At 40.5% G+C, this 72,089-nt stretch overlaps 2 protein-coding genes and 1 long non-coding RNA gene across 3 annotated transcripts; 2 read left to right on the top strand and 1 right to left on the bottom strand.

Annotated features, from left to right (window-relative positions):
• Positions 1-10,553: 10,553 nt before the first annotated feature.
• LOC124284986 lies at positions 10,554-11,215 on the top strand. The gene is made up of 3 exons (XR_006900687.1): positions 10,554-10,584; positions 10,942-11,023; positions 11,060-11,215. It is a non-coding gene; the product is annotated as an uncharacterized LOC124284986 (long non-coding RNA).
• A 3,378-nt stretch (positions 11,216-14,593) lies between these two features.
• LOC124284984 (immunoglobulin-binding protein 1-like) lies at positions 14,594-25,366 on the bottom strand. Its single transcript, XM_046721120.1, has 10 exons — positions 25,165-25,366; positions 24,708-24,820; positions 24,163-24,247; positions 23,770-23,888; positions 21,863-21,998; positions 21,040-21,109; positions 19,186-19,286; positions 18,771-18,922; positions 17,324-17,466; positions 14,594-15,034 (listed from the first exon to the last, which is right to left on the bottom strand). Exons 1-10 carry the CDS (start codon positions 25,276-25,278, stop codon positions 14,994-14,996), a joined length of 1,074 nt encoding a protein of 357 aa, XP_046577076.1. The 5' UTR covers positions 25,279-25,366; the 3' UTR covers positions 14,594-14,993.
• Positions 25,367-25,550: 184 nt separating this feature from the next.
• On the top strand, positions 25,551-29,388 carry LOC124284985 (protein FMC1 homolog). Its single transcript, XM_046721122.1, has 3 exons — positions 25,551-25,671; positions 27,292-27,432; positions 29,046-29,388. Exons 1-3 carry the CDS (start codon positions 25,606-25,608, stop codon positions 29,160-29,162), a joined length of 324 nt encoding a protein of 107 aa, XP_046577078.1. The 5' UTR covers positions 25,551-25,605; the 3' UTR covers positions 29,163-29,388.
• The last annotated feature ends 42,701 nt before the right edge of the window (positions 29,389-72,089 follow it).

Raw genomic sequence — 72,089 nt, 5'->3', positions numbered from 1 at the left:
TTTTGGACATGACAGGGTATATGGCGAATAACATGGGGTAAAAGGGGCTTTCGAACCCTTCTATACTACTCGTATCAGAGGTTTTATTTTCACAGCTGAACTGTGTTCAAATTCAGCTGTGCCCTGAACCTTGAGAGATACCGTCGAAAAAAGGTTCAAATCTCACCCATCCACCGGCTGCAAACGACATTAAGGTAAATCTGTGAAGGTCTTTTAGAAGTGGAATGCATTAGACAAGCAAGATTTAAGGATGTCAGTTTCTTAATTGTGCGTTTCGTAGTGTATGCTTGCTCCTTCATCAGGTGGAGCATGATGAAGGAGCAAGCATACACTCCGAAATGTCGTGTTATTCACAATAAAGAAGTTGACATGGATAAATCTCGCTTTTCTTAGACATTAAGGGATGTAATCACAGCAATCCATATTTTACATAGTAACAGTATGTTACTACTGACCATAGAAAAGGAACTTACCCAAACCTCAGTTTAACTACTAGTATCTGATAGGGCTGGGACGGGTACAAATTTACTACCCGGGTACCCCACCCCGTATTACCCTACCCTACCCGGATACCCGTTGTGTTATTTTCTGACATCAAATTTGCAAGAAACGGCAATATACTAGTATTCTTCAGCTCGGAGGCTACAATTTCGAGTTTTTCAATATCCTACCCATGTATTATATTCAAAAGAAGTGACTGTAAATTATGTCTAAATGTGCAAAGACAGTATAACCTTTTAATCATGGAGGTGAGGTGAGGTGAAATTGGGTTTAACGTCGTGCTTGAGAATATTTCGCTCATATGACGACGTGCATGCGTGTGTATGTGTATGTGCGGCTGCTTGTACTAGCCCAGACTAAGCTGGTTTTACAGTGCTAGCCCACTGATATACCATGCCGCAGTGAAGCATGAATACCCCACTCAGACACATTATACTGACTCCGAGCCGACCAGTCCTTGTTGTGCCCATTAATGCCGAGCGCCAGGCAGGGACCAACAAGTACCATATTTTAACGTCTTTTGGTATGACGCGGTCGGGGATCGAACCCGCGACCTTCCGCTCTCCGGGCGGACGCTCTAACCACTACACCACGGAGGCGGATCCTTTAATCATGGAAGAATATCATATTACATTGCTTAATCTATTTAGTGGCATGATAATAACGGGTCCGGGTATTGAGACGGGTACCCGCGGGTCCAACTCATTACCCACCCGTCCCGGGTATCCGGGTAATCCGTCCCAGCCCAACTATCGGGATAAATTGAGCCCTCAGGGAATAATTAAACGGCAAATCTAAACGAGAAGAGAACGAACAGCTTAAGTGTATTCAGAGAAGCAAATATGACAAAAATGGACTCATTTTGTAGCGCTCATAACTATAGCCGTATGTCGTTATGAAGTGTGGTCATTTACAAGATTCTGGCATGCAGTACTCAAGAAGTCCCATTAGTCTCAATAATAATGTAACCTCCACCAACTGCAGGGGCGGTGGGATAGACAAATGGTTAAAGCGTTCGCTCGTCACGCCGAAGACCCGGGTTCGATCCCACACATTTGTGAAGCCCATTTCAGGTTTTTTAAATGTGTATACATGTATTTAACATGAGCATGTTTTTAAAAGTTAATAGATCCTATATAAACATGTAAATACAACCTTGGATTTATGCATTTATAAGTTATACATTTTCATTAAATTATCATTACAGGTGCAAGACACTTTGGTGCATTTGACGAAGAAGGCCACAAAATATGCGAAGCAATCTCTATATACGGAAGAAGTTCCATCTCTTCGAGGCGGCGACTGGGCTGATGTATCATCCCTGTGAACAAACCCGTGGAGATTCGTGTTAGAACTGGTCTTCAGTAACCCATGCTTGTCGTAAGATTCGACTAACGGGATCGGTCAGGCTCGCAGGCTTGGTTGACACATGCCATCGTATCTCACCATGATAATGTTAATCTTTGGATTGTCTCGATTATTTACAGACGGCCGCCATATACATGTAGCTGGAATATTGCTGAGTGCTGCGTTAAAAACAACCAATCTACCTGCGAACATTCCACGGCAATTAAGATGCCCTCAACAGAGTATGTTATTCACACTTCATTCAAAATTAAAATAAAAATGTAATGACTATTGAGTTTGAATTTTCATCTATATTGTGGGTTATTTCTCTGAAAAAAAATATGACAGTTTTTAGGTTTGTTTTTTTGCAATTCCCCCTTCCCAATGCACATCGAAACTTGAAGAAATCAACTGTTTGAAAGACATTCTAGAAGTTGTAAGTATAATAGGAATGACAAGTCTTTATGAATGATCAACTTTTCTATTGTCCAATAGCGACATTTCGGTATAGATACTTATACAGTTTTCAAGCATGAGGTGGTGAATGGACACAGCAGTATATACATAGTTGAAGGAATCACCATGGCCATTGTCGCAGTTGAGATAAAAGACGACTGACGCCCTATGCTGCCCCATTGTTTGACGCCGATAAACAGCAGCCTTCCTGAGAATGAACCGTCAGATACTGTATTCTAATTCAACTTAGTATGTAACACGAGTTCTGATTGGTCAATGCTATAAATTTCCGACCGTATAATCAGCATATACGGTCGCAATTTGAAAACCGATTCACCAAAACCTTTAAATGTATCCCTACACTTTTGGGGTAACGCTGCTTTGCAGGACATTGTCATTTGCAGAAGCCATAGGTCAATTAACTGCCCTATCCAGCTAAAATGGGTGGAATTTGTGTTAAAAACGACAAAATAGTATCATAAATTTAATTTTAAGTTCAAACAACTTACTCGCAACTGGCTGTTGACCCAACACTGTTAGATCATGAAACAAGATTATGACGTCATTATGGAGCGTGACCTCACCTACAATGACGTCCTTTGCCAGCAGAACTGATAATGGCCCGTAGTTAAGGCATCAGCGGGCCGCTCGTTTCTGTAACTAGAGGGCGGTTTCATCATAATTCCTTCCATTTTATCTATAATACTATGATCTATTCACCATTGTCAGATTTAGTCTGTGTGCACATAATAAACGTGTGTAGTTTGAAAAGGGAACTACTTTTTCTGGCGATGGTGTAAGTTCAAGGAGTGATATGATTAACCTTTGACCTAGAGGAACTTTGACCTGGTTTAAATAATGAAGTTCTTTCACGAAAAAAACAGCGTAAAACGAGTTGACTTAGAATGGGGATAACTGTACTGTGTTTGACGAATTGGGGACGTATACCGGTGGTTATATAGCCGCAAATGTAGTTATATCGGCTCGCGCGTCGCCGATATAACTAAATTTGCGGCTATATAACCACCGGTATATGTCCCCAATTCGTCAAACACAGTACAGTTATCCCCTAAATATACACGATGTCCATGACATGGAATCCAAGACAAACAATCAAATTGTTTGCTAAAGTCTTATGACAAGTACCCCGGTCTCTAAGAGATAAAAAAATCTTTGTGGAGCTGTATCGCGTTTTAAGCAGGGTGTTCACTTACCGGTTGTTAAGTGCATGATCTCTCAGCGAAAGTGAGTTTGTGCTGCACAGTCTCAGTTGTAATTAAGATAAGTCTTTGCCGAATTAAAAATTGTTTTATTATTTCAATAAAACCCAGCATAAATGGAGTGTATGCAAAACTTGTTCATTTTAGTTTGTATCAATATAATGGTTGATCTATAGATCAAGGGGTGGTTTCACAACGCGAGGACAGTGCCACAACTGCCTTCAATATTAAAGTTATGGAGTAAGCGTAGTCGTACAGATTATCTGCCATCAAATTTAAGGTCACTGTAGCCCCTTTTAAAAGACCGAATGAACAATTTAAAAGCCCCTCGAAACACATATATATAAGAAGAGGAAGAAACATAAAATTGGTCGAATGTGGGACCAACCATCAAAGGGAAAGAACTCTTAGCTACGTCGTTCCCTTGAAAAGTTTTGCTCCGGAATGGAGATTAATTAACAATGAACCCTGTAACCCTGTCGTAGAGCTACGATTGCTTTGTGAAATGAGGCCCAAATATTCATTCAGATTATTCGTCATCTTACAAGCAAAACCTTTCTTAAACTCGTCATCAAAACTTCCATGATAAAATTGATAATAATATGGTAGACCGAGCGTCAAAGCTACTATACACCTGGAAAAAAAGTTAAGCACTCCCTGATAATCTTTCAGTGATGAAAATAAGAACACTATCATGAAATAATCTACACAATGAGATGAGCTAAACGATTGTGATCTGTAAGAACAACCCCTGCGACAACAAGGTACAACCTTTAGTGAGGTGATATGATAATTAATTCATGATATTGTTGTGCAAACACGGGTGCTATTTCACCTCAAAACAGTACTTATTTAAGTATGGATCTGCAGAGTTCATGCCATTATGAAATTCTGCACATGCTTCTTAAAAACATTGTTTAAGGTCTGTAGATGACATCCGTATGTCAAAATGTTCAATAGCAGGTGAACCCTCCATGAGCTTGAATGACAGCCTCCACCCTGCGTCGCATGCTTCCAGTCAGACGCCGGATCAGCTCCCGGGGCACCTGCTGCCACACCCTATGCAAGGCTGCTTCCAATTCACGCAGAATCGCTACAGGAGGCTCCAGTGCCTGTATCCACGTCCAAGAATGTCAAAATGTGCTCCAACGGATTCAGATCTGGACTCGGCAAGGCAAAGTTGTAATTGCGTTGTTCTGGAGGTAAGCAGTCACTGCGCTTGAATGATGGGGTCTGGCATTGTCATCCATGAACTGAGGTCTTGTGGCCAGTGGGTGGTTATCAAAATGGGGGACAACAACTGGTTCCAGGACATTTCGGATGTACAGTTCATCTGTAAGGTTGCCTCGTATGGTAACCAGGTCCGACTTGCAATCATGGGAGATACACCCCCAGATCATAACGGAACCTCCCCCATAAGGGATAGTTGGTCTGATGTTCCTTGGTGTTTAGGCCGTATTTCTGAGCCATCTGTGACATGCCAAACCCTTGCTCGTCCATCTGTGACATGCAGCAGAAAACGACTTTCATCTCACCAGTGAATTGTTACGCCATGTACAATCGTCTTAGCAGATTCCACGCACGTCGAGCCAGACACCATGCCAAACGGTGCCTCTGATGGTGATCTGCCAGTTCAGAGTGAACGCGTTTGATTACTCTTCTGGCGAGTTATTTACTGGCCGAGATTATAAGTAATATACTGAGAACAGGTTTTAAGTCTGGACTTTTAATATGTGCCTGAACCTTGTCAATCAGAATAAACAAGGCGTGACGAGGCATCCTCTATAACGTATGAGACTCTGTCAGTGGCCTGCCTTTAGAATCCCCCACCAAATAAGCGCACGTTAAATCAAACATATTTGTATCTTTTTGTTTCAGAACATTGTTCACTTCATTACCCGTCCCTATTCTTAACCATGACGTTGCAATATTGTTGTACAAATGTGTTACACCGACTCGCTCGGTTGTGTTCCCATGACGACAGTGGTCAGACTGGCCTGACATTTGTAGGGTTTCAGTGCAGTGTTTGTTTACATCACAGAAATATACAAATTCATTTCATGGGGGATTTTAGGGGACGCTCACGGTGAAATTGCTCGCTCTTATTTTTCACATAGAATAGGAAAGCCACCATTTTGGGTTCTCTACGATTGATGTTAGCTATCATAAGTTGGTCATGAGCAACTTAGACTTTGAATCTTAACTTTACGATTGACTTAGGTAAGATTGGTTAGTGGAACGGTATGCCGATCGTAACGTCACGCGAAGATTGGGATTTTAGGGGTTTACGATTGGCGTAGGGCTAAGATCGGTTAGTGGAACGGCACCCTGGGTCATGGTGTGTTGTTGATGTATAAATGGTACTGTATCATGGTGTGTTGTTGATGTATAAATGGTACTGTATCATGGTGTGTTGTTGATGTATAAATGGTATGTATATAAATGGTCATGGTGTGTTGTTGATGTATAAATGGTACTGTGTCATGGTGTGTTGTTGATGTATGAAGGGTACTGTGTCATGGTGTGTTGTTGATGTATAAATGGTACTGTGTCATGGTGTGTTGTTGATGTATGAAGGGTACTGTGTCATGGTGTGTTGTTGATGTATAAAGGGGTATGGTACTGTATCATGGTGTGTTGTTGATGTATAAATGGTACTGTATCATGGTGTGTTGTTGATGTATATGAAGGGTACTGTGTCATGGGTGTGTTGTTGATGTATGATGGGTACTGTATCATGGTGTTGTTGTTGATGTATGAAGGGTACTGTATCATGGTGTGTTGTTGTTGATGTATCATGGTGTGTTGTTGATGGTACTGTATCATGGTGTGTTGTTGATGTATAAAATGGGTACTGTGTCATGGTGTGTTGTTGATGTATGAAGGGTACTGTGTCATGGTGTGTTGTTGATGTATAAATGGTACTGTATCATGGTGTGTTGTTGATGTATAAATGGTACTGTGTCATGTGTGTTGTTGATGTATAAATGGTACTGTGTCATGGTGTGTTGTTGATGTATGATGGGTACTGTGTCATGGTGTGTTGTTGATGTATGAAGGGTACTGTATCATGGTGTGTTGTTGATGTATGAAGGGTACTGTGTCATGGTGTGTTGTTGATGTATGAAGGGTACTGTATCATGGTGTGTTGTTGATGTATGAATGGTACTGTATCATGGTGTGTTGTTGATGTATGAATGGGTACTGTGTCATGGTGTGTTGTTGATGTATGAAGGGTACTGTATCATGGTGTGTTGTTGATGTATAAATGGTACTGTATCATGGTGTGTTGTTGATGTATGTACTGTATCATGGTGTGTTGTTGATGTATAAATGGTACTGTGTCATGGTGTGTTGTTGATGTATGATGGGTACTGTGTCATGGTGTGTTGTTGATGTATAAATGGTACTGTGTCATGGTGTGTTGTTGATGTATGATGGGTACTCGTGTCATGGTGTGTTGTTGATGTATAAATGGGTACATGTATCACTGGTGTGTTGTTGATGTATAATTCACTCACAACTTGCGTAAATCACAGCAATAGGTGTTTATACATACAAAAGTACTTCGAAAGCATGGAAACAAATATTCAGTCGAACAAGATCAAAACATCGTCTGCTTTACGAATAAAAATTCCACAAAAACCTATGTTTACGTTGATTTTATGTTATGTCAGAATAGATCCAGCAATAGACTGCTACATAATTTCCGTGTTAAATTTATTATCAGCTTTCGTCAACGATATCGCCACTGATCTTGATCCGGTAACGGAGGATGCATTAACATCGAACGCCGAAGAAATTGTAATGCCTTCCGTCCACATAAATAAACAGTTGGGTTATCAATTCAAACAAAATGATATTTTGAAATTTGCACTGTTTCAAATTTAGCGGTAGTAAAACACAATTACAGAATCTGCAAACCGTTCTGTTTAGCCCAACATATTTTTTTTCTAAAAAGTATAATATCGTTGAAAAAGTTATTTAGCTTAGTCATGATCCCTCTTATCCATTAAACTGCTTGATCTAAAGTAGTCTATTAAAGTATAATTAATTACCTTACCGTGTTTATGCCAGAGGTACACCTCGTGTCCTGATCCATCCTTTCGGAAATCACCACCAAATCTGGCTCTTTTGTGTCAACAGACTCCCCGAACATGCCAGCGAATCCGATTCAATTTGAATTCACTACACTTTGAAGCCACTAGGGTCACTGTGCAAAACACTTTCCAAAATGTAGAAAATAATATCCGTAGAATCGAATTTGAGCACAAAGTACACACATGAGTGTGTAAGAGTCACTACAGCCAGCCGTCGCACGCAGACGTAGAGGTGCGTGAAATCGTCAAGTTGACAGGGCGCAAAATTCAACAGTATCTAAATTCGGTACAACACGGACTTCTCGTTACAGCAAAAGCGCCCCCTACTCTTAAATTTTGTACCAGTACCAGTAATTAGATATCAAAGACTATTTCAGTCATACAATCAGGTTAACCTTGCGCAAACTGTCAGAGGCTCTCCTGTCGCATCTTTCCAAATCTGCACGTAAATGTAAACAAGGACTTCCGAGAAAAAGGTCAAGGCCATGAGGTTGCTGCCACTCATTCTGGTGGGGAAAGGGTCTACGGTGGAATGTTCAAAAGTGAACCAAGCTTTTAAACTTATTTGATATATGTTTTCCAACTTATCAGTTAATGATTGGTGATTGATGCATTGAAAAAACAAAACGTTCGATTTCGGTTATTACCGAATCTGGAGTTAGTTAGTCATTGACGGTTTGCCACCAAACACCCCGCTTCCGGGTGATGCCACTTGAGATTGGAATGCGAGGCCGCTTCTAACGTATTGACTCGTAACCAAAGAAAAGAGCTCCACCTGAAATTGTTCATAAAATTGTTCATGGAGATAAACCTATTGTGTTGGAAGATCAGAGGTATAGTAACAGAGTCTATAATAGCTTTAATTGTTCATTTAAAACCTCACGCTACGCGTTCGGTTTTAAATGAAATTTAGAGCTATTATAATTCCTAACTGTATCATGGTGTGTTGTTGATCATGGTGTTGTTCATGTTGATGTATGGGTACTGTGTCATGGTGTGTTGTTGATGTATGAAGGGTACTGTATAATGGTGTGTTGTTGATGTATGAAGGGTACTGTGTCATGGTGTGTTGTTGATGTATGAAGGGTACTGTATCATGGTGTGTTGTTGATGTATGAAGGGTACTGTGATGTCTTGATGTGTTGTTGATGTATGAAGGTTGTACTGTGGGTCTGTGTCATGGTGTGTTGTTGATGTATGAAGGGTGTATCATGGTGTGTTGATGTATGTGTCATGGTGTGTTGTTGATGTATGAAGGGTACTGTATCATGGTGTGTTGTTGATGTATGAAGGGTACTGTGTCATGGTGTGTTGTTGATGTATGAAGGGTACTGTGTCATGGTGTGTTGTTGATGTATGATGGGTACTGTGTCATGGTGTGTTGTTGATGTATGATGGGTACTGTATCATGGTGTGTTGTTGTTGATGTCATGATATGGGTACTGTGTCATGGTGTGTTGTTGATGTATGAAGGGTACTGTATCATGTGTTGTGTTGTTGATGTATGTTGATGTATGAAGGGTACTGTGTCATGGTGTGTTGTTGATGTACAAAGGGTACTGAATCAGTTTTTTGATTCCATTGATCCCAGGCAATGTGTAAATAAAGCCCCATAAACAACAACAACACTTTTTGAATGTGTAGAATATATTTCCACAAGGTTGAATCATCTTGAGCATCACAGATCATGGTGGTCTTAGCACAACAACAGTTTATAATATGTCATGGCACGATAGTAACTGCAGCTGTTGTGCTCAGATCCTGTACATACAAGCTGAAGATATATTCATGAAACAGACATTTTGATTTGTTCCTCTGAATGTACACAGTCACTCTTTGTGTCTCCATAATATTACAATAAAACCCTGGATCTACTCACTACAATACCTTTGAGTCTGGAGAAGGTCTGCTGGGTTAGTGAGTGAATGAGTGAGTTTGGTTTTATGCCGTTTTTAGCAATATTCCAGAAATGGACACCAGAAATGGGCTGCACACATTGTATCCATATGGGGAATCGAACCCGGGTCTTTGGCGTGATGTGTGAACTCTTTAACCACTAGGCTACCCTTCTGCCCCTGCTGGGTTAGAGTTGGATGTTGTGATGTCACTTCCAGAACAAACCTATTGTAGCAAAACTGTCCAGGGTATACATGATGACTGAATGGAGATTTATTACTCTCAAGGATGCTCCTCAATATGAACAGATTAGAAAAATAATGACGGCATCTATGTCCTTCACATCACAACCACTACACATCCCAATACAATCCCATACACGGGTGAAAAATTCGGACCCTGTGACAGTCTGGATCAGGTAATAAGCATGTGTTTCCTGAGCACACAAACAACACACTGGCCATCTGTTACAGATGAGTCGATAAGGTGTTTACGTCAATACGTTTTATGACTTCCAACAGGAATTTTTAAATTTCCAATCAACCTGTCAAAACTCATTTTGAACTGAACCTTGTAAATACAAAAAGTATAGCACTCTTTCAGCATGTACTTTATCAAGGTGTGGAAGCCAATTCTGTGGCAGCTAGATCTCCAGTATGCATCATTTTCATGAACATTCACCTGATTCGAATAAATGACAGGGTAGATATTAAGGCTTGCTAAAAAATATGCTAATTGGAAATATCATCAGTGGGAAGAAAAATTATCAATATGAAAAATGTGTCATTTAAGATATCTTACTCAAACTATTGCGATGAAATAAAGTTTAAATTTACACGCACTATTATTTTTCTTCATTCACGGGTCACTTCTAAATTATGTTCAGAACACTGTTATTGTTAGTCATAACAATATGTTGTTGATTTTTACGGACATTTGGTACAATGTTTGCTCAAAATTGCTTCTCGAATAATTATCAAATAATTAATCAATATTTAGTTAACAATTACCAATCTCTTTGATCAGTATCAACAGCAAGCCCTGGCACATATGGCTATTAATAGGTGGTCTGAATGGTGGCCCTGGCACATATGACTATTAATAGGTGGTCTGAATGGTGGCCCTGGCACATATGACTATTAATAGGTGGTCTGAATGGTGGCCCTGGCACATATGACTATTAATAGGTGGTCTGAATGGTGGCCCTGGCACATATGACTATTAATAGGTGGTCTGAATGGTGGCCCTGGCACATATGACTATTAATAGGTGGTCTGAATGGTGGCCCTGGCACATATGACTATTAATAGGTGGTCTGAATGGTGGCCCTGGCACATATGACTATTAATAGGTGGTCTGAATGGTGGCCCTGGCACATATGACTATTAATAGGTGGTCTGAATGGTGGCCCTGGCCAATAGGTGGTCTGAATGGTGGCCCTGGCACATATGACTATTAATAGGTGGTCTGAATGGTGGCCCTGGCACATATGACTATTAATAGGTGGTCTGAATGGTGGCCACATATGACTATTAATAGGTAGTCTGAATGGTGGCCCTGGCACATATGACTATTAATAGGTGGTCTGAATGGTGGCCCTGGAAGATATGGCTATTAATAGGTGGTCTGAATGGTCTTCATGGTTTATCAACAAGCCCCATTCCCCAGTGCCTTCAATCAGATCACAGATATAGGAATTATGTCCATATAAATACACCCTTAACAATGATGATGATGATTTGGAAATTTTACGTGCGCTTTCCAGCATGATGCATATTTTGCACACAGCCCCATTAACCATGTTATGAGTTCAATAGAAATAGAAGAGTTAAATAGAATCAAAGTATGAAATCATGTGACCAACAGTAAAATGAATTTGCCTACTGTCATATTAACAACTAAGAAAACATCCAAGTTTATTAGATCCTATATGACCGATATCTGAATGAGGTTCAATAATTTGATCCATCTACACATGACTATTCTTCATGAGCATGGCTGGTAACATTTGCTGAACATATTCTTTTCGTTCATGATTCTTAAAGGCAAACATACAAATGAATTAGGGAATCTATACCCACAAATGAATGAATAAAATAATTCAAGTAGGTTACTACCAACAGGTATTCAAAAGAAATATATCTATTTATATAAACTAATGTATGAGAATACATTTCTAAATGAAAAAAGTTAATGATGCATTACACTTGCATCACTTCAGATTTTCCATCCAAGTAAGGCTGACATGACATGATTTGACTGTAATACTGATCAAAGCAAGGATAATGAGTGAGTGAGTTTAGTTTATGTCGCTTTTAGCAATATTCCAGCAATATCATGGCAGGGGGACACCTGAAATGGGCTTTACACATTGTACCCATGTGGGGAATCAAATCCGGGTCTTCGGTTTGACAAGCGAATACTTTAACCACTAGGCTACCCCATCACCCTTAACGCAAGGATAAACCCAACTCACTAACTCTTATCCTGACAAGTATCAAAGTCATAATGTTATATCTGATAGCATCAGCAGCAATTAACAAAATTTCACCCAAGCTGGATTTCTCACTTAATCAATCCTTCATGCCCAAACATCTCTAGTCATGATTGTTAGACAAGGCCAACTAGTAATCACATATTACGATTAAGCCTTAAAAAAATGCCTTGCAATTCAATAATGTTTACTCTTTCAAGAGATATATTTGGACATTAACCTCAAATTAACTGGACATTTATTTTGTTCTTCAGGCTCTGCCATTTTCGTACTTTCTCACAAAATGAACAATATAAGGGAAAACAGACTGTAGAGGAAACAAGATGGCTGCCAGGTGGCCATATTGAACGATTTAAATGCCATTTATACATCAACCGTATCTAAAACCTGGAGCATGTACATAAAACTATGCAAATTTGTAATTTGTAAACAGACAACAGAAAAGATACAAAGACCAAGAATACTGAAACAAGTCACCAGTGCACCAAAAAAGCAATTGTTTGTTGTTTAGTATTATTGCAATACTAAGCAATATTCCAGTCATATGACTGCAGCCTGTAAATAACCAGCTTTGGACCAGACAATCCAGTGACTGATGCCATGAGCAATGATCTACCCAGTTGGAATATGATGACACCCAGCATGGCAAACTAACCATGATAGTAGCATTACTGATATGATATGAGGAGAATCTCAGATGAATGTCTTCTGATCTATCAGACATGGTATGGTAACCAATATCTTCACCATTTTTTGTGAAACACTTAATTGCAGTGATATCACTTAATCTCACTCATTATCTTGTTTGGGTGAGTGAGTCAGTTGAGTTTTTACGCTGCTTTTTAGCAAGATTCCAGCAATATCACGGCAGGGAACAACAGAAATCGGCTTCACATATTGCACCTATGGGGGTTATCGAACCCGGGTCTTCAAGTGAACGCTTTAACCACAAGGCTATCCCACCACCTCTATCTCATTTGGGAGCCAGTTTTGGACGATAAACAATGATAAATCATAACAGTATAACTGATGTCAATAGTACCAAGGTACAGAAGCTCACCAGAGAAAATGAGGGCAGATTGTGGTTTTATGAAAAGAAATATAATGCTGTCAGAAATGGATTCAAACTGAAAACTCTATCTTGCTGCTGCAGGGAGCTAAAAGAAGTCAGATAAGTGAAATGAGTTCCTTGTGAAAATGATTTTTCGGGGTTTCTTTTTCGTATAATGCTGCAATCTTCCTGGACCAGACAATCCAGTGACAGACATCATGAGCAATGAAGTCAGTAAGCCTCATCTAGTTCTGTTAGTCATAACTTACAGTTTGCTGAAACTGACGATATTCCAAAAGTGAAAAGCCACATGTCAGATTCTTTTCAAATTGACAGAATTTCTTGTTACCCTTTGAAATATACTCAGTGTTTGAAATACCTGAATGCTCCACCACCCAGGACAGGTTATTTGCAACACGGACTGCCAGATTGTGAAATTCACCTGCCCGATGGTCGGGTTAAAATTTAGACATGTACTAGTATATGATGATATTTTGTGGGCAGGTAAGTTTTGGTTAGGGCTGGCAAGTTTTACATCTAACCAACCCTGTGGTCTGGCTGAAATTTTTGGGAGTTTCATACCCTGATATAATATTACATGACTTATCAGTATTGATGAAAACATAACAAAACTTGCTTCTTGATAATGTTAGCTATAAATGTACAAGATCAATAAAAACATGTTATTGGACCCTCTACAATCTTGAAACTGTCTTACGTTTCAACATGAGATGGAGAATACCCTTTTTACCAACAATCCTTACACATGTTTGACTGCACAGAACTGCATTGTAATCAATCCCATCCAAACCAGGTTTTGGTTTCTGCTATTGCTGTACATCCTATCACAGGTCACGTCAGAACAACCCTTGCTTGTAAGGCAACTTACGGGATCGGGTGGTCAAGTTCACTGACTTGGTTGACACATGTCATCATATCCCAGTTGTGTAGATTGACGAATATGCCGTTGATCACTGGGTTGTCTGGTCCAGAATTGATTATTTACAGACCGACGCCATATTGCTGAAATATTGCTAAGGGCGGCGTAAAACTAAACTCACTCACTCACTCACTCCTATTACAGGTGACTTCAGAACAACTTTTCACAAACACATTCTGGAATGTCTAATGAATGGCCTAGACTGTATGGCAGTACTTTTATGGGCTGTGAAAGAATCTTCTCATTTTCAAATATTTATCCCCGGCATCAGCCATACAGTTCACAACTGTTGTTTGGAATGTTAATATTTTGAGGTTGCATGATTAGAAAATTTGGAATTTAACTTTTGCAATCTTTGAAAGGACTCTCTGATTGGTCAGATAACAAGTGAGTGAGTGAGTTTTATTTTACCCCGCCTCAGCAATATTCCAGCTATATGGCGGCAGTCTGTAAATATTTGAGTCTGGACCAGACAATCCAATGATCAACACTGACATGACAAGTTGTCTGACTTGACATGTTGTAGGATGTGATGGCACAACATGCAGTCACAATAATACTTAACAGCATTTCTTTCCAAATATCATATTACTCAAAACTGTTTATTGAGCAGGCCAGATGAACATGGACAGTTCATGAATCTATAATCAATTTTTGATTTTCTTGAGCATAACTTCTGCAGAATATATCACCAGCACCTCATGTAATCCAGTACACACATTTCGGAATTGTCCTGTGAATTTTATCAGTGACATTTCTACAAGTCCACTGCTATATTCACTCTTTCACTTTTCAGAATCGGTTCCAATGTAGCAAGTTGTCACTTGTCCTGTAAGCAATCTACTAGGGGAGACAACTCAGAAGCTCCAACACAGTCATTCTCTCAACTCCTCTTTTCCTTGTCCAGTACTGTCAGACAGATACCAAAACGTTCACATGATTGCCTGAGTGAACATTCGTTGTCAACGTGAACAGATTTTTCACAACCTCACAACATATTTTTCCTATTTCCCCATCCACGTCTATGATCTGAAATTAGAAAATCACACATATAAATTCTCAAATTATGATGAACCATACTGACAAACCTGATTACGCATTTTGATTTTTTTTCATTGTTTGGCAAAATGGCCACAAAAACTAAATTAACGTGTTTGGGGTATTAAGGCACTTTCTAAGATGCCTAGCAGTTAGAACAATAACAAAAAATAATACATTATTAGACAATAAAGGTACAGTTTTTTGATGACGTAACAATTGAATGACGTTATCCCGTCACTGCGCAATTCTAGTGTGCCCCCTCGTAATCGAACCATTTTACTTTACGTCAAAATGTAATCGACGTCACGATGCATGTCAGTTGTCATCGCCTTGTATGGCCTCCTATAGTAAACTACTCCGTTGCATCCCGTTTCTTGGTTTGCAGTTGCTTAACGCAGCTAACATCACTGGTGGAAACATTACGTTTATGTTTTACGACGGTTAAAATGTGTCAATTCGACTCACAAGTTTTCAGCGACACGGTAACGTTCGCAATGTTTACATTCCCACAATGCAATCGTGGAATGTCACTTGACTACTCAGCTTCATCTGGATGTACTGATCTAAACTTCCGTTGGTAGTAGAAATGCGTCGTTCATATTGCCCAATATGGTTTACGTTCATGACAGATGTAATTAAAATAATTCAGAGAAGATATTTAATCCAAACGTAAACAATTGTTCATGACAGATTGTTCAGGTTAGAAATTGAATCTGATTCGATGTGTTCCAAAATTGACTCAAGCACAAGAACCGTATGTGGGCTAAAAATCGCATAGTTCTATATTGTAATATAGGTATTCATATTCATATACATATTGCAATATACTGGGAGCTAAATTGTTTGACAGTACTAAGCTGAGCAAGATTTATTAAAGGATTTGCTTGTACAATCGATGCCAATCACTGTCCACAATATAAATATATCTGCTAATTGTGACACCCACGTTTTACACAAATTTAAATACAGCTCTTTTCCTAAAAATGTTATCCAAAATTAAACCCATCTTCAAGTCATGATTATGTCAAACAGTATTGGAGAAATGTTCTTTAATACTTTGAACCCAATGATGCTGACAGGCCAAAAACTATAGTTACCGTGAACCTTTTATTTGTGGGGATAGCAGAGGCCAAATCATCTGCGGCAGTGTGCGAAATGGTTTCCAAATTTTGTGGCACATATACCCTGGAGATGTTCCGAGGATGGCCATAATCTTGCATGATTTAAAAGTGTATTATAACTTAACAAGTCGGAGAGAGTGATATATTTACAAAATGATCCAAAGAAAATTCACTAGCCTGTCGACCCAGTGACTGAGCAGATTTACTGGCCCGACTGGATCTTTACCAGGCACGGGCTAACGGGCTAGTGGCTATTTGGCACAGTGGCTGTTTAATTTAGCTGTAGAATTGTATCCCTTAGGTGGCTGATCTCTATGATTTAATGAATCCCAGCTCACTTTGATTATGTTTGTAGAATTGTCCAGGTAATTTTTCAACATAGGTAAGAGTACAGCTGAATGGAATTTGATCTCTCGTGTGTTTCGCTTCATATGATTAAACAATCAAACAATGGGTTTGAAGCCCAGCTCACTTTGATTATGTTTGATTTTAATCCCGACGATACGGCCCTTATCTCGAAGCCCTAACGACCTTCCGTGTAGTACCAACTACCATTTTTATTAAACATGTTTATGATTTGGCATCAAACGAATGAAAGTGAGTTTGAAAGTAAATCTTTCACTAGCTTTATAAGAATGGTATTTCACAGAAGCGAGTTTAGTATTCTATTTATCACACTCCAACATAAACTGATAGCAACTGCCTACACTGTGATAACTCTCAGCTTTCTGCAAGTCAAGCAAGGTCAGATAACATTGTGACAGAGGTATTGGCATTGTGATGTCATATCTGTTAACCATTATGACATCATACGTCTAGTGGTATTACACTTGTGTAAAATTGCCGTAAAAATATTACAATGCAGTATCTTCCACGGGAGAGTAATAAAGAGCAGTATAAACCTTTTTCACTCACTGTAGTGAGACCCTCTCTGTCCAAGGGAAACAAATCTGCAACCCAATGTCATCTACATCTCTCACAGTTATGCGTAGTACAGTTAAACATTGGTCAGGACCTAAAATCTATTTTAGACAACTGGTTAGAACTGTCTGAGTTCCGAAAATAACTACCATAGCATGCAATGACAGTGTTATTTAATAGTCAGCTTGCCCTCAGACCATAGGGATCACCATTAACCTGTCTTGACACAACTCACCATCTTTCCAGTCATCGTGCTCTCTCTTCCTCTGTAGCTCTTCAGGGTCATCTGTCTCCACCTTCCGTTCTTCTTCTGCCATGTACTTCTCTTCCTCTACAGAAGCAGCATCAGGATCAGCTGCCCGGTCCTGAAGACTCATGCTGCAATCAAAGTCACCTTGTTTTCACTATTTGTCACCTTGTTGTCACCATTTGTCACCTTGTCACTATTTGTCACCTTGTCGTCACCATTTGTCACCTTGTTGTCACCATTTGTCACCTTGTTGTCACCATTTGTCACCTTGTCACTATTTGTTATCTTGTTGTCACCATTTGTCACCTTCCTGTCACAATTTGTCACCTTTTTGCCTGGTCACTATTTGTCACCTTGTAGTCACTATTTGTCACCTTGTAGTCACTATTTGTCACCTTACTGTCACTATTTTCACCTTGTTGTCACTATGTGTCACCTTGTCACTATTTGTCACCTTGTCACTATTTGTCACCTTGTCACTATTTGTCATCTTGTTCCTATTTGTCACCTTGTAACTATTTGTCACCTTGTCACTATTTGTCATTAGTTTCTTGCTTTTTATTTGGTTCAACTCAATACTAAAGTCTGTTTGGCTCAAAAGCGGACCGATGAATTGCAATCTAACTCGAAAACTAATAAACAGAAAATACTCAATGAAACGCTGATCATAATCAAAACATCATACCCACTCTGTGAGGTTTTTGCAGAATTTTTGTCCTAAAAATAAAAAAGTTGTTTAACAATCTATCATTAAAATATTGACACAGCTCACTATTTGTTACGAGGGAGGAGTGCAGAGAAAGGGACAGCCAGGTGTTCGAGAACGGATGGAGACGGCACAGCACAGGTTAATGAATAAATAACTTTGTCTGTGAACGTGCTTCTCGAACACCTGGCTGTCCCTGTCTCTGCACTCCTCCCTCGTAACAAACAGTGAACTGTGTCAACATTTATGTCATCACTATTGTGAGCATGGATCTATCCTTCATCAACAGAGTCGGTTGACTAGTGATGGGAATTCATTGTAAAAATCTAATGGTTGCATTATTCCAACCGATCACTCATTGAAATTATTTAATCACTGTGCTGCTATTCATTGTTAAACAATTCAGTAAAACTAGACCACACTGGCATCATGACGTGAGTTTAGTTTTACGCTGCTTTTAGCAATATCACGATGGGAGACACCAGAAATAGGCTTCACACATTGTACACATGTGGGGGGAATATTGCTAAAAGCAGCATGAAACTAAACTCACTCACTCACTCACTGAATTCATTCCGATTTTCACTTTAGCAGTCACTGATTGGTCTCATGAAATTAATCATTAGATTAATGTTAAGCAGAAGCAACACTAACAGATAATTTTAATGGGATGTCAGTAGTTCTCACAGACAAGTCTGGGAGTATTACTTAAACGTCCAAACTTACTTCCCCATCCCAGATGTTGGAGGATGGAATGTGCCATCAGCGAGCTTCTGCTCGTAGAACTCTTCAATGGTGTATGTAGGCACTGCTGCATAGCCGGCACCAAACACCTGTTTCTGCACCATGTCTTTGGTCAATATGAATGGACGGACAGGCTGGAAAATAAAGTTTTTTGGTGTATTTCTTAAAATATATAAAAAGGAGGGTGGGCTCAACAGTTAAATGTAACAACATGTGCCAAGGCTTTTGAAGCTTTTCCTCTTGACGGAAAGACATTTAACACAGAATGCAGTAGTTATGTCCCTTAGATTGAGGTGTGTCAATGGCATTTGTTTCCTTGTATGGTATGGTCCTAAAGTCTACACATGCCTCCAGTCAAGGGCGTACATGTACAATATTACACAAACAGCACTCTTACTTTAACTTGTTTCTTCTGAGGATGTTCATTCTTGTGTTCATTTGGATGTTTCTTCTGTTCTGCCTTCATCCTTGCCATGTGTTCTAATATAGGAATTTCCGCTGTAAAAGAGCATGTTAGAAACGTGAACAGTGTTTAAACTCAAAGATTAAGTGAGTTAATCCCCACTCTCAAAAGTTTTCGAGAATTATTAAGGCTTGTGATCCTTATAAGCAAGGAAAATCAAAATGAAAACCTATGGATATGGTTTTGACTGACCTTGAAACATAATAGTGTTGAACCTGGATTCCATCTCACAATCTTAAATTGCTAACATTCCCAAAGGGACACAACTCTGCACTGCTGTGGATGATAGGGCCAACCCATTGGCCAATAAGGATTTGGGTTTGCTTTGGTTTGTTATTTTGCGCCGCACTCAGCAATATTCCAGCTATATAGTAGCAGTCTACAAGTAATGGACCTGACAATCCGGTGATCAACAGTATGGGCATCAATTTACACAACTGTGATATGATGACATGTTTCAACCAAGTCAGCAAGCCTTACCACCCGATCCTGTTAGTCACCTCCTACGACAAGCATGGGGTGCTGAAGATCAATTCTAACCTGGATCTTCTTGGGACTTGTAAGAGAAATTGAGAGAAGTTTTGAAACTACAGTCTATAGATATACAGTCAGGCCGTGTTAATCCGAACACTTCTGTTTTTCATCAAAAACGTTCGGATAGTGCAACGTATGGACTACTGAAACGAACCATTATGTACACCACTACAGTAGAGTTACTTCCCTTTGACACACCGAGACAAGAACATGAGAAAGAACACGTTTTGATGTTGTGTTTGCACAATTGAGACCTATTAATTGATTAAATTCACAAACTAATGACATGTTCAACTCAGAAGTGTCACCTAACTTATCAATTACCATTGAAGTTTACCGAAGAAGATCAGCGCTAATCAATGGTGCCTTGAGGTAAGGGGATTATCTGAACCTTTTTGATGTACCGCCGGATTAATGAAGCAAAACCAAGTGTAATTAACTAATCTGTTACCGCTAACTAACGTCCGGATCTGGAGAGTGAAGCACCAGATTAATGAATCAACAGTTAATGAGTTTACATAGTAAACAGGATTGGTTACAGCTATAGTCCGTTTGGCTCAAAAGCGGACCGATGAATTGCAATCTAACTCGAAAACTAATAAACAGAAAATACTCAATGAAACGCTGATCATAATCAAAACATCATACCTACTCTTTGAGGTTTTTGCAGAATTTTTGTTCTAAAAATAATAAAGTTGTTTAACAAACTATCATTAAAATATTGACACAGTTAACTATTTGTTACGAGGGAGGAGTGCAGAGAAAGGGACAGCCAGGTGTTCGATAACGGATGGAGACGGCACAGCACAGGTTAATGAATAAATAACTTTGTCTGTGAACGTGCTTCTCGAACACCTGGCTGTCCCTTTCTCTGCACTCCTCCCTCCTAACAAACAGTGAACTGTGTCAATATTTTAATGATAGTTTGTTAAACAACTTTACTATTTTTGGACCAAAATTCTGCAAAAACCTCACAGAGTGGGTATGATGTTTTGATTATGATCAGTGTTTCATTGAGTATGTTATGTTTATTAGTTTTCGAGCTAGATTGCAATTCATTGGTCCGCTTTTGAGCCAAACGGACTATAGTTACCGTTCGGATAATGCGGGAATCAGATCATCGGGGGACTAACGCGGCCGGACTGTACATTTAAACAGTAAGCCTGTAGCATTAGGATGACATCATGTGAAGGGATGAGTGTTAGTGTATCAATGATCATGGGCTGTGGAGCAGGTAGTAAGACTTCGACTTACTGTTAATACTGTCTATCTCTTCCACACTGCGAGACACCCACTGCTTCAACATAGTAGTGTAGTATTCTCTCTGCAAACATGCAACATGAGGTAGTTTTCATAGACGTGTACACAATGCAGAATGGACACACATGAGTACACAATTCAGAATGGATATATAGGTGTACACAATGCAAAATGTATATACACATGTACACTAGTCAGAATGGTTATTTATGTGTATCGTAAGGCAAATTGTTCATTTTGATACACATACACACAAATATTTTTAAACAATGAGTAGACATGTCAAAAAATACTCTTCTGAAATGCTGTTTCAGATTGCTTTTAATTTCTCTTGTTCTCAAGTTGCCCCTGGATGGCCATGTAACATAACCTCACAACAGAGATAAAATGAATAGGATGTAGCTATCTTTGCCTTTACAACTGCAGTAGAGTTCATACACAGGGATGGCAGCATTTCACTAATATATAAAGATGTGTAAAGATAATGGAATTGGGTAACTATGCCCAAATTTGTAACACTACTGTTGCTATTTCTGAATTTATCATGCAGTCATCTCCAAATCAGATGGGTTATGGTGAAGCATAATGCATATTTTATTCCATTTATCAAGAGTGAATGAGTATAGTTTTATGCCACCTTTGCATCATTCCAACAATATCAGAGCAGGGGACCCAAGAAATAGGTCTTGTACATTATAACCATCAGGGAAATGTAAGTAGACCCTATATTATGATGATAAAATGCTTGAAATTCTAGGCTACTCCACTTCCCCAGCTAATCTTGAGCTCTGATTACTGTTATTCTATCCTTTCTCACCTTGACTTCTTCTTCTACAGACTCCTTCTCCATTAACTCATGCAGCTCTTTCATTCTCTTCTCCATCTCCTTCTTCTTCCGGAACTGCTCGATCTTTGACTGCCGTGTGCTCGCCATCACCCTCAGGTCCATGCCTCTGATTAAATAAGTGTTCTGGTATTATTAACAGTTTTACTGCTTTCAAACAAACTTATTCATCTATCTTAAATGTGGTTTATATCCTGATATGTACTAGATGCCAGCTGAAAGTGTAGTAATATATTCTAATAGTAATATATTCGATATAAAGTGTAGTAAACTATTCTACTCATTTTATAACAAGAGATACAGATGTTTATAGGGCAGTTTTTTTCTTTATTCCAGATAAAGACCTGTTACATTTAGAGGCCTCCAGTGCCCAGGTAAACCAATGGACCAGAAGACCCTGTATAGGGCAAGTGATACATGTCACATTACATTTAATCTGTGCCCAGGATATTGTTTAGCATAAGTCACATTACATTAACTGGATATTTGTAAAGAATTACAAAAACACACATACATATATATCCACTAAAATTAAAATAGTGTTTGCAGTTTTCAACAATCTACTTCTGATTCCTAACATTTTTGTGCAGCTTATATTCTACATCATCTTTTGTCTAAAGCTTGAAAACAAGCATCATTAGACAAGTTTAAAAAAAGCTGTGCCAAACCTCTACACTGTTATCACAGCAATTATCAAACTGTAACAATGGCAACTTTGGAAGAACAAGAAGAAGTTGTGAATGTTGTTGAAATCCTGAATCCTGTGATGATTCAGGTTAACATTGGTCTTCAGCACCCATTGTTTGTCATTACAGATGGTCCAGTGGTCAGTTAATGCATGCCATCATAACCTACTTGTATAGATCAATGCGCATGTCTTGTTTGAGTTGTATTTTACAAGTTGAGACGTACCATATAGAACAATTTTTTATGGATAACAACTTCTTTTTTTCGTGAGTACGACGTTTCGATACAGATTCTTGTACCGTTGTCAAGCAGGAGTGATACATGAAGTGGAGGAGATGCATATATACTGAATATAACAATGAGACAACATAATTGACAAAGAAAACAACATAATTGCCATAATTCGCAAGCTCACCGAAGCCATTCACATCAAACGCCATAAGCCCACCATCAACCGGGACCAAGGATACTTCATTCCATCTGCTTATGATGCACTACTCCACCAAGCCCAATCTATTGACTATATATCTGATCTATTGTATAAACATCTCCTTCATTGTATCTACTCCATTATTTGTACATCTCTGGCTTCCATTCACTACCCTTTGTGTACTCACTGAGGGGCGGCGGTGGGGTAGCCTAATGGTTAAAGCGTTGGCTCGTCACACCGAAGACCAGGGTTCAAATCCCCACATGGGCACAATGTGTGAAGCCCATTTCTGGTGTCCCCCGCCGTGATGTTGCTGGAATATTGCTAAAAGCGGCGTAAAACCAAACTCAGTCAGTCAGTCAGTGTACTCACTGGCTTCATCATCTTACTGCTTAGCCAATTATGGCAATTGTGTTGTTTTCTTTGTCAATTATGTTGTCTCATTGTTATATTCAGTATACTAGTATATACATCTCCGCCACTTAATGTATCATTCCTGCTTGACAACGGTACAAGAATCTGTATCGAAATGAAATGTTGCACTCACGAAATAAAGAAGTTGTTATCCATAAAAATTTGTTCTTTAATGCTCATGTCAATCACTGATCCAGACTGGATTAGTTACAGACCACAATCAAATAACTGTAATACTGCTTTGCAGCATCAAACAACAAACAAATAAAAAACACATAAAACCCTACAAATAAGGAAACAATTGCTCAATTCAGAAATATTGTGAGCACCATCAGGAGATCTCTGTCACCTTGGTGCTGCAAGACCCATTGCTGTGGCAGCATCTTCCCCATCTTCATCGACAGACCCCACATCAATGTCAGTCACTTCATAGTTCTTACAAAGTTTTAAGTAGTCAGTGAAGAACAGCTGTAAAAAAGAAAAATACTCACACAATTAAGCCAAGACTTTACAACATTGATTACCTGGACTCTAAATGAAAACAACAATTACAATCTTTTAATGTCTTATTGCAAGACATTGCTGGGAACTGAACCACCAGCATTCTGCTCTCAGGGCAGACACTCCATCAACTACACCATGGAGGCCTATAAAGAGACCTGACCCCTGAACCCATGGAGACAATACTTTAATTAATCAATGAATTACATGAAGTATGACAAAACAAAGCTTGAAACCGTACCCGAGCCTTCTTGACGAGTGGAAGTCTTTCTGCTCTAGTTGTCTGATATGTGAAGAAACCCAATAGGGCTGGCAACAGCATGTATCTGAAAAAGGAACATTCCAGTGACCATGTGCCGTAAGTTTATCATGTTTATGATTCTAGGTGTACCAGCTGAAAATATCAAAATCTGTCATTTATTAAATACTAGGAAATGGACATGCATGCAGTATACCGAACATCTTCATCTATCAGTGGTGGTGCACTACTCCTTCTTTAGTGACTGTACTTCAGTTTTTCATGCACAAGATTTGGCGCCCAACTAAAACAACAGGGGACTGCCCCCTAATATAATGCTTTCATCAATAAATGTAATATCTAATTACCAAAACTTAACATTTAAATAACAACATACAACATGAAATGTAGCTCTCATGGATATCACTGATGAGATAACAGAAATGAGCTTCATACATGTATTTTGAATATGCTCAGAAAAACAAGAAGAAAATGCAATAGAATAATACTAAGAACTTATCAATGACAAAATAATTGCAACAACTTACTTCAGTTCAGAAGATGCTACTTCATCAAGGCTTTCATTGTCGCTGAAGAGGGACAGTTCATTTGTCATATGCACAGCTTTCTCACATTTCTGCACACCAAAATATATTTTATCCTGCAAGATAAATTATCAGACCGTATTATGTGTTTTATAACAATTGCTTGATTGATCTTACCATGGTAGTCGGAACAAATATTGATATTTCTTAGACCTTAGATCTTTGAGAACCTACAGTTCGAGGTAATTAAAGGATCGAAGAGACACGGTATAATTTTTAATAGAGTGCCACAGTCGGCACTTTTAGCCAATACAGCACGATAGCCAGTCAGTCATAGATTCAGTTTTCTAACGAAAAAGGCAATATAAAATTATTGACTGACATTTCGTTCACAATGGCCCAAATCATGATCTTGTACATCTATACAATACATCTCTGTACAACATGCGCTTCTTATCACCTGGACTTTGTCGTCTGCAAGCGGTTCGTCACAAGTGTCAACAAAGATGAAGATTTTCCAGATTTCCTCAAAGAGATCTGGTAGTTTAGAGCCTTCTTGTGGAGCTTCGGCCATCTTTCTATTTTCAGATTCTTACGTTTATGATAATCGGTTACTCATACACATACTTCCCTTGGCTGCCATTTTGAAAACACTATCGCGAGACGAGACTTCGATTGATTATAATATGTTTCCTAGAACGAATTACGATCGTGTGTCCTTCGCAAATAGAAATAAAAATCCACAAAACGACGAAGAAGATAATAATTTAACATGTTTCTGAAATGGGACGGTTTGTCAATATAATCGAACAACTATTATTGTTTAAAAGTAAAAATATTCTATACATTTCGTTTCATCCACTATTCCTAACAAAATCAGCGGAAGTCGGGCACTAGCAGCATGTCGTCTGTAAACATTAATCTGTACAGGCAGCTTTTACGTGAATTGCACAGGATTTATGCGAAAGTAATGACAGGAATTGATTTAAGAAATATGTTTAGTCTCTCTCTTTAATGGATATTTGTGGATTGACAAAAATGTCTCCAATGCAAGTTTATTTTGTAGCACAAACTCGACATTGCAACTTTGGCGAGTAAGCACGTCATTGGAGGGTAAGAGTTCCGCCCGTAACCCCCGCTTGAAATGTATTCTATTTATTAGGATTATTTCGAGGGTTTAGGGTTAGGGATCCTTAGGTTTAGGGTTAGGGAACCCCAGCTGCGCTAATTATAATCTGGAAAAGTGCGCCCGGTAAAGTGCAGTACTCCCGGTTTGGGGTTAGATTTTAGGGTAAGGGTTTAGGTTTAGGTACAGGCTGTTTATAAAAAAAACATAGGCGTATATTCTTAGGCATATAATGATAAAATTATACGGGGGTTACGGGCGCAATTGTCCACAAAAGGCCTCCATGAATGTTTCATGCTCTTCCATTGTTTTGTTTTCTTCCAAGTTTTGTGACTCAGAAGTTATTCTTTACAAAAGATAGTCATTATCTCTCCATTTTCAATGTTTAAGACATGCTAGAAAACTATTCCATGTGAATCAAAGGCCAGAAATACGGATATCACCTTAATATTATATTGTCAGAAAAGTTTCAACAAAGTCATCCTTAGAGCCTTTTCATTATTGGGTATTTTGTAAATTGATTCATGCATATCTGGCATATAGTGAGCCAAATACATAATTTCTTCATGGCAGACTGCCACATTACTATTTGTAGGCAGTGTTACATGAGGTGAGGTGAAATTGGGTTTAACATCGTGCTTGAGAATATTTCGCTCATATGCCGACATGCATGCGTGTATGTGTATGTGCGGCTGCTTGTACTAACCCAGACTTAAGCTGGTTTTATAGTGCTAGCCCACTGAGATACCATGCCGCAGTGAAGCATGAATACCCCACTCAGACACATTATACTGACTCCGAGCCGACCAGTCCTTGTTGTACCTATTAATGCCGAGAGCCAGGCAGGGACCAACAAGTACCATATTTTAATGTCTTTTGGTATGATGCAGTCAGGGATCGAACCCGCGTCCTTCCGCTCTCCGGGCGGACACTCTAACCACTACACCACGGAGGCGGTCTAGTGTTACATGAAGTTTGGAAGGAGATGTTGCAAATGCATTTAAACTGATGTTGTGGGTATTGACAATGTGTAGGTCGGAATAATGAATCTTGGTCAAAAGTAAAAATAAACTGAAAAATGTGTGATTCCAGTTAGCACATACCGAGTGTCATTTGTTTTTTTATAAAAAGATGCAACTTCATGCTGTGCCCATATCATCATGTGGTAATGGACAATGTCTAAAATTATATCAGAATTCTGTGAGCATGTTTAAGAGATTTCAGACACATATTTCAGCTTAAACCCAAAGGCAGTAAATCTAAGACATGGCGGTACATGAAGGTCACAGGCATGTTCATTATACACTTTAATGTTTTAGAATAACAGATATATTTACTAAGTCAAAGATGACCTCCCATACATTTGTGGGATTTAGGTAATCTTTTACCTTTTACCATCAGTGCTTCACTTGTACTCTCACTGCTTGCTGCGATATTTGTAAATACTTTTTTAAATTTCAGGATGCCCCAGTTCTTTCCTACATGAAGGATCAGTTTCGCAGACATCAGGTGACGAGTGAGAAGATATGTCGTGGTCAGAATGAGATGCAGCATATGGGGGCCACCTATCTCTCCTTGTTGCACAACAGGCGTAAACACGAGGCAAGTGTTGACAACTAAAAAGTTTTATTAAAGTGATTAGTAGGCTTCTGACTTTGCACTAAAAATCTACAGTCTTCTATTTCAACTGCTGGTCCAAAGCCTGAATCTGGTTAATTTTTTCTGGTACAGTACGTACCAGTAACTACATATAGTTCAAATATTCATTTACGAATCAGCTTAAAATTATACCATTAGACAGTTTCAGGCAAGTGAACACATAGTTTTGAACCCAGACAGGGGTTATTATCTTGATAAATATATAAAATATTAGTGTATCATAGCCCTTTTCAATGTATGATTTGTCAATATCATGTGGTGTTTATTAAACTCCATCTAAAGTTTGATAGGATTACAGTTATCAAGGTCAAACACTGGAAGATTTTGTTTTGTGAAAACTGCCAAATTTATCAATTCAATTGTCATACAATTAAGTTCTACATGCTTATATACTGCATGTACTGGCATTAATTTTGTGCTTTCAGTTTCAGAGGTTTTCAGTAGCTTTTAGTCTTTCCTGTAACCCTTTTATTGACCAGACCGCCTCTGTGGTGTAGTGGTAAGAGTGTCAGCCCGGAGAGCGGAAGGTCGCGGGTTCGATCCCCGACCGCGTCATACCAAAAGACATTAAAATATGGTAATTGTTGGCCCCTGCCTGGCGTTCGGCATTAATGGGTACAACAAGGACTGGTCGGCTCGGAGTCAGTATAATGTGTCTGAGTGGGGTATTCATGCTTTACTTCGGCATGGTATCTCAGTTGGCTAGCACTATAAAACTAGCTGAAGTCTGGGCTAGTACAAGCAGCCGCACATACACATACACACGCATGCACGTCGGCATATGAGTGAAATATTCTCAAGTACGACGTTAAACCCAATTTCACCTCACCTATTATTGACCAAGGTTACTATGGTATAGACAAATGAAATGTGTCTTACCTGAGTTTGTTTTCATTAGAGTTGGTGCTACATATGTTGTTCTATGTCTTTGAGGAGATTCCAAATGAGAATAGACCGTCCTTGCTCGATGTTTGTTGAACAACCAACAAAAACACTCATCAGAGGGGTACACAAAGTTCATGGTTTAGACTACCAGTTGTCCGACTTCCATTTTTTGGCTGAGTTGGTTAGGTAGCTGACTTTGTGTCATGTGCCTGCCTCTGGGGGTGTGGGTTCGAATCCCAGATGTGACTCAGCCAAACAAAAGTACTAGAATCTGTACTTTACTGAGAAAGTGTAATCCCAAATATAACATGTTTAACAAAAATAGACATATTGCAATTTTTGACCTGTCTTATTGTGTTTGATTTGACCTAACTGTGAGTGACTGAACTGTGGCTCAGGCTATCAGCTCTCTTATTCGTCAGTACAGCCAAAACATATTTCCCTAATTCTACTAGGCAAGAATGGAAACATCTCTTTTGTTGTAAGTTATCTCCCTTGCCTAAGGAGGATGGTTAAACTCTGGTGGTATCTCAGTGAGTGGGAACTATATAACCGACATAACCCCATACCAGCACCAGATGATCGCTTTATAAGAGCAGTAATATTCAATATAGCGCATCAATAAATCCCATTTCGCTTCAGCTGATATTATTATGTATTTTTATTTTCAGGAACTCAGCGCACAGTACAAAGGTCACGGTGAGCGCGACCTAGAGTCAAGTGCTCATTTGGTTGGACTCCGCCTGCCAAAACAATTTCAACCAAGTGGTGAAGAACCGATGAAATGATGGCAGCGGCAAAATTTGTGATAATGTTTTGATGTGTTCAGTGCAGAGATTGTATGGGTTAGAAATCATGCCAGAATTCACCATTTAGTCTAGAAATATGACTGAGACAATTTTGTATGTTACTATTTGGAGTTTTCCAACTCTTCGAAGATTATGCAAGACGAGAAATGGATTGTAAATGCTGCTAGATCCTGTATATAGCCTTAATACATTGTTTTTATTTAAAGATGAGAGTCATGTTATTTTTACATATTGCAATGATATTTTAGAACAGTATTATGTACATCAGAAAAGCAGAATCATCTTTCTACAATACTGTGAGGATACAGAGGAAGAAGGAAGGGGAGACAACATGAATTGGAAGCTCAGACTGAGTGATTTGGTTAGTTTGTTGTTGAACACTCCACTCCTCAATATTCCAGCTATATGGTGGCGGTCTATAAATAATAGTCTGGACCAGACAATCCATTGATTAACATATCATGAGCATCTATCTACACAATTGGAATACGATGACAACCAAGTCAGTGAGTTGCCACTCAAAGAAGGCAAGTCAGTGAGCCTGACCACTCAACCCTGTTAGTAGCCTCTTACGACAAGCATGGGTTATAGAAGACCAATTCTAACCCGGAACTTCACATGTCTCAGACAAGGATTACATGTGATTGTCATTTGTTGCTCATATTATCAATCACTAGTTGTGTTGCCGCGATTAAATACATGTCTATGTCATCTGTAAGTGACTGGTGTTTATCAATACCCAATTGTAGTTTATACTTGGCCTTTGAAAGACTACCTCCATGATATTTTGACAAAGTCTGGAGAGGTTTTAAGTTGAGGGGTCCGATAGTTCTAATTTGTATCATTCCTCAGTTGACAGCAGAAATAGACACTACTGAGATAGTGTTTACAAATGTAAGATTTAACCCAGTTATGGTCCTGGATGTGTTCATTTGTTTGAATCAACTCAGACAGTATCTTGACTGAAATGAAGACGATCGCTTATTCAAGGGAGATAACTCTTGTAGGTTTAGTTACCATGATCATGATTACATTAAGTTGGGCTTCAAAACAAGGAATTATCAAAGAGTAAATTTTACACAAAATAACAAAACTCATCACCAGTATTCCTGTATTACCTGCACAGAAAAGTTATGTGGCTTACAAGATGTTGAGAAAGTTGTAAACAGAAAGTTTTAGGGCAGTTTTCCAATGGAGCATTGTTTGTACTTAATGGAGAGTTGAACCCATGGAGCTGTCCAGTGAAACTCAAGTTCCTTACGTTCTTGACAAGTATTGAATATAGCTGTAATTATTATCAGATAGATATTTATGTTCCCTTCCTTGGTATTAATGATTCTTTGATTACTTACACATATTCTGATTGTGGTAGCTCAAATTCCCACAGGCAAGCAGACACTGTGGAATGGTTATCCAATATATATATTCAGGAGCTTTTTCAGTTGGCACATCAAATCAGAAAACAGAATTTTGAGGATGTACAATTTAAGGAATGCCATTACATAAAATTGGCATTTGGGTAGGGTGGCATCACCAGCATGATAATAAACCCCACTAGCCATGTGTGATGGATATTGGACAATTTGTGGAAATATTGGTAAAGTTTGACAGACATATCATATGGCCGCTCTTAATGGAACAAGGACAATAAAAAGCCTTGTTTTACTTCCTCCTTGGTCGGGTGGATAGAGTGCCTGCCGTGAGTGTGGAAGGTCAGTGGTTCAATTCCCAACTGTGACATACCAAAATGTGTCGAGGGATGGTACTTGTTGTTACCCTGCCTTGTGTTCAGCGTTAAGGAGATAAAACAGGCACTGGTCGAGTCGGATCCATTATTTTTCTGACTACAGTTTCACCTGCACCCAAGTCCATCAGTAATCATATTTATTATATACTAGTTAAAAGTTTTTGATGTATTTCGATCTAGTGAGTGAGTCTGTTGGATATAGCCCTGAGCAATATTCCAGTTATATGACAGCTTGGCAGCTTGATGTGGAATGAAACTCTGATGTGATGCAAGTCTTGTGTTGCGGTGCAAGACGTTTACCACGTTTGATGAGATGCACAATCATGAGTAGGGTGATAATAAACCTTGAAACATAATCGGGACAAACCGGGATTCGAACCCACAATGACAGGTTTCATTCGTTCCCTTAGGATACAACACTGCTCAGCGAATTGAGGACCTTGAGACGGCTGCCCCCCCAAGTCATAGATTCAACCAAACCATGGTTCTTGGTCTGTTAGCAGCAAGGAGTTGTTCTAACTGTGAATAGACGATAAGTACACCCGCGCACTCACACGCACGCACGCACGCACGCACGCACGCACACACACACTCCCTCTCTCTAGGCCTCACAATACAGGGCAGAATTGGTAAAGATAGAGATGTTTATTTGCCTCTCAAATCATTTGAAGATGACACCGTGGTGTCAGGAATGATCGATTTCAATCTGTTAACCAGGGAGCTTAGTTGCAGTGAGATATTCAGACAGTTTTGTCAATATTATCAAGGTTTCGGAACAAAAGCTGCAACAAATATTGATTCGTTCGAAGCACATTCAGGTTCAAATGGGTCAATAGAGTCCTCAGATGGCCAATATAAAGAAGGTCAAAATGTAAAATGTGTTTCACGCTAAATATAACTTCCTCAGACATTGAGTTGGTGTTAGTCCCCCGACAACACTATTTCTGAGCCACTAAAATTGGCCAGTATGATCAAGGTCAGGCTCTGAAATTCAGAGGAGTGTGCGATTACCAAAGACCTTTATAATGTCTCTTGTTTATGTTTTGAAATCCACAGGGCAACACTAATGTTGTGGTTTGCTCTGTGAATTTATTTTTAAAACAAAGAGTATAACTAGCCTATAAATGTTGTATTTGTCACACTAAAATACGGTTATTTCTTAAGGACAATGGGTACAATGTGTGAAGCCCATTTCTGGTGTCCCGCCGTGATATTGCTGGAATATTGCTAAAAGTGGCGTAAAACTAAACTCACTTACTCATTTCTTTGTTAGGACAAGCACAGATTTGTGACGGGGAAGAGAGTGGAGTCGATAAATCAAAATAATTCATCGGAGAAATAAAATGCAGGTTTTCTTTAGGCTAAAATGGGAAGGTGATATACAAGTACGCGAGTGAGTTTACTTTACGCCGCTTTTAGCAATATTTCAGCAGTATCACAGCGGGGAAAAAAGAAATCGGCTTCACACATTGTCACAAGGCTGCCCCACCGCCCTGTATTCTAGCTGGAGCAATCGACTGTAATTATGTGAAATGTGCACAACTCATAATGCAAAGTTCAACGAAGATGAATACCATGTTCTCCTGTGTTGTTCCAAGTATCACCATCTACTGAAAACATATATCAACCAATATTTCTTTGAAAATCCAACTTTGCATGAATTCGCTCAGTTCATGCAATCCACTGATATAAAAACACTCCAAGCTACAGCTATGTTCCTGTACAAAGTGTTCAACGCACGTCGTGTAACCTCATGGACTTTAAAACTAAATTTATGCATGCCATGTACATTATCAATCGATTGCAACACTGTATTTTAGGCCCGAGGCCTTATACTGTAATAAATCTGCCTATCTGTCTAATACGTGTACGTCAGATAAAATAAGGTAAAAATGGCATACCAAAAACTATAAAATGAAATAATATATGTTTATAAGGCTAAAATGGGCAGATGACCTACAAGTACCTGACCAGTAAGCATCAAAATGTGCACCACTGATTGCCCTTCTTCACCTCCATGAACCGATACGGCGGCACGATACCAATAATACCTGTGGTCTACCTGGTAAATCAGATCGAGCACCTAATTCAGGTCAACAAACTTACCCATCATGGAATATTCACGAACAAACACAGTTTAATCAATATGCTAGACCATGATTTGAACAGGAGTCACGCGTGACCATCCCAACGTCTGAATTGTTCACGTATACTAGACAGCAAACTTTCCACGATCACCTACAACATGATTTTTCCCATTGAAACAGGTCGTAATGGGAATATTCTATGAGGACAAAGGCTGCACTGAACAGATTTGATTTGTATCCTTGCATTAAAGGAGATGACCCGTCCGTCTCCCAGACAATAGAGAATAACTTAACGTTGGAGGAGTCCTACTCAAGTCTGGAATGATTTGGCAAGTCTAGATTGCCCCAGAACTTGGAATGAAGGGGCGGTGGGGTAGCCTAGTAGTTCACCCGTCACGCCAAAGACTCGGGTTCGATTTCCAACATGGGTACAACCTGTGCAGTCTAAGTAAACTTAGGCTCAGTATTATTCGTTACACTGCTATACAAAACCTTATAGAAGGTCGCGTCAGCTAACCTTTTGGACTGACCAATCAGAACACAGCTTACCAAATCGCGAACGTTAACATTCGCACATACCGTTTGAACCTTTGCCTCCAAAACCCGAACGATTCCGAATGCTATTTTCCGCACGATCGCTTCCGAGTGATACACGCAATGAGTAAACAGTCGCTGAAAATAGCGTTTTTGTCAATATTCAAGCATGCCATCTTGCGAAAATATAAGCAAATAATAACCATGTCATTAGAAACCCATAAGTGTATATACTGCAGGTCAAATATACATTGTATGTGTTTTATGCTGATATTCGTTTGTTGATAGATCAGTGTGTGTGTGTGTGTGTGTGTGTGTGTGTGTGTGTGTGTGTGTGTGTGTGTGTGTGTGTGTGTGTGTGTGTGTGTGTGTGTGTGTGTTGTAGTGTGTATATTAAAATAACATCATATAATGTATATGTTTTTTGTGTGTGACTAAAAATGTATAATCTATAAACATAAATGTCATTGTGTGAGGTAATCCCTGCAGTCAATATCCACCCACACTGGTCACTGTGATTAATTACGCGTGTGTGTATGTGTATGTGTTCCATTACTTTCTATTATCACTTGTGTTTGTCCTCATTTTCATTGATAGATGGATTCAGTATCTATATATTGAATGCCATTGGAAATGCTCAAGGATATTCGACCGAAGTCGTACCAAGGCCTGCATAACACAAGGCTATCAATCAATTGTTAAATGTGGAGGATGGAAAAAAAGGAAATAATTTAAAATTCAATTCGAGTATATATCTGTCTGAAATACGGAGTATCAGATCAGTGCAGAACACGTGGCTTGTACACTGACGGGTGTTACACTACTTGCTGAGCACGTGGCTTGTACACTGACGGATGTTACACTACTTGCTGAGCACGTGGCTTGTACACTGACGGATGTTACACTACTTGCTGAACACGTGGCTTGTACACTGACGGATGTTACACTACTTGCTGAACACGTGGCTTGTACACTGACTGTTACACTACTTGCTGAGCACGTGGCTTGTACACTGACGGATGTTACACTACTTGCTGAGCACGTGGCTTGTACACTGACGGATGTTACACTACTTGCTGAGCACGTGGCTTGTACACTGACGGATGTTACACTACTTGCTGTGGCACTGACGGATGTTACACTACTTGCTGAGCACGTGGCTTGTACACTGACGGATGTTACACTACTTGCTGAGCACGTGGCTTGTACACTGACGGATGTTACACTACTTGCTGAGCACGTGGCTTGTACACTGACGGATGTTACACTACTTGCTGAGCACGTGGCTTGTACACTGACGGATGTTACACTACTTGCTGAACACGTGGCTTGTACACTGGCGGATGTTACACTACTTGCTGAGCACGTGGCTTGTACACTGGCGGATGTTACACTACTTGCTGAGCACGTGGCTTGTACACTGGCGGATGTTACACTACTTGCTGAGCACGTGGCTTGTACACTGACGGATGTTACACTACTTGCTGAGCACGTGGCTTGTACACTGACGGATGTTACACTACTTGCTGAGCACGTGGCTTGTACACTGACGGATGTTACACTACTTGCTGAGCACGTGGCTTGTACACTGACGGATGTTACACTACTTGCTGAACACGTGGCTTGTACACTGACGGATGTTACACTACTTGCTGAGCACGTGGCTTGTACACTGACGGATGTTACACTACTTGCTGAACACGTGGCTTGTACACTGGCGGATGTTACACTACTTGCTGCTTGTACACTGACGGATGTTACACTACTTGCTGAGCACGTGACGGATGTTACACTACTGAGCACGTGGCTGACGGGTTACTTGCTGAACACGTGGCTTGTACACACGGATGTTACACTACTTGCTGAGCACGTGGCTTGTACACTGACGGATGTTACACTACTTGCTGAGCACGTGGCTTGTACACTGACTGTTACACTACTTGCTGAGCACGTGGCTTGTACACTGACTGTTACACTACTTGCTGAGCACGTGGCTTGTACACTGACGGATGTTACACTACACTACACGTGGATTGTACACTGACGGATGGTTACACACTGAGTGGCTTGTACACTGACGGATGTTACACTACTTGCTGAGCACGTGGCTTGTACACTGTACACTGACTGTTACACTACTTGCTGAGCACGTGGCTTGTACACTGACTGTTACACTACTTGCTGAACACGTGGCTTGTACACTGACGGATGTTACACTACTTGCTGAGCACGTGGCTTGTACACTGACGACTGTTACACTACTTGCTGAACACGTGGCTTGTACACTGACGGATTGTTACACTACTTGCTGAACACGTGGCTTGTACTGACGGCTGTTACACTACTTGCTGAGCACGTGGCTTGTACACTGACTGTTACACTACTTGCTGAGCACGTGGCTTGTACACTGACTGTTACACTACTTGCTGAACACGTGGCTTGTACACTGACTGTTACACTTGCTGACACGTGGCTTGTACTTGCTGTTACACTACTTGCTGGCTTGTACACTGACTGACTGTTACACTACTTGCTGAGCACGTGGCTTGTACACTGACTGTTACACTACTTGCTGAACACGTGGCTTGTACACTGACGGATTGTTACACTACTTGCTGAACACGTGGCTTGTACACTGACTGTTACACTACTTGCTGAACACGTGGCTTGTACACTGACGGATGTTACACTACTTGCTGAACACGTGGCTTGTACACTGACTGTTACACTACTTGCTGAACACGTGGCTTGTACACTGACTGTTACACTACTTGCTGAGCACGTGGCTTGTACACTGACTGTTACACTACTTGCTGAGCACGTGGCTTGTGACACGTACACTGACTGTTACACTACTTGCTGAACACGTGGCTTGTACACTGACTGTTACACTACTTGCTGAGCACGTGGCTTGTACACTGACTTTTACACTACTTGCTACGTGGCTTGTACACTGATGTTACAACTACTTACGTTATCACTTCACAGTAATTTTATATACTGATAATTCTGCGTTTCTACGACTAATGTGTGCATTGTCTGGTCGTTGTCAAACGCAACATAGCTTGTCCATCTTTAAAGCGCTTGGGACCACAGTAAACTATAAACCCAGCTTTTCTAAGGCACAAATCACATATATACATGTAAGTGCTGTCCATACAATGTCCATTAAAATTCTCTGTAAGAAAATTAACTCAATGAGTAAAAGGGGGTAAAATATAAAATGACGGGATTTTCACCATCTGTGGAGTACTTGTCGGAAGAGGCGACTAACGGGATCGGGTGGTCAGGCTCGCTGACTTGGTTGACACGTGTCATCGTATCCCAATTGCGTAGATCGATGCTCATGGTGTTGATCACTGGATTGTCTGGTCCAGGCTCAATTATTTACAGACCGCCGCTATATAGCTGGCATATTGGTGAGTGCGGCATAAAACTTAAGTCACTCACTCACTCTGTGGAGAATAGTTTGCATTGAAACGTGAAAAGAAGATTTTTGATTCCACGAGTGACGACACTCTTGTACTGTGGTTGCGCATAGTTAGCCACGCTTCTTAAACCGGTTGAAACCACCATACTCAACCAGTTAAACAGCAGTGAAGGCATGCGAGGCGGCACATGTTGCACGTTCATGTCAACCGTCAGACCATCCGGTGTTAACACAATACGTCACTCAAGGGCTGAACCGGTGTCGACGTATGCGTGGATATCAAAGCAATTGTTTTCACAGTTAATTATACATTTGTCAAGCCAGACAAGCGGACCTGTGTTGTATTTTTACAATGTCATGGTTTGTTTGGTTCTACAATCCTTGTTGTGTTTGTTTGTTGGAACGATATTGTTATTTACGTCCCCAGTGCATATGTCTGTTGCAACATCCGTGACCATACAGAATGAATAATTGAACATTTTTATCAAATATTTTACGATTTATGCAATAACATATTTGTCTATAATTGTCTAGCCCGCTTCAGCATGTTTAATATGAAGATTTGTGGATACTCATAATACAAGGTTATAAAACTACGTCCTTGTAATATCAAAATATAAAGCAATGGCTATTTGAAGATTTTAATTCATTCATGAAAACGTAGTACATCCCCCACTCATCCCAGTTGCTCATACTGTTGATCACGGGATTGTCTGGTCCAGACTCGATTATTTACAGACCGCCACCATATAGCTGGAACATGTCAGACTGCGGCGTAAAACAACAAACGAAATACAAAACTTAACATCACTGATTTGTTTTGGTTGTAAATTTAAACAGTTATGCAAAAGCAGGCAAATCAATATCTTCTAAATATACCCCGAGGAGGTATGCTGTCTAGCATCGAGTAAATCCCGTTGATGGTTCTGATCCGTCGAGTCACAGGCTCGAAGAAAGACTCACGTAACGGATATCCGGTTATCAAATCGCTTGTCTGTTTGAAAATGCCGCAATGTATTCTTCTATATTAAGCAACCTCAAAATAAATGATTTTGTTTTATCGACTACTCTGGTGACATGGCCTTTTCTAGTGTCAACGCGTGGATATGTGCGTCGACTGGGGAATTAGCTCATAATTAAGATGAAGTGTGCGTTGATGAAGACGAAGGCATAGTTGAGTTCAAACGTCTTTGGTACATGACAAACAAATATACAAGACATGAGCGAGGTGAGCGGATTACCTGCTCAACCCCAGGGCGTTTCCAACGAGCGGCAGTATCCTGCTCGTGGTCGTCCCAACACAGACAGTCGATATACCAGACTCGTACTCCTTCACTGTCTAGATGTGAGCATACTAAGTATATATACAGTTTTTGACAACAATGGACAGGCGACGACTCATCAATGGACAGACAGAAAAACAAAAGCACTTCCTTGACCAGTTGAAGTGATGGTAGACACGGCCAAGGGGGATTACCAATGAAGGTTATAAATGTCTTATACAATAATTAACGGGCTGACAAGTCAATTTACAATGCGGTAGTGATAAGGATGTACAGTAGTGATTAAGAATACAGCTTAGCGTCATATATATATTACAATAAAGTCTCACATGTCTTGACTACATAGTTTTGGACTTTTTAAATATTTGGACGATGGCTGTCCTGAATTAGTCCCTATAACACTAGTATTGGTCTTCACTTTGTGGTGGCGTTTGTCGATAACAGAGGCGACTAAAACCGCCAACAGAGAATGTTCCCATTTATCTCTGTCACTTAGCCCCAGCCCTTGGGACACGATGACATGCATCAAACAAGTCAAGTCTTTTTATTTCGTATATACAAAGATACAAATAAATAATTATAATGATGAATATATCATAGTTGCATTATGAAAAAACGTATAAAATAACATAAGGGGCATGAGCGAGCCTGACCACCCGATCCAGTTAGTCGACTCTTGTGACAAGCATGTGTTGCTGAAGACCACTTCTAACCCGGTTCTCCATGGGTCGTGTCTTCAATGAAATAAGGTTTTCAATATGAAAACTTCATATGAATGATAGACAGCTCGCACTACAAATTATTCATCAAGATTTAATATGTGATACTGAGAATCGATAAAGTCTTGCTTATAATTCCCAAGGTTGTCTTAGATGGGTCAGGGACAGCTGTCTGTTATCCTATATACTATTCACACTTTGCTAAGGACAATATATGTACATGTGTAGAAAGATTGATGATGTACAAACATTCCTAAAAGGTGGGCAGAACATATACTATTCACACTTTGCTAAGGATCAAATAATTGATTCAACAGAAAGCTATGATTTGGGGTCAAATTTGGTTTAAATATCTAAGCTTATTGTAAGCATGGTTCCTAGGTTTCAGTATGTCACGGGATTACACTTTCTCAGTAAAGTACAAATTCTAGTACTTTTGTTGGGTTGAGTCCCATCCGGGATGCGAACCCACACCTTCAGAGTCAGGCACCTAATCGCCAGCACACAAAGTCAGACACCTAGACCGCTCAGCCACAGCGGCTTCCACAAAATGGAAGTTGGACAACTGGTAGTCCAGACAGCGGACTTTGTGCACCCCTCTGATATGTGTAAATTGGCACGGCTCCCACCGCCGAAAGCTGTGAATACACAATGCCATTTAGAAAGTGGTCAAATGTAACATATGTATATTTGGGATTATACTTTCTTAGTAAAGTACAAATTCTAGTACTTTTGTTGGGTTGGTGTTATATTTGGGATTACAACCCAACAAAAGTACTAGAATTTGTACTTTACTAAGAAAGTGTAATCCCAAATATAACATAAGTTTCATTTGACCACTTTCTAAATGGCATTGTGTATCCATACAAATGAAGATATATGCTTAAAATTGGCTGTTGACGTTGAAAAAGACACCTCACAGAACCGGTTCCCTCGATGACACGGGGTTGTGTTTTGGATGGAACTGTCACTCTAGTTCCTGCTGCTGAATGGATGGGAAAGGGTGCAAGTATGTAGACCAACAAGCTACGTATTGTAATTCCCACACTGACTCATACCTGGACAGCAAATAATTCAGATAGAGTCATCAGGGCGTCCACTGCTTTCCAGGCATTAATTCAGTGTCAAAGTTATAAATAAGCATGATCCGGAGACGCATGTATTTGACCTACCATGCCCATCTTTTATTAATATAAAATCTTTCACGTATCATTCATTACTCATGAGAATATGAAGTGGTATACGATATGACAGAAATATTCGTATTAAATTGAAGTCAGTATATTATTACAAGGATAAAATTTCGAAATGTCGAGCTGACTTTAATGCAGAAACTACATGCCGATGATATTGTAAACCTGGCTTACTTGGAAGCCATTTTGATTAAAACTGGGTATAAAATGTCGAGCTGATTTTAACCAGAGACCATATGCCAATGATGTTGTGAAAATGGCTTCCTTGGTAGCCATTTTGATTAAACCTGATTCCTCCAATTATCTGTGTCTATGTTTGACCTTTAACGTGAGTGTTATTCCAGCAATATTCCAGCAATATCACGGCGGGGGACACCAAAAACGGGCTTCACACATTGTGCACATGTGGGGAATCGAACCCGGGTCTTTGTCGTGACGAGCGGACGCTTTAACCACTGGGCTACCCCACCGACCCCTCAAAGATATGAACTGGTAGCCACTTGGATCAGGGCATTCATCAATACTATATGGATACAACACATCCATGGCCCAGAATATACACCGCGCTGCATATGATTAATGATAGACAGATGTTTCATCGAAATGCTACGCCACATGCAGTAAGCATACAAGGGATGCCGCCAAATTTACATATATACAAAAATTCCGTTAATAGAATAGTTTCTAGCTATTTATATTCTGTATCAGCGTATTCAGCATATAAAAATGCTTATCAGCTTCAGTGCTTCAACCAGAACACTGAATTTCCTTCGATGAACTCAAATGGCATCATATGTTTGAAGGTCTATAAAAGGTCAAGGCCGGTGCATATCGGGATATACACACTGCGTCCAGAACGCGTGCTCTGTACATGATATAAGAAGATTAAAGTAGACACACATGTTCTGGAAGTATTGCGTGATGTATTTCACCCAGCAGAAAATGGGTACCCGGTGGGATCAGTCATGGACTATCAACCTTCTAGCGCCTCACAGCAGCTTGGGTTATCCGGGGTAATAATAATCAGATTGGGATTTCAGCGTTGAGCATCGTATGGTGGAAACTAGGCGCTATACAAATCCATTATCATTAAATCCATTTATTTATCATTTCTCTTACCATCGGAACTGGTTATATGGACTTAAATCTCATTTAAAAACATGAGTTATATTTATGTATTTCTTTTCGCAAACCTTCGAAGATCGTAAGGAAAAAAGTCCGGATAGGGAATAGACCTTAAGTCCCGCTGGAAATATTATTTTTTTAAACTGAGGTAAATTCTAAAACAGTGGTGTGAAAAAGAATTCAAATGATAATCTATTTATGACAAGTCCATGAACTAACATTACGTTTATCGCAAGATCTCCCCTGAAAACCAGCATGGGTCGATCATAGGCTTGCTGAATGTTTCAAGATCTGAAAATAAATTTCGTAGATCGATGTTCATGATGTTGATCACCATGATCACTGGATTGTCTGGTCCAGACTTGGTTATTTACAGACCTCCGCCATATAGCTGGAATATTGCGTTTTGGCGTTAAACAACCATCGAACCAATCACAGAAACGGTACACAACTGGTCTCTAACTAGAGATAAATCGAAATATTGAACGCCATGCCCACCTGACTGAAAACAGGCTAAAACACCTCGATGAAATAGCTTGTTGAAACCCATAATATAAATTATAAAAGTTTAATTTGGTAGTGAGATTGGTAAGGAAATACTTGAAAAGTCCAATATAACTAGCTTCTGGGGAGAAGCTCCAAGATTTGCCGTTAACCGGGTCATCGGCGTGACGAGTGAACGCTTTAACCACTGGGCTTGGTACCCCACCACTGTATAAATAGACGTACTCTCATTAACAAGCGGTGTTTATCTGACAATTCTCATAGTTAATGGACTGTCAAAGAATAAATAGATTGAGTGGAATACTGAAATAATGGGAAAATCCGGGTCTATATGCCCCGTTGCACAGAAAGCGTTGTACAGGTCTAGAATAAAGTGTTACTCCTCTTGTCAAAGCGTTACAATCACACAGTTGAACGATCGCGGTAGAAACGTAAATATTATATATGAGATAGGCTCCTGGCATTATGCCAAAATAGCGCCAGTTCTACAAGCATGACGTCCACATACACCCAAACCTTGTTTAATAAACTCTCCCCAGGTATAGTGTACTATGCTCACATTTAGTATATGTATTGTCTACAAGATAACATGTTGACTGTTAAAGTAAACACACTGTGTATCGTCTACAAGATAACATGTTGACTTGACTGTTAAAGTAAACACACTGTGTATTGTCTACAAGAAAACATGTTGACTTGACTGTTAAAGTAAACACACTGTGTATTGTCTACAAGAAAACATGTTGACTTGACTGTTAAAGTAAACACACTGTGTATTGTCTACAAGATAACATGTTGACTTGACTGTTAAAGTAAACACACTGTGTATTGTCTACAAGATAACATGTTGACTTGACTGTTAAAGTAAACACACTGTGTATTGTCTACAAGATAACATGTTGACTTGACTGTTAAAGTAAACACACTGTGTGTTCTACAAGAAAACATGTCTGACTTGACTGTTAAAGTAAACACACTGTGTATTGTCTACAAGAAAACATGTTGACTTGACTGTTAAAGTAAACACACTGTGTATTGTCTACAAGATAACATGTTGACTTGACTGTTAAAGTAAACACACTGTGTATCGTCTACAAGATAACATGTTGACTTGACTGTTAAAGTAAACACACTGTGTATTGTCTACAAGTAACATGTTGACTTGACTGTTAAAGTAAACAAAGTCTACAAGATACACATGTTGACTTGACTGTTAAAGTAAAACACTGTGTATTGTCTACAAGATAACATGTTGACTTTGAGTAAACACACTGTTAAAGTAAAACACATGTTGACTTGACTGTTAAAGTAAACACACTGTGTATTGTCTACAAGAGAAACATGTTGACTTGACTGTTTAAAGTAAACACACTGTGTATTGTCTACAAGAAAACATGTTGACTTGACTGTTAAAGTAAACACACTGTGTCTACAAGGTAACATGTTATTGTCTGTGTATAACATGTTGACTTCTGTTAAAAGTACAAGATAACATGTTGACTTGACTGTTAAAGTAAACACACTGTGTACTGTGTCGTCTACAAGATAACATGTTGACTTGACTGTTAAAGTAAACACACTGTGTATTGTCTACAAGATAACATGTTGACTTGACTGTTACAAGATAAGTTGAAACACACTGTGTATCGTCTACAAGATAACATGTTGACTTGACTGTTAAAGTAAACACACTGTGTATCGTCTACAAGATAACATGTTGACTTGACTGTTAAAGTAAACACACTGTGTATTGTCTACAAGATAACATGTTGACTTGACTGTTAAAGTAAACACACTGTGTATCGTCTACAAGATAACATGTTGACTTGACTGTTAAAGTAAACACACTGTGTATCGTCTACAAGATAACATGTTGACTTGACTGTTAAAGTAAACACACTGTGTATTGTCTACAAGATAACATGTTGACTTGACTGTTAAAGTAAACACACTGTGTATTGTCTACAAGATAACATGTTGACTTGACTGTTGACTGTAAACACACTGTGGTTGCCATCCATCCTGGTGTAATTTAGTTTTATTAAGTAATCAACTCGTAATCTGAAGCTTAACGTCATAGATCGTAGCTTTTTAACATACGAATACATGAATGCATGACACGTTTTAGGGATAACAACTTCTTTCTATTTTTATACGACGTTTAAGAGTTAATTCCTGCTCCTCCGAATACTTACAAATACATAGAATTACGTAAATTAAGCTGATTTTTCGACTTGACGCGTTAAGGTCGTTCCCCTAGTGTCCTACTGCCATTGTAAATAGATCTTTGACAAAACGTTACAAAATACATTTTTAATTCTCATTTTAACCTGAAGGCATGTATGTGAATTTTTAGTTCTCAAATGGGGCTACAAGTAGCTCGCTCTGTCAATATTACAAAGACAGGAGGAGCCACGTCAAACAAAGCCTTTAAAACAATACCTGTCTGGGCACCTTAAGTCAATGAATTTTCTGAATGAAACGAACCCGTCAACCTTTCCACAAGCCACAAAGCTGTCTGTCGACCGTCTGGTTGACAAACGTCTGGCTGTCTGGGAGAGGCGTCCATATTGGAACATGTGATTCACTCATGTGACATGATTTTAGTCGCCGGGGTGTTGAGTCGACCATTGTACTGCACGAAAGTTTAAAGTAGATCTCTATGTTTAATAAGCTTGATATATGAACGGGGATGTATAACATTTTGTTTAATTTTATTTTATTTTACTGGTATATTTGAATTCAACGGCGATATATCATGATTCATATGATAAATACACAATAACGTCTCATTTACTGTCTGTTAATCAGTAGGCGAAGTGAAAGAAGTATTAGTAATAACATATTGTACATGTTTGGAAAATAAGGTACAAGTGTTAACATGTACATGTTTGGAAAATGAGGTACAATTAATAACATATATTGTACATCTTTGGAAATGAGGAACGACTAGTAACAGATTGTACATCTTTGGAAAATTAGGTACAAGTAATTACATATTGTACATCTTTGGAAAATTAGGTACAAGTAATGTCATAATGTACATCTAGGAACATGAGGTACAAGTAATAACAGATTGTACATCTTTGGAAAATTAGGTACAAGTAATGTCATAATGTACATCTTTGGAAAATGAGGTACAAGTAATAACAGATTGTACATCTTTGGAAAATTAGGTACAAGTAATTACATATTGTACATCTTTGGAAAATTAGGTACAAGTAATGTCATAATGTACATCTAGGAACATGAGGTACAAGTAATAACAGATTGTACATCTTTGGAAAATTAGGTACAAGTAATTTCATATTGTACATCTTTGGAAAATTAGGTACAAGTAATGTCATAATGTACATCTAGGAACATGAGGTACAAGTAATAACAGATTGTACATCTTTGGAAAATTAGGTACAAGTAATGTCATAATGTACATCTAGGAACATGAGGTACAAGTAATAACAGATTGTACATCTTTGGAAAATTAGGTACAAGTAATTACATATTGTACATCTTTGGAAAATTAGGTACAAGTAATGTCATAATGTACATCTAGGAACATGAGGTACAAGTAATAACAGATTGTACATCTTTGGAAAATTAGGTACAAGTAATGTCATAATATACATCTAGGAACATGAGGTACAAGTAATAACAGATTGTACATCTTTGGAAAATTAGGTACAAGTAATTACATATTGTACATCTTTGGAAAATGAGGTACAAGTAATGTCATATATTGTACATCTAGGAACATGAGGTACAAGTAATTACATATTGTACATCTTTGGAAAATAAGGTACAAGTAATTTCATAATGTACATCTAGGAACATGAGGTACAAGTAATAACAGATTGTACATCTTTGGAAAATTAGGTACAAGTAATGTCATATTGTACATCTTTGGAAAATGAGGAACGACTAGTAACAGATTGTACATCTTTGGAAAATGAGGTACAAGTAATTACATATTGTACATCTTTGGAAAATTAGGTACAAGTAATGTCATAATGTACATCTAGGAACATGAGGTACAAGTAATAACAGATTGTACATCTTTGGAAAATGAGGTACAAGTAATGTCATAATGTACATCTAGGAACATGAGGTACAAGTAATAACAATTGTACATCTTTGGAAAATAGGTACAAGTAATGTCATAATGTACATCTAGGAACATGAGGTACAAGGAATAACATATTGTACATCTTTGGAAAATGAGGTACAATTATAAAACATAGTGTACGTACATCTTTGGACAATTCATATCAATGCTACACGAGATACAACATTTTGTTCCGTAAAAATCAGGGTTACAATTGTCAGGAACGGGTGGTCAGTCGCTGAGTTGGTAATGGATGACATCCTATCCCGATTGTGTAGATCGATGCTCGTGATTTCAATCAGTGGATTGGCTCGGTTATTTACAGACCGCTTTCATAAACCTGGAATATCGCTACATGAGGCGTTAAACGAATAAATATAACATTGCTGCAATGTTCCAGATTGCGGGACCATTTGTGACGTAAGAGCGCGAGAATATATCCAGGTTACATATCATATCATGTTAGACATAACATATTGTGGATAATGTAGATGCACCACACTGGGTGCACCTGTTATTCAGATGTACACATTTTGCAGCCATCACTAAGGCTGTTTTACCCTCTCTATACATTTAAGAATGAGTGAGTTTAGTTTAACACCATTTTGAACAGCATTTCAATAATTGTATTGTATTACGTCATTTTTCTCTCAGTAAGTATGGAAAGTCTGAAGTGATGCTTTAGTGAAACCATCGAACACGGGTATGCTGTCTACAAACATAGATATAAAGAAATATAGCCACGACGAACCCGGATTCGAAACCACGATCATAGGTGTCTGCCATACCTAAGGGACGTAACTGCGCACAGCAAAGCAAATTGCAGATCCTCAGACTATTATGGCCGCCCATTACATCTTCACAAATGACGTTTCATTCTGAGCACCCGTGTAAGTAGATGATTACTAATACGCTTTAAAACAAAGGTTATGGGCAGGGTCCACGGACAGTTGCTTAAATGACACCGTGCCAAGCTCAAGGCAAGTCTTAATTTGAACCCACGACACGAGGATCCTAACAATACCAAGGGGGTAACTCTTACAAAAACAAGGGCCTATGATACCTGTGTCATTCGATCCCTCTGTACTGGGACAAGCTAAACCCACGGCATGCAGGTCATTGCACTCCTAATGTGCGCAGTGTTGCGCAAAGAACACCCCTTTGCTGAAAAGAAAGTCAGCGATCCAGAATAATCGAAAACGAACATCTGCCTCAACACAATGCATAGCGATTTCATATTCTACCCCTTCGCACCTGTTACACACAATGTGTTACATAAAGCAGGCTTAGGCGTACCATCAGTGAATCACGCGTGTATGTTGTTAATCATTAACGCTTTACCGTGTTTTTATGTGCAAAGAATCGCCTATGAAGCGATAACAAGGGGAACAAGAACATATGCTTGCAAAATACGAACTTTGAGGCTCGGCAAGAGCTCAACTAATTATGATGTTTATAGCACATCTACCGACTTCTACTTCGTGATCTGAACAACAAATGAGAATCAATGTAAAAGCAATAGACGGAGCAGAAATAGACTATTATCAATCATAAACTTGATATATTTTATCATAAATTTGTGGCATAAAGATAAGTGAATGTTATAGAACGTGAGCACGTGCTCTCGACTAATGCTTAGTCACTGACAGATCTCGGGGTACGGGTTTACGACTGGAGGTCGACTTGGAACGGCACATAGTTAACCAGTCACCTGCTTGTCAGAGCATGCGGTGAAGTGACGCACGGAGCAACCCAGTTGGGCGAGGTCCAAGTAGGCGCTCATTAGCACGTACTGCGTTGTTTCTGGTATACGTAGAAAATGATGCATATCCCGCTTTAGTACTTATAGAAGGATGTGTGTTAGAGAGGGTGTGTTGGGTGAATGTGTGTGAGAGGGACAGTGTGAGCTAAGAATGCGTGTGTGTGTGAGAGAGAGAGAAAGAAAGAGAGAGAGAGAGAGAGTGTGAGTGTGGGGCCTGAAAATGTGTGTGAGAGTAGGTGAGGGGCCGAGAATGTGTGTGAGAGTGAGTGTTGGGCTGATAATGTGTGTGAGAGTGAGTGTGGATGACTGAGAATGTGTGTGAGAGTGAGTGTGGCGGCTAAGAATCTGTGTGAGAGTGAGTGTGGGGACTAAGAATCTGTGTGAGAGTGAGTGTGGGGCTGATAATGTGTGTGAGAGTAGGTGTGGGGCCGAGAATGTGTGTGAGAGTGAGTGTGGATGGCTGAGAATCTGTGTGAGAGGAGGTGAGGGGCCGAGAATGTGTGTGAGAGTGAGTGTGGGGACTAAGAATCTGTGTGAGAGTGATTGTGGGGCTGAGAATGTGTGTGAGAGTGAGTGTGGCGGCTAAGAATGTCTGTGAAAGTGAGTGTGGGGAAAAGAATGTGTGTGGTGAGCTAAGAATGTGTGTGTGGGGCTGAGAGTGTGTGTGAGTAAGTGAATGTGTGTGTGAGAGTAAGTGTGGGGGCTGAGAATGTGTGTGAGAGTAAGTGTAGGGGCTTGGAATGTGTGTGAGGGTGAGTGTGGGGACTAAGAATGTGTGTGGGAGTGAGTGTGGGGCTGAGAATGTGTGTGAGAGTAAGTGTGTGGGCTGAGAATGTGTGTGTGAGAGTAAGTGTGGGGCTGAGAATGTGTGTGGGGTGAATGTGGCGGCTAAGAATGTGTGTATGAGGAGTGGGGAGTGTGGGGCTGAGAGAGTGTGTGGCTGAGGGTGAGTGTGTGGGCTGAGAATGTGTGTGTGAGAGTTAGTGGGGCTGAGAAGTGAGTGTGTGTGTGTGTGTGTGTGTGTGTGTGAGAGAGAGAGAGTAAGTGTGGGGCAGAGAATGTCTGTGTGTGAGAGAGAGTAAGTGTGTGGGCTGAGAATGTGTGATAGGGTGAGTGTTTGGGCTGAGAATGTGTGTGTGAGAGAGTAAGTGTGGGGCTGATAATGTGTGATAGGGTGGGTGTTAGGGTTGAGAATGTGTGTGAGAGAGACTGTGGGAGCTGAGAATGTGTGTGAGAGGGAGTATAACGCAAAAGTGTGTTCGTGTTCAATTATCCATGCTTAGCATACTTTTCGACTAGCCCCAGAGTTATATGGTCTGACCTATGAGGTCACTGTATGTGTGGACAAGTGAGTGTCACGCCTGATGGGCTCTCCATCACTTACATCGGGGAAGCAACCACACTAAACAAAAGGACATTTCTGTCTTCTCAATACAAAATGTCTGGCACCTACACGTTGCCCTTCCATCAGCTGGAGAACGGGGCCAATGCTTCGACTGGTTGGACAATCTCGCTATAACACTGACGACCTTTTTTACAAAAAAGAAATATCCACCCGATACTCTTATTTACTATGTGTGAGCAAGTTTCGAGTACTTTTCTTAACATCCAAAGCGCACGTGTGTATGCACGTGTACACACACTGTCTCTCACCCACACACGTAAACCCACACTCACCCACTTAATGCACTGTTATCACGTCAAAGTCCATAAAACACGAGTTAAAAAAAATAGCAATAATAATACTAAATATTTGCTTACAAAATGCAACTAAAATTGCTGCTATTCTCGTGCGAAAAAATAATGTGCTTAATATAGAATCCATTATACGGAATAATAATGTCACAGATATAATGTAGGCCCTTTAGATATATACACACCCACCCACATCAATATACATACCATGTAATTGAAATAATAGAGAGAGATGGGTCTTTGAACTATACAGTATATGAATCACCAGACAAATTGGTCTCATTCAAGGAAGCCCCTGACAATGCTCGGGCACGGGTCTCCATACGATATAGAAAATATTACATGTAAGGCAATGCTGCTCTATACTTAAGGCAAATGTGTGGATAAAATGTATGACACAGATCAGTCTCTGAACTATATTTAATAGTTGCCGGCGTCATAGGGTGGGTCGTCTATGGCAAAAATGTGTCTACTTCGACTACCAATGTACGAGATATGTATGGTAACTACAGAAGACCATGAAAGATATATATGGCAACTACAGGAATACCACGCTCTATACCAATATACAAGATATATATGGCAAGTATAGGGATACCACTCCCTATACCAGTATGCAAGATATATATGGCAACTATAGGGATACCACTCTCTATACCAATATGAAGATATATATGGCAACTATAGGGATACCACTCTCTATACCAGTATGAAGATATATATGGCAACTATAGGGATACCACTCTCTATACCAATATGCAAGATATATATGGCAACTATAGGGATACCACTCTCTATACCAGTATGAAGATATATATGGCAACTATAGGGATACCACTCTCTATATATGCAAGATATATATGGCAACTATAGGGATACCACTCTAGACCAGTATGAAGATATATATGGCAACTATAGGGATACCACTCTCTATACCAATATGCAAGATATATATGGCAACTATAGGGATACCACTCTCTATACCAGTATGAAGATATATATGGCAACTATAGGGATACCACTCTCTATACCAGTATGAAGATATATATGGCAACTATAGGGATACCACTCTCTATACCAGTATGAAGATATATATGGCAACTATAGGGATACCACTCTCTATACCAATATCAGACCAGATATATATGGCAACTATAGGGATACCACCTCTATACCAGTATGAAGATATATATGGCAACTATAGGGATACCATATACCAGTATGAAGATATATATGGCAACTATAGGGATACCACTCTCTATACTCTATATGGCAACTATAGGGATACCACTCTCTATACCAGTATGCAAGATATATATGGCAACTATAGGATACCCATACCCATGAAGATATATACTCTCTATACCAGTATGCAAGATATATATGGCAACTATAGGGATACCACTCTCTATACCAGTATGAAGATATATATGGCAACTATAGGGATACCACTCTCTATACCAGTATGAAGATATATATGGCAACTATAGGGATACCACTCTCTATACCAGTATGAAGATATATATGGCAACTATAGGGATACCACTCTCTATACCAGTATGAAGATATATATGGTATAGGGATACCACTCTCTATACCAGTATGAAGATATATATGGCAACTATAGGGATACCACTCTCTATACCAGTATGCAAGATATATATATAACTATAGGGATACCACTCTCTATACCAGTATGAAGATATATATGGCAACTATAGGGATACCACTCTCTATACCAGTATGAAGATATATATGGCAACTATAGGGATACCACTCTCTATACCAGTATGCAAGATATATATGGCAACTATAGGGATACCACTCTCTATACCAGTATGCAAGATATATATGGCAACTATAGGGATACCACTCTCTATACCAGTATGAAGATATATATGGCAACTATAGGGATACCACTCTCTATACCAGTATGAAGATATATATGGCAACTATAGGGATACCACTCTCTAAACCAGTATGCAAGATATATATGGCAACTATAGGAATACTACTCTCTAAACCAGTATGCAAGATATATATGGCAACGATTGGGAGAGAGGTTTCTATACTATCTGATGATCTATATAAGCAGCGAGTCTGAAGCACACAGTCTTCATAACTAGATATGTATGGCAGTAATAAGGAGGTATGTCTCTGAGTACAGAGCCTCACGGGGGACCACAAATACAAAATAAAAAATAGATTAACTGACACCGACTTACTAAGTGTGGACGATGTTGCTACCGACAGCTAGGATTAAGACAGAGGAGAAGCCGTCGAGGGACGCACACTATTGACAAATGCTGGTACAACGTAACCCAGACAGGAATAGCATGGAAGACCGACGTGTCAGTGTCTCGCTTGAATAATGAACGACGAACCTGCCGTAATCAGTTTAATATCCTTTTCAGGATTGATTTGTGTGACTTTCATTGCTTCTAGCCAATGTTAATACGGTTTGTGAGGGCATATCGAGGTTGGGATGACAACACGTGTCTTATCGTCTTGAGTCCACCATGTTATTACTCAAACAGTCAGCTTCTCGTACTGTGCTAAGTGTATATATTTAATAAAACAACAACCCGAATTCATTTTCACTCCTTTCTCAGACTTGAGATCAGCCGAGGTTTCTCTAATCGGATTATTTATTTATTTAACCTTATACGTAATTGTATTTCAAAACTACATGTTATTGTAAAACCTTTAGCTCTAGAGGCTAGTATGGTCTAGATTTCGTTTTCTGTTTACGGTAGTCTTTATCAGACTCGAAAACACTTAAATGTGTCAAATCATCAGAATCATATCGCTGACTAATTAACATGTACTAATTAGCATACTGAGTACATATTGTAATGTTCATATATACGTACATGTCATTACCATTATTAACACTACTAGTGTACATTGTTGTGATCCCGGTGACATATGTTTGGGAAGTAAATGGATTTCGCTGAGTCAGATGACAATAATGACAGGCTTTCATCAAGGGTAATGGAGGTATGTGTATGTCGGTCGTCAGTGAGTCTTTGGTACAGACAGACTGACATGACAGGGGAAGGATAGAATGAATGCTAAACGTCCTATGTGTAGACTAAATGGACAGACCCGTGAAGATCCGGGTAGAATAGGTCTTCAGCAACCCATGCTTGCCACAAAAGGCGACTATGCTTGTCGTAAGAGGCGACTAACGGGATCGGGTGGTCAGGCTCGCTGACTTGGTTGACACATGTCATCGGTTCCCAAATGCGCAGATCGATGCTCATGCTGTTGATCACTGGATTGTCTGGTCCAGACTCGATTATTTACAGACCGCCGCCATATAGCTGGAATATTGCTGAGTGCGGCGTAAAACTAAACTCACTCACTCACTCACTAAATGGACAATTTAGAGGCGAAGACAGAGTAAATGACATATATAGCGCAACAACAAATACAACTCAGAAGGTCCTTGACGGGCGAGGCCCAGATAAATTCCTTGACGTACGAGGCTCAGGCTATTCCGTGACGTATAAGACCCAGACAAAAGGCATGACGTAGAAAACCCAGACAATATCCTTGACGTAGAAGGCCCAGAAGGCCCTGACAATATCCTTGACGTAGAAGGCCCTGACAATATCCATCACGTAAAAGGCCCTGACAATATCCTTGACGTAGAAGACCCTGACAATATCCTTGACGTAAAAGGCCCTGACAATATCCTTGATGTAGAAGACTCAGACAATATCCTTCATGTAGACGGCCCTGACAATATCCTTCACGTAGACGGCGCAGACAATATCCTTGAGGTAGAAGGCCCTGACAGTATCCAGACAGGTATATCAGACAATATCCTTCACGTAGAAGGCCCAGACAATATCCTTGACGTAGACGGCCCAGACAATATCCTTGACGTAGACGGCCCAGACAATATCCTTGACGTAGACGGCCCAGACAATATCCTTGACGTAGACGGCCCAGACAATATCCTTGACGTAGGGCATACTTACCGTCAAACGCTCAACTGAAATAAGATTTAGAAGGTGCCGACAGCTTGTTTGACTAGGAAGGTGCAGATAGCATGTTTGACGTTTGAGGCAACATGTTTGTAGTGGGAAGGACAGAGAGTAGAGGTATGGTAAAGTTGATGTTACTTTCCCATCTGTACTGCAGTGTAAAATAGAAGTACTAACATCGCAAGCAACCCGAAAGAACCTGCAAAATATGGGTCTTGTCTTTTAATTACATGCCTTTGGCATAAGACCAAGGCCAGACCGCAGTGTCTAGTACGTGAAACAATGCATTCGCCATTTTCTGAACGGCTTATGTTAAAAAGCGTGAAACAGCGTAAGCAGTTTGGTAGAGTGCATGTCGATATGTGCATGGGTGTATTTTTTTTAAACAAGTAGCGTTGTAACAGTACAAATCCCACGTTACTTAGCTTCTCGGATGTCATGCCCTTGAGTTAACGGCAGATAAAGTCTTAAACCTAATACTTTGCCTTTGTTGTGAAGAAATACCAACGTCGTGTTACACGTTAACCTGACAATGGACAGCGTCTCCGTGAGACAGGTGTCCCCACGACCTTGGTGGGGACATGCTGGGTTGGGGACATTGCTTTCAAGGACTGATAAACTAATGCGTTACGGGTAAAACACATTATTCTCATTCCTATATTTGAAAATATCCCAAATGCGTATATTGATGCTCATGTTGTCGATCACTGGGTCCAGACTCGCTTATTTACAGACCACCGCCATATAGCTGGAGTATGGCTGTACGCGGCGTTGAACAACAAACAAACACAAATATTCAAAATTCGTATAACGAAGTACGGTTATAACGAACTTCGATTTGTAGTCCCTTCGAGTTCGTTCTATCTATAGTTTACTTACACAGCAACGAGTTTATGGTTTGCCATGCTTGTTTATAAGGGTTTAAACTATGGTAGAGAGATAATGTGAATTTTGTTCCTAATGTGTTTCCGTAGTTTTGAACAAGAACGTGGAATCTTAGCAAAAGATTTAACACATATCGTAGGATATCTTATTGTAATCCACATGTTCTCCCATCTTCAGGGGTTCCTTTTCAATTCAAGTGTCTATAAACATTATGGATTTTACTAATTAAACGTTACTCTAACTTCTGCCTGATTGGTCTGTCCTTTCATGTTTTATTCGGTCTGCATCATATACTCATGCCAATAATGGTTGTCACCCCCCCCCACCCCAACACACCCACCCACACACCCTCTCCAATAACAAAATTGAAGGGGTGACAACCATTATTGGCATGAGTATATTATTCTAAAGAAGTCATGTTCCAAGACATGGAAAAATATAGTCAAATTATGCATAGCAACTTGTATGGTCAGTAGGTGATATGTAAGTTAACAAAAATTAAATAGCATATATAATCAGAATAGTTAAATGGCCAGCTGTTCATGGAGAGTTTAAAGTGAGTGAGTGAGTGAGTGAGTTTGGTTTTACGCCGCTTTTAGCAATATCTCAGCAATATCACGGCGGGGGCACCAGAAATGGTTTCAAACAATGTATCCATGTAGGGAATCGAACTCGGGTCTTCGGCCAGACGAGCGAACGCTTTAACCACCCGCCCCGGAGAGTTTAAAGCTGTTTGTGGGTAACATAGTACCGGGTTCGACTCCTTACATAGGCGACATCCTTAAGCGTCTTGATGATGTCCACCACAGGTGAAACGGCCGGAATGATGCTCACCTTGTCAAAGTTGTTTTCCATAGAAAAACACGAAGCGCCAAGAGCGCTAGTGAATAGCTGCCGGGCCAATTTTTCTTTCAACGGAGCGATCCCAAATTAGAATCGTCAAATCGAAATCTGCCCAGTTCTAAAGGAACGGATGATCAATATGACGGGTTTTAAAAAGTAATCAAACCTCGGCAAAATTCCCCCGTGGTATTCAGCCTTCATAAGCCCATTAATCACTGTCACTCGCAGTCGAAAAGTTATCACTTGCCATACAATCCTGTCTAGCAAACTATCGACCTTGGAGAAATGGCCGTCTCAAGGATCCTTTGGGAATTTTCATCCCTCTGATCACCTGATTTACTTTACAGTATTACTTATCCAACTGCTGACCCGATCAGTAGTTGCTAACTTCGGTATTGCTTATTCCAGTATTGATTAACAAAGTATTGACATATCCAGGTGTTGCCTATCTACAATTTGCCTTTCCTACAATCTGCTTACTCCAGTATTTGCTAATCCATGTATTGATTATCCCGGTATTAGCTTATCCAAGTTTTTATTACCCCCGTATTGCTTATCCTACTATTCGCCTTTCGAAACATTTATTCCTGTATTTGCTTATCCAAGTATTGAACAACCCAGTTTGGTTTAGTCACGTGTGGCCTGTCACAACAGTGCATATCCCAGTATTTGCCTTTCAGGTATTTGCTTATTTAAGTATTTGATAATCCCAGTATTGATTATTCTAATATTTGCTTATCGAAGTAATGCCTATCACGGTATTGCTTATGGCACTATTTGTCTATTCAACCATTGCTTATCCTACATTTTCTTCCAAAATGTTTGCTTATCCCAGCATTTACTTATCTAAGTATCGATTACCCCAGTATTGGCTTATCTAAGTATTGATTACCCCAGTATTGGCTTATCTAAGTATTGATTACCCCAGTATTGGCTTATCTAAGTATTGATTACCCCAGTATTGGCTTATCTAAGTATTGATTACCCCAGTATTGGCTTATCTAAAGTATTGATTACCCCAGTATTGGCTTATCTAAGTATTGATTATCCCAGTATTGGCTTATCTAAGTATCGATTACCCCAGTATTGGCTTATCTAAGTATTGATTACCCCAGTATTGGCTTATCTAAGTATTGATTACCCCAGTATTGTATTGGCTATCTAAGTATTGATTACCCCAGTATTGGTTAATCTAAGTATTGATTACCCCAGTATTGGCTTATCTAAGTATTGATTACCCCAGTATTGGCTTATCGAAGTAATGTATATCACAGTGTTGCTTATCCCACTATTTGTCTTTGCTAGTATATGCCTATCCAATTATTGATTATTCCAGTATAATGTTATCCAGGCGTTGCCCATCTCAGTACTGATTCTCACAGTGTTTGTTTATCCAAGTATTTGCTGATCCAGGCATGTTTGTCCCATAATTGGCTGATCCTAGTATTGCTTATCCTAGGTCTAACTTATCCGATGCTTCCCCTACCTTCAGTTAACAGCTATGTAGTCAGCGGTTGTAACAACAATTTCAAAATAAGGCTACTTTCAAAATAAGATAATAAATTGAAAATAAAATCACTGCCTTTAAAACAGATTTCGTCATCTGGGCCCAGATTTTCGAAGCTCTCTTAGCGCTAAGATAGTCGTAAGTGCCATTCATTAACATTAACTTACGACTATCTTAGCGCTAAGAGAGCTTCGAAAATCTAGGCCCAGGGGCGTAGCTTCCATTATTAAAAAAAGCCCGGGCTTACACATGATTTTGAAAATGAAAGTTGGGCAAGCCCTCAATACTATCTAAATGTACAGCTTTGCAATCTATCGGGCTTACACGAAAACAATGGCTTGCTACGCGCCTGGTCATGATACATTCCCTGATATGTAAGTATTTTTGCCAAGTCTATGTCAAACTGACCAGTGAACTCGACCAGTGTAATGGGATTGGGTCTCACCCCCCTCCCGGTTGTCTGGCCCGAAGAGGAACGCAAATACACGACCTGCCCTTCTACAGTGCGCCCTCACCCCCAGGGACCTGGCTAAATCAATAGTGACCGAATTGGTGGCAAGAAGGTAATTATTTCCTCGAAAATATAGAAAACATTGTTAATCTTTAAAGATTAAAGGTTGGTCACGTGGTTTTCTGTTTAAGGTGTCTAGGCAGTGATTAGAATGGTTGTCTGAAGGGCGAATGTTTGGCATTTCAGGTGCAGTGTTTACCGTTAGAACTGGGAGAGGCTTGTCATTTATTTATCTTAAGAGAAAGACCATTGTCCGATTGATGTGGGATATATAATACGAGTGATGTAGAATACATAATACTTAATTTGATACTGACGGAATAAAACCCACGCACGGACGGTCGCACGCACGGACGCACGGGCGGTCGCACGCACGCACTCACGCACTCACTCTCGTAGATATAACTCAGTAGACGTACGAGTCTCGACATCGTTATATGATAATTCCATACGCATTTAGTTTCTCACACGAGAAGGAAATTGAAGAGTAAAGTAATTAATAGAGAGATTATTAAAGGAGAAGGAAATGTATTGCTTTAAAATTGAAGAATAGAGTAATTAATTGAGAGATTATCAAAGGGAGAAGGAAATGTATTGCTTTAAAATGCTTGTGATACAAATCTTCATTGCAAATCATGGCAAATCCCAAGAAAGTCGAATACTTCACATCACAGAAAGGAGGACAGCAGGTACCTTGGAGGGATACCGCTACAGACTCAACAACAGGCGACAGACGTGTACACACTGGAAGTGTGTTCAAGGTGGCTGCTTTGGCAAGTGTACGACAGTCGGACAGTTTGTTCGGAATCAGACCCCACACAACCACCCACAAGAAGACCAGGTAGCCCTGAAGATTGCCAGTTCCCTGAGGCAGCGGGTACAGACTGAGACGACGCCAGTTCAGGTGATCTACGATGAGGAGATTTCCCGACTTGACCGAGGTGAAGCAGCAACAGTCAAGTCGTTCCATTCTATGAAGAGTGGACTCTACAAGCAGAGACGGAAGATGATGCCGCCACTTCCCCAGACGCTCAGCGAGGTGAATCTACCCGACTTCTTCAAGGAGACTACAGATGGACTGCCCTTCCTCTGCATTGATGACGGTGATGATGACAAGATTCTCTGCTTCGCCACAAGTGACCGCCTGACCCTCCTGCAAGAAGTGGACATCCTCTACATGGACGGCACCTTCTACTCCTGTCCTCCTCTCTGGGATCAGCTGTACGTCATCCATGGCCTAGTCGGAGGGAAGATGACCCAGTTGGTCTTCTGTCTACTGCCGAATCGTCAACGCCGCACCTATGAACGCCTGCTACGTCTCCTGAACGACAAGATCCAGCAGACAACGGATCGCCCCTTCAGCCTGATGTCATCCAGACGGATTTCGAAATCGCTGCCATCAACGCTGTTGAGACCGTCTTCCCCAACTGCGACGTCCGTGGATGCTATTTCCACTACAGCCAGGCTCTCTGGAGGAAAGTACAGAACCTCGGCTTCAGCGAAGCCTACCAGCAGGATCCTGAGGTCCACAGATGGGTCCGACGAGCAGCAGCACTCCCCCTCCTCCCAGTGGCCATGGTACAAAATGCCTGGATAGAGGTCATGGACGACGCCCCTGCCATTGGACAGAAGGATGAGTTCCAGGACTACATCACCAGCACCTGGGTAGACGACCATGCACGGTTCCGAGCCGGACTATGGAATCACCACGACACCAGCGGCCCAAGGACGAACAATCATCTCGAGGGTTGGCATTCGCATCTCAACAAGACCGTCCAGAGAGCCCACCCGAACATTTTCGCTCTTGTGAAGGTTCTGCAGAAGCTGGAGAAAGCGGAGAGAAATAAGGTGGTGCAGATGGCTCATGGCGCCCGTCCCCACCCCGCAAGAGGACGTACACAGAAATTGACCAGAGACTCACTCGTCTGAAGGCCCAGCTGTGTACATATGTATATGAATGACCAAATAAAATGTCTCTCAACATAGAAAGTTACTGTTTTCTATATCGATAATCTCCAGGGTATATGTTACGATCATATAATTATCGGGCCAAGCCGCGGATGCATCTAGGATATAGTGGAGAGTGATCGTAACGTATACCCTGGAGATTATCGAGGATGTATAAATACATGCAAAGGGTAGTCCATGATGACCTGTAAAAACACAGGAACATATGTTGCAAGTCAAAGAAATTTAAAACCATCAGTCTAATATTCCTCACTAATTAGTTTACTCGTTGAGGTCCGGGTTAGAATATTGATCTTCAGTAACCCATGCTTGTCGTAAGAGGCGACTAACGGGATCGGGTGGTCATGCTCGCTGACTTGGTTGACACGATTATTTACAGACCGCCGCCATATAGCTGGAATATTGCGGCGTAAAACTAAACACACTCACTCACTCACTCACTCACCCAAAGAACAGAGTGTGCACATTCTTTTTACGTCAGTTAATTTCAAACAAAGCTATACTTGCACGCATGTGCAGCTGGTTCAGGTGGGACAGGTGTGAGTGTGTGTGAGTTAATTGTACGCCGCTTTTAGCCATATTCCAGCAATATCACGGCGGGGGACACAAGAAATTGTTTCACACATTGTCCCCATGTGGGGAGTCGAACTCGGGTCTTAGGCCTGACAAGCGAACGCTGTAACCACTAGGCTACCTCGGGTGGGACAGGATTGAAACCCTAGAATCTCGCGTGAGTCGCCAGTACAATTGAATATGATGTGCTTTTTCAATTTTGCTGTTTTGGGGAAGGTCGTGAAAAAAAGTCAAAATACACATGACACGCATTAGTGTAAGGTCATTTATTTCTGTACGCAAGTACGTCATAAATATATAAACCCCATATCAACACTACCGATGTACACGTCTTCACGTTGTTTGCGACCTGTGCCCTGCACACAGGATCACAGGGCACCACGATTCTGTTGTAGCGGTTTAGGTCACGTGTCTCTTAAGGTCTTCTGGCCTATAGGTAATGCTCAATAAATTCTTTTACTGTACCCATTCAACAGGTCTCAGAGACCATTCTGACACGGTAATAATCGAGATAGCACATCACCTAGTTTAGATGTATAACGTGATTGGCATGGTAAGGACGTTTACAAGAGTAACCATCGGAGCTTAGTCCAGTCTAGGAAATACCAGCGAACTGAACAGATCAATGTCTCTCTCAGTTCTATGCATCTTACGGTGTTTTGAGGTTTACATTCGATATGGTTGTGTTCAGTGAAACCCGATGCTGCCAATGACGGCAATTGTATACTCGTGTATTAGCTAATGAAAGCGACTTTTCGTGCAACCATGAATCATGTCGGCGGGGATTGAGCAACCTAATGAGGTCATGTGGCCCTGGCTTTCAGCGATACCAGAAACCTTCACGGACACTAGGGGGCGATCATTTAAATATTTGTTGTTGCATTATTTGTCTTGCATTTTTCAATCAAAGCTATTATATTGGACAATAATTCAATACAACAATAACAAAACACAGCATGATGCGTCTCATGGGATTCAGCATTGCTTGAAATGAGGTCTGAGTGACTACTTTTTAACGAATGCTTGGCTTAACTTATCCTGTATATATCTTAACAGTGTACGAATACAACACTAACTAAAAACATGAAGTGGTGCCAGGCTTTACTCAACTTCCGTGTCATTTTACCCAGGGCCATGTGTGTATGTTTATGCCAAAGCTTGGACCAACCAATATATACTACCCATCAAAGGTTTAGACTCACTTAAAGTACTCACTATATGTTATGCATATATATGGTAAGATCGAAGAAGAATTTCTCCACTAACTTGGGGGAACCAACAGCAAACCTTATGCGGATGAACTGCATGAGGATCATGCATCAAATTGCTGAAAAGCATGTGCGAGTATTGTACATGTGAACAGCTGCGTTTAGGTGTAAAGCTGTGTGAAGAATTCCCCAATTTTCACTGAGTTTCATCATTTATTGAACCTATGTCAATAATTTTTTCAACGTTACGAATTTGTTTTACAATACATCAGTTCATGTTTAAACAGTAGCTTTAAACAGTATAGAATATTTTGCAAAATCTAGTTCAGAACAGTTGACTGAAGTAAGTGGCTACATTTAGACTAGTCAGTCTAAACTTTTGATGGGGAGTATATTTCCGCCAAGGAACAAAGAAGTAAAGGTGTATAGTTTAGAAATCCATTTGCAAATCGGATCCCTTTCTCCCTCGTGAACATCGCGGGTTTGGCAAGATTGGTAGGTGTTGGGGCGGGGTACACGGATGATGGTGCTGATTATGATGATGAAGCTGATGAGGAGGAAGAGTGAGTGAGTGAATTGGGTTTTACGCCGCCCTTAGCAATAGTCCAGCAATATCATGGCGGGGGACACCAGAAATGGGCTTCACACATTGTGCCCATGTGGGGAATCGACCCCGGGTCTTCGGCGCGGCGAGCGAACGCTTTAACCACTAGGCTACCCCGCGTCCTAAGGTGAGGAAGAGGAGGAGGGGGAAGAATATTGTATGTAGTATACTGCCTGTAAGTTATGTGACTCTACTGATGTTTGAAGGACATCCCTACAATGACAGTTCCGCAAAGGACCGTTTATCCACTGAAATGTGATGTTAAACCGCTGACATTGTTTTGTCATAATCAAGATGTACAATTGCAACCAGGTGGCGTGAATACCAAAGATGGGTCAACCCCAACTCATTCCCGCTCATTACAGCAGCCTGCATGTGTACTCTATCCCCGGACATCTCCATATAGTCGACCCGTGAACATCCGGGGTAGAATAGGTCTTCAGCAACCCATGCTTGTCACAAAAGGCGACTATGCTTGTCGTAAGAGGCGACTAACGTGATCGGGTGGTCAGGCTCGCTGTCTTGGTTGACACATGTCATCGGTTCCGAATTGCGCAGATCCATGTTCATGATGTTGATCACTGGATTGTCTGGTCCAGACTCGATTATTTACAGACCGCCGCCATATAGCTGGAATATTGCTGAGTGCGGCGTAAAACTAAACTCACTCACTCACTCACTCTCCATATAGTCAGTCTCGGGTTATCTATGTGTGTGCCACATAGAGTAGAGTGACTTGTGGCTCACATAAAACCAGCGTCAACCCATCAAAGGTGCATGTATTTCTGTCCTAGATGGTCAGAAATATATCTATCAACTGAGTTTTCCACAGACAGAAATGTCTGTCAGTGGAGTCACCTAGTGATCCCGAGAAAGGGGTGACTGGCTACAAGCCCCTTCAAGCCACCCTTTAGGCCTGCCCCTGTCATCTGTAGTCAGTAATGGAATGTACGCGCACTCGAACAGCAGTCCCACACAAAATCCAAACACACATAATCTGTAATAATGACATTTCTGAAAGACATACAAAATTATATCTTATCTGACGCAATTCATGTTGACATTTCTGTAGAAGTGCTTCTAAGCCTGGCAGAGCTATATTCGTTTTCCCATTTCTGTCGTGACGTCAACGACATCGAGAGACACTTTCTATTTTGGATTTACCATTGTCGTTTCTTAATGGTCTTGAAATCATGGATAAGGATCACAGATCATATATTTCCTGTTGCGGGGTCCGTGTGACTGATCCGAAATGAGACTGAATTCATTAAACCTAACATCGCCATATATGGATCTGTTCATTATTGAATCGGGGCGGTGTTGTAGCCTAGTGGTAAACGCGTTTGTTCGTCATGCCGAAGACCTGGGTTCGATTCCCCATGGGTAAAATGGGTGAAGCCCATTTCTGGTGTCCCCTGTCGTGATATTGCTGGAATAGTGCTAAGAGTGGCGTAAAACTAAACTCACTCATTATTGAATCACGAGGTTAACAATTTAACATACACTTTAATATTCAGAACTGTTGTGGGGGATCGCTTTATGTCCCTTCTCATTACCGCTTCACCGAGTTTTTAACAAAAAGAATTGCCGCTGATAAAGGGAAATGAACTGAAAATGTGTTTTTGAATCTCATAGGTTGCCCCACTTTCAAGACGACCTATTGAAACATTATTCTATTACTGAACATGGAGAAAAAACTAAAATAATCAAATTTTTGTCTGATATAAGATCAATACTTCACGCAAGTGTAATAACACATTTAGTTGGAATGTTTTTATTCTGGTCCAGTGGTACTTTGGTTTCACAGATCAGTAGAAAATACACTGTAACATAATTCATCTTCTCGTCAAAAAACATTTTATGACATCTCGTCACTTTGTCAGATTTCACAGTGTTGTAAAGATCTGTAGTGGTCTTCTAACAGATGGTTGCTGGTTTGTCCCAGCGGAAGAAGATTGAAGAGATGCAAGGGTATTCAAACACCGCCATGTTCCCTTGACGTTACAAGGCCCTGGGGGCGTCTCAAATATCACAGAGGCATATCGCCACCACCCCCGGCAGTGACAGCGGCAGGGTCCCTCACCGTGTAAAGGGGGACATGTTTTTGATGGGTGACACATTCAATGCAGTTTCATGCATTTGGTTTCGTCCTTGTCACGTACTTTCACTCGCTCAGCAAAATGTTGACATGACGTTTCTTATTCACGCTTCTGCTTTGACTCATAATACTATTTCTACTAATACTGTCTCTACTAATACAGAATTTTTGTCCTAAAAATAAAAAAGTTGTTTAACAATCTATCATTAAAATATTGCCACAGTTCACTATTTGTTACGAGGGAGGAGTGCAGAGAAAGGGACAGCCAGGCGTTCGAGAACGGATGGAGACGGCACAGCGCAGGTTAATGAATAAATAACTTTGTCTGTGAACGTGCTTCTCGAACACCTGACTGTCCCTTTCTCTGCACTCCTACCTCCTAACAAACAGTGAACTGTGTCAATATTTTAATGATAGTTTGTTAAACAACTTTATTATTTTTAGGACAACAATTCTGCAAAAACCTCACAGAGTGGGTATGATGTTTTGATTATGATCAGCGTTTCATTGAGTATGTTCTGTTTATTAGTTTTCGAGTTAGATTGCAATTCATCGGTCCGCTTTTGAGCCAAACGGACTATAAACTAATACTACCGTTACTTGTAGGCTTTTATTCCAACTCCATGGCGTTTGACTGTAATAAATCGACTTTTATACAAGACGGTCCACTGACTGACTTTATGAGCATTGATCTGCACAATTGCACAGCGTGCCTGACGACCCGATGCCTAACGATAAGCACTACTACTACTACTACTACTACTACCACCGCCACTACTACTACTACTACTACAGAAAGACTTCACTCATTTACAAGTTGGGGTGATGAACACCGGCGGGATTTCTATAGAACATACCCCGTTGTTCACTGCAGGGCGAAGGGGTAGCCCAGTGGTTAAAGCGTTCGCTCGTCACGCCGGGTTCGTTTCCCCGCATGAGTACAATGTGTGAAGCCCATTTCTGGTGTACCCCGCCGTGATGTTGCTGGAATATTGCTAAAAGCGGCGTAAAACTACTCACTACAACTACAGTCAATGCATTTCAGTTACGACGTCTCAGCTCGATGTAGTAAAGCACTGAAATCAAACCACAATCAGAGGATCCTAATAGGAACAAGGCAGATAACATTATACATCAGTAACCCTCGCCCTATTAAGACAGCACAAAGGGTTAACATCCTCCATGCCGATGGCTGGGGAGAAACAAATCGACACTAACGATGTTCCTAAATGCCAACGCTCATTTCTGTGGGCTAAACGTCAGGGAGAATGTGGAGCAATGTATGCAGGTGTTATTGTTTTGCCTTCAACCTAGTCCTGTTATTGAACGGACGCCCTAATCAGTGGCCGCCGTGCACCGAGGGTCATGGACTTACAATGGCATTGACATTTTAGTAAAAACAGGTTTATTATAATCAAAATAGAAACAAGCAGTGTCGTGCGAGCAACAATGTGTTGTTAGTACACGAAGGACGTATGATAGCTGCTTGGTTCGTACTTAATGAATTTCTAATTGGTAGGGTGGCGCAAGTAAACAAGCCATTATTCAGAGATGGGGATGTTATTGGAATGCTGGTGAATGAATTAAGGATCCATGGTGAATGAACATTTGGATTTGGGGTTTCCTTGTTATACTTTTTCAACTATTAATAATTTTTGCTATTGTTACAGCTACAACTATTTGTACTTTCAGCGGCGTTTCCATAACAACTACCCATTACTTCTTCTGTTTATTTTCCCCACATGGGTACAATGTGTGTAGACCATTTCTGGTGTTCCCCGCCGTGACATTGCTGGAATATTGTTAAAAGCGGCGTAAAACCATGCTCCCTCACTCTTCTATTTATTATTACTACCCACCTACCCTACCTATCTTACCTATCTACCTACCTACTTACCTACGTATGCTCTACGCTCTCTCTCTCTCTCTCTCTCTCTCTCTCTCTCTCTCTCTCTCTCTCTCTCTCTCTCTCACACACACACACACACATTCTCACTCACACCCACACACACTCACTTACATACCAAGTACCATCTTGACGCTGCGGTCATGTGAACTCAGGCCACTGTCTACCACCACAACGTACAAAAAAGGTTTGCGTCGATCGATGCTCATGCTGTTGATCACTGCATTGTCTGGCCCAGATTCGATTACTTGCAGACCGTCGCCATAAAGCTGGAATACTGCTGAGTGTGGCGTTAAGCTAAAAACAAAAGAAAACAAAAATGGCAAACATAAAGTGATACACTGAGCACTAATTCCAAAAGCACATTTTGATTCTCTCTCTCAGAATGTCTGGGTTTGTTCCCAGCATGAGAAACGCCCTGATACTCCTACGCTGTTGCTAAAATCAGCGTAAAACAATATTACCTCCCCCAAGGTCGGTTAACATTATCGTCAGTTCAGTTTTAGTACATGCAAGTACAGCACCAGCTTGTGTACAGAGATTGAATTCCATTACCGAGGTCACGTGGTACTTTCAGTCTTTCAGCCTTTCGGTATAGGTCGATTCACTCCTTTAAGTATGAATACGATGATATACAGTGGTTTATTGCATGTTAACCCGCCTGAAAGGCATGAGACAATTAGGGGCGTATTTTCAGACTTCAAGCAAGTCTATTTATTTCTTGCCACAACAATTAAGTCGATTTAATAAACAGTTATTTGTTAAAAAAATGATGTATTACCGATATTTACCTGGACATTGTAAGGATAAGAACGACATGGGAATTCAAACATGGGCTTCCAGGTCACGTTAAGTCGTGGCACGATATGTAATGTCGTGTTGTATTTGTTTAACTTTCTGTGAAGGAATCAGCTAACAGAGGTCGCAGGACACATTTAGGAATACGCAGTTATTTATATTACTTGTTGTTTGTAGCTGTTTATCTTTGGCGCAGAATGACGAAAAAGTGATAGCCTTCCGCGACGCCAGTGTTATTGTCTGAGATGTGTTATCGATTAGGTTTAATCAAATCAATCAAATTAGACATTTGTATAGCACTACATATACAGAATCCTGCTCATGTGCGCTTAGTCGAATGCTCGTTTGAGGAGGATGGTTTTGAGACAAGGTCGGAAACTGTTGATATTTTCCGATTTTCTGACATTTAACTGTAAAATCTAAAACGTCACACGCTTGATGATTAGGGTGTATACGAGGCTGTTTATACGAAGAATGCTTTAGAGGTGACAATCATGCATGTATACTACAGTCTACTACCTACCTACCTACCTACCCATACACCCACCTACCCACCTACCTACCTACCTACCTACCCACCTACCTACCTACCCATATATAATTGTGTTAGCGACAATAAAAAAATCATTTAAATTGAAAACGAGCCACCTCACCTCACCTGGTTCGAATCACCCGGGTTCGAATCCCCACATGGGTACAATGTGTGAAGCCCATTTCTGGTGTCCCCCGCCGTGGTGTTGCTGGAATATTGCTAAAAAGTGGCGTAAAACCAAACTCAGTCAGTCAGTCTTGGTTCAGAGAGATGATAACCAAGATTCTTTGCCTGAAACCAACAGTAACGATAGACTAATAGTGATATTTTTTTCGGGTGGGCTCCCAACAAAACAATTCTACATTAGTTTCCTCCCATTTATAACATTAAGATACTAGGAACGTCAATTTGTTTCGTCATCCTGGCCGATATCACCATGCAGGTATTGAACCAATATAGCACCATCTATGTCCAGACTTTAAATTAACTTTAAGATGTCAAAGTGCCATTCCTCCGGCTGTTACGACCATGTGGCCATCACAGCTATATTGAGACTGAGTACACTATTTCCAGAGTAATTTCACACATGTGAGCCTATCCTATTATAAGAGGCATGCAAATTGAGGTGAACAGGTCACCAAATCAATATACGGCGTTATGAACACGTGGCACACATGGCCGGTCGGGCAAAAGAATGTCCTTGGTACATCACTGAAGTCTGCAATTTTCCACAATACGACCTTACTGAGTGAGTGGGTATGGTTTTACGCCGCTGTTAGCAATATTCCAGCAATATCACGGCAGGGGACACAAGAAATTGGCTTCACATTCTACCCATGTGGGGAATCGAACCCGGTCTTTGGCGTGACAAGCCAGTACGACCTTAGCGCTGAGACCACTGTAAGTCTGTGTTAAGGTATGTGAATCGTCTCACGTTAAGATCGCAATTTGGAAAGGAACCCGCTTCTTTAACATCAACCTGTGAATATTCGAGCCTGGTCAACTAGTGATTGATAGCATCAGCAACCATGATGGCGTCGGCGATGCAGAATCAACTAGAGTCATCTCTGCCGGAACGTCGAATAAAAATATAATAACGCAACACACAATTGAGCTGACCTGTGAAGATCCGGGTTAGAAATCATCTTTAGTAATCCACGCTTGTCGTTAGAGGCGACTAACGGGATTAGGTGGTCAGGCTCGCTGACTTGGTTGACACATGTCATCGTATCCCAGTTGTGTAGATCATGCTGTTGATCACTGGATTGTCTATTCGAGACATATTGCTGAAAGCGTCGTAACACAACAACAACAAATCGAGTATGACGTGCATTTCCGACGGCGAAGTCGACATACAAAGAGAAATACAGAATGGTGCGACATTTTAATTCGAATAAATCAAGGACTGGTCGGCCCGGAGACAGTTGTGGGGTAGTCATGTTAAAACATGATATCTAAGTGGTCTAGCCCCATAGAACTGGCATAAGTCCGGACTATTTGCCATCTACCTTTTATCAAACTTTTTTTTACGGTTTGGTCGACTCACACTGTGTATAAGCACCGTCTAATGACTTAACACAGTGTATTAAATAATTCGATGTGATCAATTCACTTCAGTTTTCTTTGGTCACCCTCTTTACGAGACCGCTCGTCTCAAGCGGGTACTCTCCTCTCTTCCAGTGAGAAACTGTTAAAATTCCCAAAGTACAACTTAAAGTCAGCAGGACAGCGCTCTTTCAAATACAGTGCGCCCTCAGTTTGGAATGCTCTCCAAACTCCGCAATTCCCCTTCTCTAAGTTCATTCAAGACACACACACAACACACACATAACACAAACACACATAACACAAATACACACACTTGAACACATGTGACATGTGCGTACGAACAACAACAAAAAGAAAAATCACGAAAGCATCCCTGACGTAATATTAATGACGGGTTGAAGCTGTTCTTCTGCGACCATGCTCGTCGTTAGAGTCGACTAACGGGATCGTGTGGTCAGGCTTGCTGACTTGGATGATGTCTGTAGTCGTAACCAACTTGCGGAAATCGATGTTCATGATATTAACCACTGGATTTTCTGGTCCAGACTCGATTATTTATTATTGACAACCCGCCTTCATACAGCAGGTAATTTGCTAAACGCGGTCTTAAACAACAAACAAACAATCGTTATAGAAGTTCAACATTCTTGAATGTGACGTTAACCCCATTTCACGTCACGACAAGCTGCGGATCAGCATCTGAAGGTGGTCCTGATGCTTCACCAAACGTAGTGGGCGACGAGGGGATTAAGGATGACTGCAGAGGCGTCAGACTTTAGCTAGGACAGGACACATCTATTTCAGTGACATGCCAGAAGTCTTTCTCGTATCCCCAATGTCTTTATCGGAATCTTATAATGCACCTGAGCTACGGTCGCCCACCTGGGACCAAACAAGGTAGAGTTAGAGGCAGATCGTGTCTTGGGTGAACTCAAACGACATACAGGCTTATAGGCTGTCGTTCTGCAATGGAAAATCAATATCAGAACGTGTAAGGTTTCTTTAAGAACTGAAACGGTTTACGAACTGATAATGGTGGTCAATTGTTTTTGTTTTAATGTTTCGATGTGAGATCTTAGAAACATGTTCCTGAATAGACACACCGCAGCCAGAATTCCTGTGGTGATTCCTATTACTGTAGTTCCCTATTAGCATTAACCTGTGCTTGAGGGGCGATGGGGTAGCCCAGCTGTAAAAGAGTTTGCTCGTCACGTAGCAGATTCGGGTTTGATTCCCCATTTGGGTACAATGTGCGAAGCCCGTTTCTGGTGTCCCTTCTCCGTGATATTGCTGGAATATTGCTAAAAGGGGCGTAAAACCTTCCTCACTCACTCATTATGAAGGTTGTTAAAGAAGACCAAATGGATTGGTTGATCACTATTGGTGACCTGGATGATTGTGTGTCGTGACACCCCGACGGTGTGGATAGATGTTCACTTTAACGATCACTGAATCGCATGGTCTTGGCTGTTACTGAGCGCTGCTGCGTTTAAAACAAACGCAAAATACAGCCATGTATTAAACCCATTAGGGGCGATGGGGTAGCCCAGTGGTTAAAGCGTTCGCTCGTCATGCCGATGACCCGGTTCGATTCCCCACATGAGTACAATGTGTGAAGCCCATTGTTGGTGTCCCCCGCTGTGATATTGCTGGAATATTGCTAAAATTGGCGTGAAACGCAACTACCTCACTCACTCACTCACTCACAACTTTTACAATATACTGATGGAAAAAGGAAGAACGAACGGTTGGGAGAATATTTGAATTTCAACACTCCTTGACTCGAGAGCTAACAAATGTTCCACAAGTGGTTAGACAGATGTTAGGAAGGACGGACGGACGGATTGATGGGTGGGGGTCAGTGTGAGGGGACAAATGGACTCGAACCTTGACAGCCTTTATGACGATGTTTTACTACTAGTGTGGGTAAATAACCTACCGGGCAAAAGAAAGTTATTACTCTTAAAGTAATTGATAAAAACAAGAACGCTGGTACAGGTTTGAACCCAAGCAGAAAACATTCGCCAAAACGCAACATGGTGTCGATAACAACGCAGCTGTCCAAAAACTTCGTATGAATCGTGCATTTTTCAAAATGGAAAACGTAATTGTGGGACATTGGTGTAAATGCACGTGCATGATTGTGGCATAAATACCGATGTTGGACAGAGAAATCATGCAGTAAACCAAAGAAAACACACGAATATGCCAAGACTTACGCAAGCGCGACGAAACAGGACGATCGGTATGGCCAACATGGGGGCTTCACAATGTCAACTGCAACCTTCAACTGCAGCCAGGCCCACCATCAGTAAATTGCCTAGTGGTTAAAGCGTTAGCTCGTCACGCCGAAGAATCGGGTTCAATTCCCCATATGGGCACAATGTGTGAAGCTCTGGAGTCCCCCGCCGTGATATTGCTGGACTATTGCTAAAAAAGGCGCAAACCCAAACTGACTCACTCCGGAACAGATTCGTGAAGGGGACGTCAACGGCAGCGACGTCAACGGCGGCTAGCACTAGCTATATATATAGGACACGCCATCAGCAGACAAACAGTTCTTCGACGACTTTATATGGCTGGTGTACGAACTTGCCAGTACACCTTCCGTTAAATGACCTTGACCCGTCGACACCGTCAGCTGCAATGGGCACGAACTGTACGTCGGTGGCAGCGACGTGACTGGGAGAGAGTGCTCTTTACAGATGAATGTCGGTTCAGTCTGTTAAGACACGAAGGTAGAGTTCGAGTTTTTCGACGTTGAGGAGAGCGACTGACGCCAAACTGCGTTCAAGAAGTTCATCCGGTCTAAGAAGGAGCCGTCATGGTATCGGGCGGCATTTGGGGACCTGAGAACAAGACTGATTATCATCCGAGGAAATCTAAATGCCAAGCGATACAGGGATGAAGTGTTGAGACCTTTTCTGGTGCCCTTTATTCGACAACAGCCAAGAGGAGTCATTTTGCAGCACGACAAGGCAAGGCCTCACGCCGCCAGAATTGTTCGAGAATACCTGCACAACGTTAACGTCAACGTATTTGCCTTGGCCAACGCGTTCTCCAGACATGAACCCCCACTGAACATCTCTGGGATCATCTTGATCGTCAGCTGAGACAGCGTGTACCACCTCCAGTGAACCGACAGGACCTTGAATAGACTCTCTTGGACTTATGGAACAGGATTCCTGCTGACGTCATCCGTCGGCTGACGACGTCAATAAAAGACGTGTGTTGGCGTGTATGGATGCCCATGGAGGTCACACTCACTAGAAAGAGGCGACTAATGGGATCGGGTGGTCAGGCTCGCTGGCTTGGTTGACACATGTCATCGGTTCCCAATTGCGCAGATTGATGCTCATGCTGTTGATCACTGGATTGTCTGGTCCAGACTCGATTACTTTCAGACCACCGCTATATAGCTGGAATATTGCTAAGTGCGGCGTAAAACAAAACTCACTCACTCACACTCACTACTGATGACGTGTCCCCTGACTCTTCATGCACTTTTTGAATGCACTTTGGTTTGTGTATTCTATAATTTTGCCCCCTTGACTCTGTCAAATTCAAGGCCAGCATTACAATGCATTTTCAGTCAAATTATTGGAAATTGATTTCTGTTGGTAAAATCATTTTTATAAATCTTTGTTTCTAGTTTTTGGTCAAGTGAAGTCTGGGATAACTTTCTTTTGCCCGGTAGTTTCGATGGGTAGGTATCGGTGAGGTGAGGTGAAATGGGATTTAACGTCGTA

This window comes from Haliotis rubra, unplaced genomic scaffold (assembly GCF_003918875.1).
Source record: "Haliotis rubra isolate DU_JTF1 unplaced genomic scaffold, ASM391887v1 Scf35, whole genome shotgun sequence".
In the NCBI taxonomy this organism is placed as follows: domain Eukaryota; kingdom Metazoa; phylum Mollusca; class Gastropoda; order Lepetellida; family Haliotidae; genus Haliotis; species Haliotis rubra.
Note: the sequence above shows the minus strand (reverse complement) of the source record. Positions and strands in the feature narration are given on the sequence as shown.

What these genes read in the sequence shown, in the direction of transcription:
- LOC124284984 (XM_046721120.1), bottom strand. Translation starts at nt 25,278, where the DNA reads ATGGCCGAAGCTCCACAAGAAGGCTCTAAACTACCAGATCTCTTTGAG. An exon ending in AGAGATAGACAGTATTAACA is followed by an intron (nt 19,287 to 21,039) that starts GTAAGTCGAAGT and finishes GCTCTTTTACAG; the next exon opens with CGGAAATTCCTATATTAGAA. An exon ending in CTCAGAAGAAACAAGTTAAA is followed by an intron (nt 18,923 to 19,185) that starts GTAAGAGTGCTG and finishes TTTATTTTCCAG; the next exon opens with CCTGTCCGTCCATTCATATT.
- LOC124284985 (XM_046721122.1), top strand. Translation starts at nt 25,606, where the DNA reads ATGTCGTCTGTAAACATTAATCTGTACAGGCAGCTTTTACGTGAATTG. An exon ending in TGCACAGGATTTATGCGAAA is followed by an intron (nt 25,672 to 27,291) that starts GTAATGACAGGA and finishes TTTAAATTTCAG; the next exon opens with GATGCCCCAGTTCTTTCCTA. An exon ending in ACAACAGGCGTAAACACGAG is followed by an intron (nt 27,433 to 29,045) that starts GCAAGTGTTGAC and finishes TTTTATTTTCAG; the next exon opens with GAACTCAGCGCACAGTACAA.